Raw genomic sequence first — 72,089 nt, forward strand, 5'->3', positions numbered from 1 at the left:
AAATATATCCTAGAGAAATGCCTCATATCCACCTTTTGTTAATGGGCAAAGCAATATTAAGAGTTTAAGTTCCACATAAACATGCCTTGCAGACTTCATGGCTCTTAGGCAACATAAACTAGTGTTTTCCATTTCAAAACAATCATAATATTAGATAGTAAATCATCTTTCACATCCTTTAGAAAATTCATTTTTGTAATCACAAACTCAATATGAGATAAACCTTCTTATGATGTTTACTAGACATTGGCACAAGTATACATCAATTGAGTGTGCATTTCTAGAACTGAAGCCACTCACGAGTCAATATATAGGTCATTCTCAAATTAATCTCAATTCAACATACTTGAAGCATTCCATTTACATGTCTTAATAGACATAAATGTACACACTTTATATGCAATCAATGAAGAACCTCAAGTCAAAGGTACAAAATCCATGGATGATCCAAAACATAGTGGTGTCTTTTCCACAAACATCTTCAACATAGACCTTGTCCATGCACACAAATGATTTTGGTTTGCAATAGATATATGGCCTATGCTATAACCTTGCAACATTAGTCTAAAGTAGCTTCCTACCAAAATCTATCAACATAAACATTTTCTAGAATAAGCATAAATCCACACATCATTTTGCAAAAACCAAATCAAGTTCTTTATCTGAAATCACAATGGAAATGAAAACAAACTAAGCCGATGGTTTAAACCCCTTCAAATCAAGGAGAAAACTAACATACTCCACATTCCTGATATAGAAAGACTTTGAGGAACAATATCCTACTTAAAAAGACAAAATATCCAACACTTATGATATTGTCTCTTCAAGACCATTGCCCTTCAAGTCCTATGCCAAACACAATATCTCTCCCTCAATCCCCTCCTTTGTGCCCAGGACAACATCATCGCTCAATATTTGGGTTCTCCTCTCACTCTCATGTTATTTCAGTACAAAAAAGGGCAATGGAAGACCTGTCCTTTCTGTATCAATGCATGGAGGGGTGACAAGTAATTTTAGGGTAGACCTCTGAAGCAATGCAAAGCTCAACCACCACTAACAAACTTTCAACCTTGGAAAAAATGTCTTAAATCTTTTGAAACGTCTACCATAATCACCTTTTACTATGCAACCTAAACTATTTTTTCAATTGCATTGAATTAACTTTTCCTATTCAATTCATAAGGAGATTAATTATTGTGAGTTAAATCCAAGTATTATAATTTTAGTTTATCTCATTATTTTATAAATATTGACATTTTTTTTGTTCTTTATTCCTTTTTGATTGATGCTAGTGTTGGTGAAGTGGGAAATGTCAAGTGTTCACTTTGAAGGAAAAGAATTATTGTTTTGTCACATTCAACTCTATGTTAGTCATAGTCCAAACAAAGAATGAGGTAACATTATTGATATGATGTTTATTGGTAAAACTTTGAAAAATCTCAAGTTTTAATTTGTTTCATCCCCAAAAATATTTGGTTTTTAGAGTACTCTAGAAAAATGAGGTTTTATTTTGAAATGAGAGAGAAATGGACTTGACCGTTGGTACGAGGATTGACCATTCTTAGCGCTTTTACCGAGGGCAACCAATCCAATGGCTATGCTTATTTTTTATGCATTTTATTTTTACTTAATCATCTTTTCATTCTAAATGTGGTGTGATGTTTGAGAAAATATTAAAATTTTTTAGCAAGTTTTGAAGAATAATTCAAGAGTGTAAAACATTTTGATTTGAGAAATTTTGAATTGAAATTTTTACAAATATTATTTGAAAACTTTTGGAGATCATTTTTTTGAAGTTACTTTGGTGTTCTCTTAAGACTTTAAGTAGGTTTGAGATTTTGCGCTAATTTGGTTACTACCTAGTTAAAGCTCTATCTCATCTTACTTAAGTTCTTTGAGAGATATGCTTATAATAATTCATAGTGTTAAATAAATGTGGATGTATGAATGCAATAATCCTATATGAGTAGAAGGAAATCATTCATTCCTATCATAACATTCATCGAAAAGCATTCCTACCATCACATACATTTAAGTTTCTCATTTTTATTTATAAAATTACCATAAGTATTTTTATGAAAAAGTGAAAAGTTTTTAAAAAGAGAATGAGGTTGTAGACCATCAAGCATGTTTTCAATATTGGGTCATTACTTGATTTTTGGTCTTGGTGAAGTCGACGAATAGAAAGTTAAAACCTTAGATTTTTGGAGAAAAATATCCAAAAGAATGAAAAAGAATGAAATACTTTCATAGAGAGAAAGAGATTTTAACAATCACCAAATAGAAGATTTAAATAGAGAGGGAGATACGTAGCTTTATACGTATTTTATATGTATATACATACATACATATATGTATATGTATATATACATACATGTTTGCATATGTATGTAAAAGCTTATGAAAAGAAAGTAAACAGCAACAAAAGAAGAAGAAGAGGAATAAACGGAAGATGAGGAGGAAGGGATGCACTTGAAGATCATGATCCATTATGGCTAGAATGTCTCTTCCTATTGGAGCTCCAATTGATTGTGCATGGGAGCTCCAATCTTCAGTGCACAGGAGAGGGGAAAAGGGGGAAGAGGGGAGCAGTCAGTGCATAGAAGGGGAAGGGCAGTGGAAGAGGGATTATGATGGGGGTGGGTGGAGGAGCAGGGGTGGGGGGAAGAGAGAGAGAGAGGAAAAGTCATTCCTCCCATACATTCGTTGAGACATCTGATCTAGAAAGATCAGATGGTTAAATCTAATGCATGGTGTCGAGTCGATCCGCCACTGGATGGAAGTACTGACCCAGTATGTATGAAACATATCACTCTATGCATGCTAATAGAAAATGTATATTACTGTTTCAATATTTTCATGTAAGCAAGCAAGATTCACTCATATTGTGCATGTCTACTGATCTCATTAGTACATAGCTGACGCAACATACCCCATCCTTCTAAATGCTTATAGTTTTGTAGGAAAGCTATATAATCTGGTTTACAACATAACAAACAAGTATGTCTCACACGGCTCATGGATTAAGAAGGCCTTGGAAACTTTAGCACATTGTTAGAATGCATTTGGGAAAACCCAGGCTAACTCTAAGGTATTTGTTTGGTATATTACTATATGTTATATAGTGATCTGATTTTCAGTGGCTTATTTTCCTTTTTGCCAACTCTGTTCGTTTTATATTTTATCTCTTTCAATATAGAAGTTTTTTGTTTTTATTTCTATTTCATTTTCTTGATATTTTATTTGCTAAATATAACATAGGAATAGATAACTTTAGGCAATTTAATATACCATTTTGAAGACATATCAATAATAATCTGGTCTGATCTACATCTAAGGCCATGTAAACTAGTGCACAAGAGTCTCGTTAGAGGTTGGGTTAGAAAATCTTTACAGTGGGAAGTAGCAATTCTGTAAATTAGAACTACCTGAAGGTCCTGTTTAGCAATTGAGATAGTTCGTTATTGTTCGATGAGTTTGTCCCAAAGCTCAAGGTAAATTCATAGAACACTATAACACCCAATTATCTATGAATCTGCCATAATCTTTAGGGCAGATTTAATGGTAACAACTCTTACGATGCCAAACAATCCCTAAAAAAATGATTTCAGAATCATTATCAGTCCATATTCATAAAGATCAGTAGTAATTAATCCAAACACTCTTTAGTATTTTGAACTTTAACCCATTGAGAATTTAACTGTTTCAAGCATGGGGCTCTCTCAGTGGAATTTTGGTCCTTGATAATATATTTGTGAATTGTCACTAAGGCTGTGTTTGAATTGAGCAGACAAAGATCCATGGGTTAACATCCATAGATCTCTATCCATGGATGCTTGTCCATGACGTTTATCCGTGGATAAGGTTTTTTCAGCCGTCTGTGTATTGGACAGACATTTATCCATGGTAGTGGACATTTCCATTTGATTGCAGCATATGCCTGAGATAGTGCAGACAAAAAAAGGTCGTTATCCTTCACAATTTTTTTTTCTAACAAGGAATCCACTTGAACAACAGAATATGCCTGAACACTTGCATACTTACATGTTACAGTAGCAGTAGGTAACTGCTGTTGTGTTCGATGGTTGTCTCGGATTCTTCTTATTAGGTTGCGAACATTTTTAACCAAACAAAATCTGAAATAAAGCAAAATTGGATTCTCAAACTCATAAGAATAGGAAGGCAAGGATCCAAAGCAAATACATAGACTGGGCCTTTAAAAAGCAGGCATTTTGGTGCTTTTCTCAAGATCACCAGCCTCGGTAAATGATATTTTTAAGGCTGCATATCGGCTGAATTCAAGACAATCTCCATCTATATCAGCTCTCGTTTGTTCAGGGTTTAAGGTTAAGCTCAATTTTGGTTTAGGTTGCTGAGAATGACTTCAGTTGAACGGCATGCCTGTTAGGACGAAGGTAAATTGATAGTTTAAATTCATGGATGCATCACCTCATGCAATTGGAGTTACAACATAGGGAGAGACAGGGGCGGAGCCAGGATTTTTTTTCAGGGTGGGCTAAACGGTCCAACGAACTGTAATACATTATATATATATATATATATATCACTTTAGATATTTACAAACCACAGTGTAGTAGAAGTGAACATATGTCGTATATAATTGCCCACGTCATGAACGTGAAGCGCGACCTGTCCTACGGCACATTTTAATAATTGTTTGAGCTACAGATTAACTCACGACTGCAAAAGGTTGAGCTACAGATTAACTCACGACTACAAAAGGTTGAGCTTAACAGTGATGGTACTGTGAAGCATTTTGTACTTAGCAATGGAAGTGTTGTTGAAGGAGATGCCTATGTAATTGCAACTCCAGGTGCAAATTATCATAATGACATCCAACTGTGGCGTGTTAGCTTATTCTTCATCAAGCTGCTTGATTGATGTTTACCTTCCCAATTGGGAGACAGTTCCTGTTCCCCTGGAACAGTGGAGGGAGAAGTTGGTTCTTCTAACGAACAGGAACAGCAGTGGTAAACAAAACAAACTTAAACTGTTGCTTTCTCCTACTTCTCTGTAATTCAAAACAAAGCATTATTTCGTGATCAGTTGGCACCAAAATGAAAGGACAGTGCAAAAACTAAAGATGGAAATTATGGCTTCTTCCTAAAAAGGAATAACTTGTAACCTTGCATTCATTCAATAGAACAGGAACAAAAGAAAAATTGGTAATTGAGATTTGGCTTTCTCCAAGTATCTAAGTGCATCGAGTTAGTTTCAGTCAGTTGAAATGAAGAGGACCCCATTTTTACCCTAGTAATGCTGCAGATATGGGAAATAGGAAACATGATCCACAATTGTGGGAGAGAGGACGAGCGAGTGAGATCGGATAGACGTAGAGTGTGCCTTCAACATAGATGTGGAAGGGGAGTGACGCGGCCTTCCCTACAGATGAAATCGACCTTCCCTATGTTTAAGGGTGGAGTCAAAAATTTTTCCCTATGTTTAAGGGTGGAGTCAGAAATTTTTCATGAGGGAGGCCGAATTAAAGTTTACAAATTTTGACAAGGACAGAAATATCATTTTTCAAAAATTTTTATATAAGACAAGTAAAATGTTTTAAAATAAATTTAAATGTAATTTTTAAAAAAAAAAAATTGTGGTGGGGCCGGAACCCCTGAGAGCCCCCCCTTGGCTCCGCCCCTGCCTATGTTAATGGGTTGAGCAAGATAAGCTAAAGATGAAACTGAGCTTCCCTCATTAATGGGTTGAGCAAGATGAGCTGCTTCGGAGGAGAGGACCTATGAAAAGCTTAAGCGGACAGCTTTCTGCATGCCTTCTCCATGAGACAGAAATGTCTGCCCTAACACATGTTCAGTGTTTAATGAAGCACATACGAAACTGTACAGTGTGGATATGTATCCATCTGCTACAGTGATGTCAGTGCAATGCAAACGTGCCCTAAGTGAAACATAACCACTATACAAACCCAAACGTTGTGACCACACACAATTTTTCTCCTTGTAGATTTTTAAGATGGAGAGAATGCATACTATTTTTCAAACTTACATGTCTTTAGATAAAGGATTAATGACTAATTAATATATCATCAATTAATTTAGCAAATTCAGGAGTACATACTAATATTATATAACACTAGGAAACCAAAACTTTCTAGAATCTAATGAACAGTTGGAACTTTTCTTTTCAGAGAAAGCATGAAATACTGATCATCTAGTTACCCTGGAAGAAGCAAAAGTGTAGCCTTGCACATATAGGGTCAAAAGCAATATGCAAGAAGTTATTAGGTTGCATTTGACTTCCCATGGATATTAGATTCGAAGGGATTTGAAATCCACGAAAGCTGAAATCGACAATTTTATCAGGGTGGATTTCAGCATCCACCGCTAACTTGGATCTCAAGTCCATCTATGTAGTGTAAAAATCATGGATTTGAGATCCGATGAGGGAAAGGGTCGGACTTCAAAATCATGAATGTAAGATCCGCGGTGATCTCAGTTCAACAGTCATCAACAAATCCGCGGTGATCTCCAGCTAAAAGTTGTGCACGTCCTGCCATTTCAGCATTTTTATAATTGAACAGTTGAAGACGCCGCGTCGGATATTTTATTTTTCAAAGCAGTTTCAGTTCATGTAGTTTTAATTACTAGTTGGATGACGGAGCATGGAACATCATCAACAAATCCAACAAGTGATAGTACAAAGATTCTGCTAATTAATTGCTGTTCCATTTCATGTCAAAGGCTCTGAATTTTCTTGAGATGCGAGACTCATAGTGCTCAGTTGATTACTCCTGGACATTAATTGCTGATGATATATGGCCGTCCACTAGATCAGAGTTTTTCGTTTTATTTTTCCATTACAAGTACCTATAAAGAAATGTAATATGTCATAGGCTCTACTGTCTGTAACAGAGAGAATTAATATTATTCTTGGAGCAAAAAGAGAATAGTTAATGTAACGCAAGGATGTGGTAATTGATTGCAGTTAAACATACCAGAGGAAATCTCAAGGATAAAGGCAACTGTACATGATGAGATGATATATCCTAATGTATAGAGCTAGAGATGGGAACTGGAACATGGTGAGTAGGAGCTGGATCAGATCTGATCCAGCTGAAGGTTACAGAACCTCTATCGTGAATCTGATCACTCATTTGCCTGTTCACAAGAAACAGAAGGGGCGCCGATGGATCGGAACGTGAGGTGGTAGAACCGTAGTTAGAGAAAATCTTTTTTTTTTTTTCGAAAAAACCCATTTTGTACTTCAACAGTAAGTCAGTATATAAAACTGTAAAAAGACAAAAAAACAACTTCAAAAAATACGATGAAAACATGTGGTTTTTGTGTTTTTGTATTTTTTATTAATCCATTTTTTAATTTTGCATTTTATTTTAGGAGTTTTCGTTCCAAACCTTTTAAAATATGCCAAGATTTTTTCAAAAAAAAAACAACTTTGATGAATGATACTCGAAAAACAATTAAGGTTTAAAAGCCTGTGGCTACAAACCAATGGACCTACTATAGAACTTAGAATGCCATACCTCAATTCTCTGATGATTAGAGGGTTCATTTTCTATGATTGAATAGAATTTGATTGCAAGAATTTGTGTCTAAAATCGGCTTGTCTTTGTGGGCACACTCTCTCTCTTAGTGAGCCGAAAAATGGGTTTCTTCAGTGCTCTGGGCCCTCGCCATGCACTGTTTTACTGTAAGATCTCATCTGACATCGGGAGTAGAACCCAGTATACTTGATGTTATTTTATGTGTTGATTCTCAGACAAATGGTAGAACTCCATCTGGTTTTTCAATGGCAAGAAAAAAGTGGATACTCGAATTTATTTAACAGTAAAGAGTAAGCTGAATTAATCCTGCAAACTAGGAGAGCACTAATCTGATGAGAGAGTTCAAGTTGTTTTCCCTTTCCATGAAAGACAGTCATGTTTCCAAAGTTGGTGATTCTGAATTTCCCCTTCACTACTCAAATCGAGTGATGGAACTTGATGGCTTCATAACTAGGGAGATTGGGACCAAAATACCAGCAACCACCTCTACCTCATTTTAGCCGCATAACAACTACTGTGAAGAACTTTTTTATCTGTTGAAAACTTCAAACCATGTTGTCCATTTCTAAAATTCCTCAGCAAATTAGTGATCTATAGCGGGAATGGGATTCTCGAACACCATTTATTGCCTTGCTTCAAAGAAAAGATCTCGACAGACCGCATGTGCTTTTATGGTATTTATGGTGAAAACTCATGTAAGTGTTCGGTATTTTATGAGATTCCAAAAACAGATCTTGCTGTGTGCGTGTCTGTGCTTGCGTACAGTCTCTGGAAGCTAGGTGTATTAAGATAATAATGTCGTCTCCTCGCATTCTGCGCTGCTAATTAATGTGTGGAACTGTACATGGATACCATTGAAGACAAGTTTGTCTGTCATATAAGACAATGCCTTACTGCTTCCCAAAGCACCATCTCTGGACCACCTTCTCTTTTGGCGCATAGTCCTCTACTTTCTCTGTGAATGCTATAGAGAGAGAGAGAGAGAGAGAGTTTTCTTTTGAGGTTTTAAACCAAATAAAATCCACAAGTGACAGATAACTAAGTCCAAGAAAGAAAGAACAGGGAAAAAGGAAACGCAGCGAAGAAACTTGGGCACTTACAATTTAGCAGCGAAGATAAGCTACTCATATGTTTGCGTACTGACAAAGGAAAATTGTTTATTTGGGGAGCGTATAAGGTGAGGATCAGTACGACGCGCATCCAAGGTGACTAGAAATCTTTAAAAAAAAAAACTCCCCTCAAATTTTTCTCTGCTCCCACTGAAAGATGTCTGTGCTTCCGTCCCTTTAATTATTACAATGCCAGAGAGAAGCAGAACAGTACCCACCAGCCATGACTGCACGATGGAGCTAAGCTGTGGAAAGTGGAACCGTTCCTCTGACAGATCCTTTTTAATGGGAAAACAGCGTTTGAATAACTAGTGATAAATAACTAGTGTATGTTATTCTTGTTGAGCAGAATGTGATCCTTTTCTGGATAGGCCTCTTAAGCTACCTGTCACATCAGAGCACCTTCTGCTTGTTAGCGCTCCACATATTGAGTATGTGTTTAATGTGAGTTTGTGGCCGGGGAAGTTTACTGCCGGATATATGGAGAGTTAATTCTGCTGTTTTACAGGAAAAATTTGTGAAAATTATACCCAGCTACTACTAGAAAAAGGAGTTTCAAGCATAAATGGCGTCGCTAATTTGTGTAACTTAGAGGTAGTCCAAGAGTCTTTGTGGCCTATAAATATGCTATGTATTCCTCAGTTGACATATATTTGGAGAGAAATGAAATGGTTCATCATGTTTGTATATATGAGTTTTAGCATTGTCTAGCTGGTTCTCTCCAGTTTTTTGAAAATTCCATTTAAACTTCACTTACCAACATAATTAATTTAAGTGCGCAGCATATATACCGACACTTCTCACGTATAGGTCATCCTTAAAAAAGAGTTACGTGCCCAAAGATAATCTCTTTCAAGTCCATTAATTTCATCTTCTCCCATTTGAATTAGTTCTCATATTTTTTGTGGATAAAGCCCACTGTCAAAGTTCTTATATAATAAACAACGAAACGGTCGTCAATATTAATGGCGAATGCTGCACCTGCCAGACCAAGCCAAAGTTCAACTTGTAAAAGCATCACTTCCTGCATAAGTCAGCAGAACCATACGCATTCAAGCAGCAGTAAGGGATATAACAATCAATGAGTGATACCACTGTTGCTGACAGCTGGGATTCCATCCTTATATATATATATATATATATAGGCAATTTCATCACATATACAATATATAATACGGCTCATCGTGATAATAAATCAACGGCTGCTTTGAAAAGCTAAAGTCTTCGATGTTTTTCTTTGCAAGCAAGCATATGTTGAAAGTTGAGACTTGAGAATCGCATTTAATGCGAGGAGCAGATGCCAAGAGACGTGTAAGAATACTTTCATTTTCTTTTCTTCAAATCTCAGATCATAGAGGACTTGTATATATTCATGCACCTTCGATGTACTCAGATGCGCTGATCGATCTGTACGTTGATGAGGACAACTAAACGACTAAATAAAGAGCACTGTGTCGTAGCTTTCGACTGGAAAAGATGCCTATATCTCCTTTCGCCCTCTCTTTCCTCCTTCATGAATCATGCCCTTCAATGCAGGCATGGCCTCCTTCACAGATCCTTCTTCCCTTCGCTTAATTGTTTTCTCCCTGACCTGCAATGCCAGGCACAAATCATGGAGAGAAATGTCCATGGAGTTCGTTTAGTTAGAGGCGGAGAAAGAACTCTAGCTAAGAGGCACTAGTATAAAAATTTTAATTTTTTAAGGATTCCAATACATAAATGAAAAAAATTACTCAGAAATATCCATACAAAATAACAATTTTTTTGTGGGTCCATATGGGTAATTGCACACACATATCCCACAGCTGCCTTCGCCGCTGAATTGAACTTAGTATGAAAATGAAAAGGGACAGTAAAACGCTTCTTTTTTAAATAGTAACACTTATATCTATATTTGTGCGTGAAGTTACATATGACTTTTTATCTGACTTTCCAAACGAGTTATTGACTGCCCAAATCTGCTGGATTGAAACAAATAATAATCGACGTTAAAATATTATGATATAAAATTTGATTTAGAGGTATAAACTCCTCTATTCGAGCTCATCAAGAATACTCAGGAGGAAAAGATGGGCCGGAATCCAATCGAACTGGCTAAATGGCACGTGCCCTCATAAATTATAGTTGGTTAAATCCAAAAATTATATATATATATATATATATATATATATATGAAAGAGACGGCATCCTGGTTGTTGTCTTTATTGTTTCATTCTACGAGGAAGGTTGGGGCCATCGGCAAATTAATGGCTTAGGGGAAAGGATGGTGGGGATCGTGTGGTCTCGTGAATGTTTGTTTGGGAAGACATGCATTCACGTGTATGGAACAAGAACCTTGCCAATCTAACCCTTGTTCTCTCTCTCTCTCTCTCTCTCTCAAAACATGTATGTGCATGCAGTGACGACAGCTATGTGTTCTCTAGCTTGGTCTCTGCCCTGCATCGAATGATTCATCAAGCAGATCAGTACTGCTGTATTCAGGAACAGAGTGTGCTGCTTGATAAGGATCCATGTGGCTTTGTATGCGTCTGTCGACCACCTTCATTGATCTTTTCCAATGTCAATGTACGTCATTGAAGCTTCTAAAAGCTTGGGAAGCATGTAGGGTTCTGGAAGGGTTGTACCAGATGGATCGTGGTCGATGCTCAAGTCGATCACTGAAACCAATGTTTGACTCATATAAGTCCCCCATGTGAAACTTTAGGGGCCCTTTTTGTCTTTCTCAAAAAGATATAGAGGGCTTTCATTCTTCTGAAAATGGAGATTTTTTCACTTTTCTACCTTTGTCCCTGTAGGGGGCTTCACCCTTTTAATCTCCTGAGTATTTTGGACATTTTGGCATCCAAGCATCGAATCCTATACCAGTGGGTCCCCAAGAAACGATGCACTTCCTTTGTGTGCCTTGGATGGACAGAAGGAAAAACTGACTATTATGGGAATTCAAATGGCTAAAACTTGCTTTCGGTGTAAAATGGTAGAGTCAAGACAAGTCTTAACGGTTACTTTCAGAAAAATAGTTTAAACAACACAAGTCTTGTTTTCAAAATGTAAAAACTAGAAGTCAGAAACACCTTTTGAAGTATGGATGCTAAGAGAGTCTTATAAAGAAAAGAAGCTGTCGCCTCGTGCGTGATTCTCAATGATGGTAGTTGTGATTTGGAATCTTCAGGACCATTCATGTATAACAGAATTATTTTTTTCGTACATATTACTATTATTATTTATTATGTGCTTATATATATATATATACTGTGTAAAGTATTCCCCTACTTTTTGTAGAGCATAGGATCCCTTGGTGTACTTTCTGCATTGTCATTGCTCTATACCATTTTAGAGATGGCTTCCTCTGTTGATCAAAATGCTTGTCACTCTACCCATTCAAGATCAGTATCAGAAAATTTTATCATGCTTCTTGCAGAGTTTGTTAATCCATATTACCTTCATCTCTTTGACAATCCAGAAACAATACCTATATCACATCTCAGAGGGGAAAACTACCATACATGGAGCCGATCAATGATCATGGCCCTTGTAGTGAAGGACAAAATGAAGTTTGTCAATGGCACTTTGTCTCAACGAAAAGTAAGTTCACAAGTGTATATATTTTGGTTAAGATGTAACAACTTGGTGTTATATTGGCTTATTAATTCTTTGTGTAGAGAATTTGCCAACAAATCATTTACAACACAAGTGCTAGGGAAGCCTCAATTGATATCAAAGATCAATTTCACCCAAAGCACATGAACTTCAGATAAATGTTAGATCAAAGTTGGCATTAGTAGGCACCTTCCAGTGTCCCAATCAATTGCAGCATATTTTACGAAGTTAAAATCATATATTTGGAAAGAGTTGACATCTTACGGTACTCATCCTTGTTGTTCATGTGAAGTCATGAAGGTCATAAGCGAATGAATGCAAGAGGTGAAGGTTATAAAATTCATAATGGGACTCAATGATACCTATAACTCCATATATAAGAGTGCAAATATTGCTGATAGATCCTCTTCCATCCCTTGCCAATGTTTAACCACTAGTGTACGAAGAGAAGGAACATGAATCCCAGTTATTATCTTTATTATAACATAGTGTTATTTTGACTTGAAACCAACACATAAAGGCAAAAACTACAGGGACATGTTATAAGCTACACAATGGTGAGATCCCATGTCCTAGCAAGACCAATTACAAATGTCATGAAAAGTTGTTGACGACTTAAACATGTCACAGATTTTGAATTCATGATGCATGAGTTACTGAAAGTTTCATGTTCTTTAATATTGCCAATGATTTTTGGAACAATTCTAAAAAAATGTACAACAAACAAAATAATATTGTTTTCATGTGTCAGCTTTCTTGTGAAATCCATAGTTTAAAGAAGGAAGTTAATCCACTCTATGATTATTATGGAAAAATGAAATGAATGTGGGACAAATATGAGTATGACTCAACCTCTTATTGATCTAGTCAATAAAAAAATTGTGTGAACAGGAGAAAGTATTTTGATTGTTAGTAGGCTTGGAATGAGTTTGAACGTTTTTGCAATCAAATACTGATCTATGTTGAGGTATCTATGAATACTATATGTTTTATATGGGAAGAGATATGAAGGCAGGTGATGAATTCAGGTTCCATCTAAAGCAACCATAAACATGTATATGATAGAGTTACAGTCACAATTTCTTTTCCCAAGAAAGTTGATCAAAGTAATATCGGTTACAAATGAAAGAAAATAAGATTTTTCCCTGTACCTATTATAGAAAAGATGGTCAAACCAAGCATAGGTTATGGAGGTTACATGATAAAGTTGGAACAGTTAAAACAAACAAACAGGTCTTATCCAATCAACTTGTTTTGGCACAAGTTATAACCACAAATCAGTCCAAGTCACTATAACAACAATTGTTGCATATGTGCTACTCCTCTTACTGCAGGTAATACCTATATTTACATTGTTGAATGCAAAAAAAAACTCAGCTTATTGATTCAGGTGTGTCTGTGCATATGCATTTGTCTTGTATTGATTCAGGTGTGTCTGTGCATATGCATTTGTCTTGTTATAGTTTCAATACATTAAACAAATTAACATTAAAAATTATGAAAATTGCAGCCTCTTAAATGTGATAAAGAATTGGATGTACTTATTGTTCATAGCTTATCTGCTAACCTACTCTCAGCTTACTCAAGAATTATAAAGTAGTGCTCAAACCAAATGATGAAGAGGAAGATTGATAAAAGGAAGATAGTCAAGGATTTATATGCCCTTAAGCATGAATCTTGAGTGTTGTGACCATTAAAAAAGGTTGCTTTTTATGGTATAAATATTTTGGTCATCTGTCAAGCCAAATCATAAAATCATTGTTTCATGGTTTTCATTCTAACTATCATTCATGTGATGTGTGTCAATATACTAAGATTACTAGATTATTGTTTCTCAAATCTAAAAGTAATCTCAAATGAATATTTGATCTTGTGCATTTTGATGTGTGGGGGAATTCTTAGTTGCTTTATATTTTTTGTTTTAGATATTATTTTCTTTTCTTCATTTTTTTTTTCAAAAGTGGCATGACATGGCTATATTGGCTGAAATATCAAGATAAATTGTTTGAGAAGTTCAAAATTTCTACAACATGGTAGAAAACTAGTATGTAAAAAAATGGCAATTAGATCAAGTCATTGTGTTTTAAAAAAAAAATAAAGGATTGGGTCACCAATTTACTTGTGTTGGCACTTCTTTCTTGCAAAACGAAGCTGAAAGGAAGAATAGACATGTTCTTGAAGTGACCAACACTTTTATGTTTCAAATGGAGGTCCCTAAAATTTTTTGGAGTGATGTAGTCACAAATGCATCTTATCTCATAAATCTGTCCAAGTACTTGTTTTCAAAATTGTGCTTATTTTGAGTATCTAAAAGGGAAAAGGTTGAATTTGAGTCATCTACACATATTTGGATGTGTTGTTTGTTTGACAGGTCAAAAACGAGAACACGATCAGCTCAGTAGTTGGCGAACAAGTCAATTATTGTAAGACATTTCACATTTGAGAAGAGTTATAAATCTTATAATATCGATAAAAAAAAGTCTCTACATATCTTGAAATGCTATTTTTGGTGAACACACCTTACTTCTCTCAAGATTTTAAAAGAGATATCATCCATGGGGAGATAGTTTTATTAAGTGTTGACATGATGAATTTGGTTTTGATGAACACATTCAACCTCAAATAGAAAATATTTTTTTTTATCACATTGAAAAAATGAATCATGCATTCATAAGTTTAGGACACAAGTCTATGCCACCCACTTAGCTGAATGTTTATATTATGTTTGTTGCAGTCAATTATCCAATTGAAGAATATCTTATGTACGAAAATGTTACAACACTACATACTACCTACTAAAGTAATGTTTATAGGCATACAAAACCAACCACCTATGAAAAGTCCAGCATGGGAGAAGCCTATGAATGAGGAGCTTCAAACTATGAAAAAAAATCTATATTGGAGAAATAATAGAATACCTCATCAGCAAAAGGTTGTTGGATGTCAATGTGGCTAAAAAATAAAATACAAAAGTGATGGCTACAAGATGAGATTGGTTGCAAAAGACTACAATGAGATGTCTGAATTATGATGAGACATTTGCTCATGTATCTAAGATGACTATGATTCGAATTATTTTATCTATTGCATGCAATTATAAATGGCTTTTACATAAGCTAGATGTCAAAGATGCTTTTATGTTGGAAGATTTGAGGATGAAGTTGATACAAAAATGCCCCAAAATATTCCAAAGAAAGAGATACTAAACTTGTATGTTATTTGCAAAAAGAAAATGTGGTTTGAAACATTCTACCAGAACTTCCATTTGACCAATTTTTCAGAATAAAAAATTGATCTATTAAAAGTAATGCAAACAGTTTTTTATTGATTGAAAAAGAGAAAATGATCATTTGGCTATTGTTCTTGTTATGTTGATGACATTATTTTAATAGAAACCGTTAACAATGACATTTAGATGTCAAAGCTTTTCAAGATGCCTTCAAAATAAAAGATATGAAAAACATTCTATTTTTTGGGAACTGAAATTACAAATTCCCACAAAGGCTTATATTTATCCCAACAAAAGCCTACACCTACTTAAGGTTGTACGTAAACTAGGATTCAAACCAGCTAACACTTCGATTGAAGGAGGATAAAAATTCATTGCATCTTCTGAAGTTATGGTTATTGATAAAGAAGGATATCAAAAGTTGGTAACATTTGTCTTACCATTACTAAATTTGATATAACATATGCAATCAGTTTTGTAAATCTATACATGCATGCTCCTAAAGAATGCACCAAAGAATTGTCATATGAATATTACAATACTTGAAATGGACTCCAAGGCAGGGGTTGTGGTTCAAGAGAAATTGTAACAATCAAGTTCAAATATTCACATCTGCATATTAGGCTAATAGTTTTGTTAGAAAATTGACTATTTGTTACAGTATATTTGTTGGTGGAAATCTGGTGTGTTGGAAAAGCAAAGGCAAGAAACACTTTCTCAATCCAATGCTAAATTAAGTTTTGAATATTGAATCATGGCTAATGCTACCAGTAAACTCATTCCAATAGACTTTTGTTACTAAGATCGGACTTCCAATCAATAACCATATTGCAATGTGTTATGATAGTCAAGTAGTTAGTAACATAACTGGAAATTAAGTATTTCATAAAAGAACTAAACACATAGACAAATCACCGTATAAGAGAAAATGATCAAACAAGAAAAATTTTCACTCCATACGTAAAGAGCTTAGTATATGTACCTAACAAACTTCAAAAGTAAGTTAACTTCATATTGGCACCTAAAATTACTCAACAAACAAAGATATTTAAGCACCTACACCTCATTGAAAGGAGACTGTTAAAAGTATGATCTATGGAATCACATCACCTATTGTTGTTATTTTCAAGAAACTATGGGTATGGTTTGATAAATTTTTCAATCTTTGTTCATTGTTTCACCAATTGACTGCCATTGCCTTTTTTTGTGTCATCCATATCCATTTATCCCCATGATTAGATGCATCAGATTAATGAGAGGAGTGTGGTGATTCAATATATTTTGAACTAAATTGGCCTGAGTTGCTAGTTCATATCACATCTATTGTTTTTTATTTGATTCAAAGGTCATTTCTAGGGACAACAAAAAACAGCTGACATTTGCTTGAAGTGCTTAAATTGGACAATAATCAGCAAATGCACATTGAATCAGTTGTTGCCTACTTTAACTTTCTTTTCTTCTTCATCAAGAAACTCGATATTTGAGACTTGTGTTATTTTCACCCTCAAACCCTCTCTCTACTTGGCAACTTCCTTTGAACCAAGCAATGGCCAGACCAACAGCTCCTCCAGTTAACCTGACAGCCTCCTCCAGTTCTGGCAAGCACCAACAACTGCTGATAGCTGCCTATATTTCAACACTGCATCACACATCCAGCAATAGCATCATTTGGAAAGGAATGTTGATGTTGTTTCCACTTTCCCTTAAATGGTTAATCCTTTTCTTGTCATTTGGAGTTTGGACTTTAGCCACTTTTATTTCCCCCTCCCTTTCAAAGACAACTTGGTATTGTGACTCTTCAATGCTACAACTTTATTTGTCAACAAGAGACATTATTTCAAACTTTCAATACTCAAAACCCTCATGGTTCATCACATTGAAGAGACAAGGTAAGAAAAAAGATGCCTAATAGTGTGAATTGTGGAGGCACTGCTCAATCGGCCACAGAGGGTTGAGCAATGAGACTAGCATAAAAGTCTCTCATAGTCAATATCTGTAGTTCCACATTTTTCTATTTGTTGGCTTAGAAAGATGGATTTCGATACACTGGCTGAAAACTAGCCTGGGTAATTTTGCATATGAGTAATTCTATGTTGTTGTATGTCTCCCAAAGGGTGGTGAGTCTCAGTACATGCTATCTTACTTACTTGGATTTGCTAATAACTAATGATTAATCATGCTTTTGCTTGACTTTCATTGTGTTTGATCATTTTTTTCTTTTTCCTTAAAGTGTTTACAACTTTACAATTTTTTCTTTTGCATGCCATCTGATTCTCGAACAATTTTGATCCTAATATATATATATATATATATATCATTCACACCGAACTGCATAAAATCCCTGGTTTCCTTTAATTGATCACTCTCTTGCTTCAATCTCCTGGCCTTTTTCAAGTTGCTACTAATTGAATAATCGGCTCCGAGGACCCGCCTCAGTGCTCAGCTGCTAGAATGATCATAACACCTCTAAGCATAAAAAGAAAGATGAAACAGCCCTTCTATGATGAGGACAAAATGGGAAATGTGACACGACCACTATGAGGACACGATGAGAATGTGACAATTAAAAATCTATTGAAAAGAGACTGAAAATGCTATTGTGAAGGGCACATGGTGGCTTTTGAAGTTGTTGGCTACTAAATAGTCTGGTTGACCCCTTGCACCTAGTGTTCTACTTTCAAGTGTGTGCCATCTTCATAGAAGGCCGATCCAAATTAGCTGTTTAGGCTTTCCTTGGTGAAACTATCATGAAATCATTTGATCAAATGATCAATTTTTTGCAGTGAAAATGGAATGGCTTTGATGAGATAGCTACCGCAAAATGTTCCATGCACCTGTTGGCTCGATGTTCAATAAGAATTTTGAAAATAAAATAAGCCCGAGTTATATATATATAAAAAGAGAAAGAGAAGTTGGTAAAAAGCAAACACCTAGGCCAGAGTTAAAACCAGACCCTTTGATTTTGATTTTTAAAGTGTTTTTTTTTTACAATAAGATCTAAAAATGGGTTGATGCAAAACATATACTAAGTTGATCATTTGTTAGACTCTAATGGTGTCTTTATAATATGAAAAAATGAAGTGCCCCCATGGCATGAATACAACTTCAATCAAAGCATATTTTATATCAAAATAGTCTTTATAAATATATTAAAATGTTTATATTGTATTTAAAATAGTTTTGAACAAAAAATCAATGGGTTTGGACTTTATGACCTAAGTGTTAGGTTTTTACCAACTTTTATATATATATATATATATATATATATATATATATATATATATAGAGAGAGAGAGAGAGAGAGAGAGAGAGAGAGAGAGAGAGAGTCCACAATATGAAAGTAACAAGAAATAGCACGAACGAGAAAAGGTTAGAAAGAAGAGATCTAACACTACCCGCATGTCACATCCACATTTAAGTCAGCAACTTCAACATATCCAAAAGCTTAACGGCTTGTCTCATCAACAAAAAGGAAGAAGAAGATAGGAGAGGATAAACATGCAAAAAGGAAGTGCATGCATAGAGTAGGGGCGGAGGTAGGGTTAGGCAATTACCCATACAAATATTTATTTTTATATTGACACCTCATAACAGTTTTTTTCATTTACATGTAGATGCCACTTAAAAGTTTAAAACCTTTTACTAGTTCCCTTAGTTTAAAATTTCAAGCTCTCCCTCGCAACAAGCTACAATTTCTCCTCCCACCTTTCTTAACCAGGTTTAACCGACGCAAAAAAGTATACGCATGCCATGTTCGTTCCATAACGCTACAGTACTTTCTCATCTCACATCTCTTTTTTTCCAGAACCTAATTTAACCGACAGACGAAACCTCCCCAGGCATTTTTTTAGTTCTACCCGCTCTCTCTTCGTTTCCTTGCTCCATATTGTAATGCCGTACAATAGTTTAATAAGCCAAAGTGCAAGACCAATATCATTTCTGAAACTTCAATGCATCCTGCCGCTCATTTGTTTATAATATAAAAGGCATCGGCTTGCTCCTCCATTCTCTTTCACACTCAACAACCCAATCATTTGCCTGCAAGCCTCGTCACTTTCTTTCCTTACCCCATATTCTTCTTCTCCACAGCACATACTGCAGGAAACACTTAGCAGCCATGGGCGGCAACCCCCCTTGTGCTTCATGCAAGCTCCTCCGGCGACGCTGCGTGAAGGGCTGCATTTTTGCGCCCTTCTTTCCGGCCGATGATCCCGTCAAGTTTGCCAACGTCCACAAGGTATTCGGCGCCAGCAATGTAAGCAAAATGCTTCAGGTAAGTTAACCATGGAACCCATTACTCGCCTTTTATCGACTCTGTTTGATTCTGGCAGTAGAGTAAAAACCCCATCTACCCTTTGAAACGTAGTTTTTCCATGGCAGTCTTTGGATGCGTAAGATGTTGTATTTTGTTTCTTATCTTTTCTCCTTTTTGGTTTTCTCTTTTCTGCAAGTAACGGGAAGAAATCATCAGTTGGGCTTAATTAAATGATGACCTTTTACACTTGTAGAGACGCCATGTTCCTTCCAGCTAGCTATCTTTTCTGATGTTCCTTCCTCAATGTATTGGCTGCAACTTGTAAGAGAGTTCATGGCCGTGATGCTTATGTAAATGCATCGTTTCAGGAGCTTCCTGTTCATCAGAGAGCAGATGCAGTGAGCAGCCTGGTGTATGAAGCAAATGCTAGAGTGAGGGATCCAGTTTACGGGTGCGTCGGAGCCATATCCTTGCTGCAGCAACAGGTTTCTCAGTTGCAGATGCAACTGGCCATGGCGCAGGCAGAGATAGTGGGCATCCAAATGCAGCAGGAGCCGGCCTGTTCGCTGCCGCTGCTAGAGGACACCAACCTGTTTCCCTTCGTCAACTATGGACCTACTGGCCATGAATACCCTGAACCATCTAAAAGGGAGTCAATGTGGGCATGAAAGAAAAAAAAGGCCCCTACCCTAAACAGTCGGAGTGGACCAGAAGAAAATAGGAAGAGCAAGGAAGAAGAAAAGCCAATGGTCAAAGAAACAATACTGTTTTTTGAACGCTTCAGTAGTGTTGTAGGTTCACCGCTCCATGTAGTTGTTCACTTGTTCTTCCATCTCTGCATAAAACATATAAATATCCTCTCTCATTTCTCCATGAAGGAATTTTCCAGCTAGTATAATTATATTAGTAGATGCATTCACAACTCTAGACTGCAGCAAGCTAGGGCTGGAAGAAGCCTCCGTTTTCCAATGATGGCTTGAGTAAGAAATACGACTGAAACATCTTCTAGTTTACTTGGCAATGTTCTACTACAAGTCTAGTTGGAACGATCGAGGGACAAACTTTGAAAGGGGCATATATATATATATAATGAATTTTTGGAAATTTAAAATGGTGATTGCAAATTTTTTAAAATCTGGCCAAAGATGGCCCTGCCCGCACCCCTTAGGGGCTTCGGCCTCATACCTGGATGGTGACTAGTGAAAAGTGAAATTAAGAAGTTGCTTGACAATGGCAATAGTAATAAATTGTTTTATCATAAATCTATTCCAAATATTGAGATAGACTCATGAAATGCTATAATATCTTGTTTCATAAATCTGCTTCAATCTTTAAGATATATTTGTGAAACAGTTAATTATTACTGCTCTTGTTACCAAACGACCTCTAAATGTTTTAATATTTTTTAATGGAAACACTAATTTGAAAAATATATGAAAAAAATCAAGAAAAGGATGATTAACTAAATTAAAGTGCGCATAAGAGGAAGATTGTTATAGAAGCAAATGGAATGAGAAAAAACTTAAGAGTCCAACTAGGGCTCTTAGCTTAGATCAATTTAGTAGTAGTTCACCTAGAGACATCAGCTTCTCTCATCCGAAACATGCATTACTAGGGTTATAGAAGCTTCCCACCAAAGTCTGGACCCTCTAATTCCAAAAAGAATATGGTCAGCATTAGATTAATGTATTGTTCACGTGGAAACAGTGCCGTCGCGTGGATTAAGGAATAGAAAATTAAAACTGTTGCTTGCATTTCTTCCACGGCTAATAAAATAATGTTACTTTTAGCGCCAACTTAGCCATTTTTAACTAAAATATCTATGAAAACAGACTTCCATTCGAGAAGAATTGCAAGTATTGGATTCATATTGTCTGAGATATAAACCAACCAATCAAATAAAGCTTGCTTTGTATTATTGAACCCCCTAATTTCCAACCGCGCCAATGGAATGCAACAACAACAACAATAAAAATAACTGGTATAAGTTTTCTTTCTGCATTAGTTGTGTGCACGTTTTGGGAGTGCAAAATGACAAATATGGATGAGCTGAATGTACAAAAGGCTGTATTAAATTTTAAAAAGCCGAAGATTGCTTCATCCGGCACTACAGCTTATTTTTTTGCTAACCTACCATGCAAACAAATATTTGGTGCTGAGGTTATCAGGAGACAGAGAATAGTTACCTCATTTCTTCACTTTATGGTAACATGCATATTAATATTTAAAACGGCTTGGAACATATATCAGTTAAACTATTCTTATTTTGAGACTCGTTTTGACGTTTCCTCCCATCCTTGGGTTCTACTAATTCTAGAAGGTAGAGGGGACGACTCTTGAAACCACCATCGCTTTCTCTCCTATATATATAATATTATATATATATATATATATATGTAATTTGGTAAAGGCCATACACTTAGGTTAGAAATAAAAACTAGACCCTTTGATTTTGATTTTTACAGTATTTTTTTGTAATCTAACATTATTGATATGACCTTAAAAATGGGTTTATGCAAAATATGTATTAAGTTGATCATGTTTTAGACTTTAATGGTGTTTTATAATAAGAAAAAATGAATGGTTCCGATGGCATGATAATAAAAGAAAAATCAATATTCTTCATTAAAAAACAACTTGAATCAAAGCATGGTTTATATCAAAATAATCTTTATAAATATATTAAGATGTTTATATTGTATTTAAAATAGTTTTTGAACAAAAAAATCAATGGGTCTGGTTTTTATCCCAGACATAAATGTTCAGTTTTTACCAACCTCTCTCTCTCTCGCTATATATATATATATATATATATATATTATTACAAATCCGAAATTAGCACACTAAACATGACCATTGACTTTTAAAAAATGAAGTGTCAGTTCATTGACACTTACCACTGAAGCCCAATTAAAGAAAACCATAGAAGACAAAAAGGCCTGATGACGATGGACACTCTTGAACATACATGAAAGAGGCCAATACGTGCTTAATCGGCACTGCATCACATGTCACCTGCAAATTCTCAACTTAAATTCTAATGAAGGGGCTGCTGCTGGGAGATAGGTTATCCACCTTTATTCAACAAATAATAATATTTATAGAGATTAAGAAGTTGGACAGACACCAATACACCTATGAAAAAACAGGATAATACCACCACGCCAACCCGTTCAAAACAACAAAAACAGAAAGTGAACACAAAAACTAGGACAACAGCATCCTACTGTCCTCATCAGAACAACAAAAGGCAAATGGAACTGTACAAGTATAGACGAAACAAGACCTAGCTAACCAGCATCAAATCTTCCTTCTTGCAACCCATGTTAAACAATGCTCTACTCTTATTCACAAGTAACTGTAACCGGTGAATAACAGGTAAATTTATTCACCAAAATATATATATATATCTACACATTTTGTTGCCTATATAGATCTCTAAAGGCTCAATTAATCACCGTTGAAAATGCTTTAATGATATCTATGCCGATGATTCTATTCACGTCTATAGCTTTCTTTTTTTAAAAAAAAATGTCAGCCTACCACTAAAAAAAAAAGAATGGATTCACCGACCCAAGGTCGACATGTCGCTGAAAACTTGCCATTGAAAACTTACTTTTAATGATGTTTGGGTCGACATCTCGCTGAAACTTACCTTTACTGACGTCAAACATCGTTGATAATGAGCCTTCACAGATGTGTGCCATTATAATGTCTTTAAAATTTCACTTTAACCGAAAATATTTAACTTTTATCGACACCTGCTCATGCTCGTGTCGGTGGAAATGTTTGCCGGCAAGTAATTACCGACGTCCATAGACTTTGTCCAAATAACTCCACCTTCAACAACACAGTTATGCTGGACGTGGCTAATTACCAACCTTGTCCGTCGTCGGTAAAAGTTTTACCAACATTATTTGGCCGTCCGTAAACCCCTGTTTTTTTGTAGTGATGTTTTACACAAACAAATATTCGCGACCAATGCAGTCACTTCAAGGTCGTTCGCCACACATAATAGATTGTTATTGTTCAGTGGTTTTGTCTAAAATTAAAGTAGATTTATGAAACATCATCTTAAAAGGTTTTATGAATCTACCCTAAGTTTTGGATAGTTTCAGTGAATAGTAACAATTTGTTAGTTGTGCCTTTAAAGCACTTGCCTTTACATATGCCAAATGAAACAATGGAACAGTTGATAGTAGAATATCAGTTTTCCATAACAAAATGCTGCTGTTTTGTACCAGTAATAAAGTAGTTATTATAAGTCTCATGAACCAATCCTTTATCGTTATACTGTGAAAACAAATAATTACGATTAATCCATCGGCTTTCCATAACAAATCATGAGTACTTCATTTTGTACGTTAGACATCCATGATTGCTTGCCAAATGTAAAATTCAACTTTATGTACCCTCGACGTGATCTATTATGTGCTATTACAGCTCCAGCCAACACAACAAACATCAAAAGTAAATATCGGTTGTACAAAAATCTGCAAAGCAAACCTGCCGATGGCCGATGTACAATATATATATATATATATATATATATATATATATATATATATATATATATATATATATATATATATATATATATATATATATATATATATATATATATATATATATATATATAAGCAATTTTAATTGCAGTGTCCAGATGGTTAACTTGAATATATATATATATAAGCAATTTTAATTGCAGTGTCCAGATGGTTAACTTGAATAACGACAGTGAAACTTGAAAGCGACTATTTTTGAAATGAAATTAGTACTCATTTCTTATATATATATATATAGTATTTAAACCTGGAGCCTTTAAAATTGATCTTGACCATTGATTTAGTTCACATATATAATGGAGGAAAAGAATAATAATAAAGAGGTGTGAATAAACTTTGTGCACATCCCACAACGTCCAACAACCTAAAATTCATGGTTCATGGATAATAGCTTCTGCCAGTTGAGCGCAATGAAACTATACCTGTGTCCAACCACATGGGGTGTGCCCACACCAAACTGGACTGGCGACCCAAGTGCCCTTCGACCAAAAATTTATGGCTTTGTCATTGGCTTTCGCACATTCTTTTATCAACAAACATGGGTCGTTGAGCATATTATAAAATCCTGTCTCTGCCATTGGCAATTGCATCATAACAATAATTGAGGCATGAACCATTTCAAACAAACCTTTCTCAGAACTTTGTATCATAACTCTGGGAGTGTCTCATGAATCTGCACCATAAATTAGAGGAGATTTATGGGATACTATAAGAGTATCCCTGCTACCAAACAACCCCTTAAGAAAACTAAGTTATGTATGAAACACTTATAAATGCACTTGCGCTGATGGAAACACAACAACATTGATGGCATGGGTAAAGATACATACCATAAAACAAAAAAGAAAAAGAAAAAGAAAAACAAACAAACAACAACAACAAGCCATAGTAAGTGGCATGGACTTCCATTGGACGTGGACCTGCTTATGTGTTTCGTATCATTAAATCACGTTCATGTGTTAGGAAACCAAAACTGGAACATGAAATGCCGCTATACTTATCAGTAATCTTAAGGATAACCATTTGATGGATAATAGACCAAATTATGGAGAGGAATGAAGTTAAGGATATAATGTTAGTTGTGCTAGTACATACCTCTCTTTGATTAGAAAGAGCTTGGCATCTCTCACGTCTTAGTTGCTATTGTATTTGTAGATACTAGGAGGATGTCGTCCTTGTTGATCACGTGTTTTCCAATCAAACACTTGCAGTTCACCTTTGTTCACTTTTGGTTTCAATACACATGGAAAACTCTAATTTAATAGAAGAATGAAATGTAACTCCAAAGTCACACTCATATGGCTAACAGCTGCCGTATCCGTGTCAACATGATGAGACACTGAAATGGGTACGGCAACACTTGGACACTGCGGTTTTGGTTCTAATTTGCATATTTTTTGGTGGAATTTTGCATATTTTTGTGGAATTTGAAAATTTACATATTTTTATGGAATTTTGCGTGTGCACACACACACATGCGTGTGTATGATTGCTCACAATTGTTGAAATTGTTGTGCCCATACCCGCTCCCTCATACATCTACCCATACCGGAAACCGTGTGACTTAGTACAACTCCATTTGTTTGAAAACATTGTGGCTGCCTTTGGATGGCACCCTCCTCTAACCCAGTATTGTAAAAACTAGGTTTTATGAAAACCATATTTTTCAATGGGTTTTAGAAACTTTTTTTTTTCTTGTTATGACATCCAAAACGTGGCTTTTGAATAACCTAAAGGGGACCTCTTTTTCACTCCCTTTTACAAAATCAGGTTTTGCCTAAAACAGTTTTGATGGCGCCCAAACTCTCCAAAAATATAGTTTTAGAGGTAAAACCAGGTTTTGCCTCCAAAACCTGCTGGTTTTGAAGTGTCACACAAATGCCCGCTATGTAGTTTGCATATGGGAATCAGTTTGTGTCTTATTGAAGGGATATTTCCTCATTGGTGTTTGAGACACAAAGTGAAACATATCAGTGAATTTACTCGTTACAAACATGTTGGCATGTTTAACCCCTGCGCTTAAATATATAATCCTCGCAGAATGAGCCCTTTTGTGTTTACCTTACCATATAGCGAATGTGTGGAATCCATGGCCGAACACTTAATTCTATCAGCATGGGGTTTAAAATGAGATTTGCAGGTGAAGATGCCCGCTTTTGTGTTGACACTTTGTTTTGCAAAGCAAATTTATGGTACCACACCTGATGCTGATGACCTTGATTCAATAGTGTCCCGGGTCAACGAAATCCTTTGGCTCCAATAAAAAAGTAATTTACTTGGGGGAAAAAAAACAGATGCTACGGGATATTATAGAGGTAGTGACTCATAAGTTTCCAAATTTTTAGTATAAGAAAAATATCATGCAATTTTAACACAAAATTTCAGCAGTAAATGCACTACTTATAACACAAAAAGGAATATCGTTAGTTCATCGCCAAACCTTGTATGACAGGACCAGTCAAAGATGGGTAGAAAATAAACATCCGATTTCTAGAACGAGAAAGATGTTTTGCCTTCCAAAAGCTATTCTTTTATTCCAAACAAAATTAAGCATTTTAGCAGGCTCACATGTCTAAATTTTCGTATCAAAGTTTCTTCAGTAAAAAGCATTCTATTTCCTGCCAAGCTGCACGAAATGTTTGCAATTTTTCTCCTTTCAGATAGAAAATAGATAAAAATTACAACATTAGATGAGTTAATTATCAATATCAACATTCAGGCGCAATTACAACTATAATTGGTCTGGCATGATCCTATGTATATAAATATATATACAGGCACACACATTCACTTTCTAGAAAATGGATAGATAAGAACAGGAAATACTATTAGGAATTGACATCAGACGAAATAAAGAAGCAAATGTAATCCTTATTGTAGTGAGAATATATATTAACATGAAAAATACAAACAAAATCGAGGAAGTGAGGTTAGAACCAATGAAAAGAACAAAAGAACCACCTGAGAAGCAAAAAGATATAAAGTACGAAGTCAGTAACCCATTATGTAGGAAATAAACATGCCCCAATTACAAAAAGGGTTTTCCCAGGTTTCCTCCTTTGAGAGAGGTGTGCTTTTTCCGAGTTCCAAAGTACATCACACGGGAAGAAGGCCTTCCCTTATGCAGAAGTTTACCTACAAGCATGACCATCATCTATATATTTCTGCTGCAGCAACGTGTTCGCAAATGAATAACATGCATAGACAAGTGGTATAGAAGAATTGTCCATCAGTACTTCTAGACTAATCCCGCACATCTATCAAAAAGAAATTTTCTTATTTGAACATGAAAGATTTTTATACTTTGTAATTTACAATATCCATAAACTTGTTGACAAATCATCAACTAATGATATGCTGCACTTATCAGAAACAGCTTCAGGAAAATGCCCAAATCTGTAGGTGCCATCAGGTAACTTATTCTGCTAAGGGTCTCGCTGTAGTAAAAAATGTGAACCCCACCTTTTAGCTTCCAATTATCATTTCACAAGTTTCTGGGAGAACTTTTCTTGGTTTTAATAAACTAATCATATGTTGGGGCAAGACAATCTTCAACCATTTGCATCAGACTCGAATTCTCTAATGCTGCTGCAACACGTTCCTTATCATTCAGCTGTTTGTTCACTGCCATTTTTTAAGCAGCAAGATTAGAAATCCTACATTACTTAAGCTATTTTTTTTTTAATTAACATTAAGAGACAAGCAAATAGGCCACATGAAATTGAAAAGCATGGGGATACGAGACCTGCATCCTCGGTGGCATGAGTTCCTGGTGCTACTGTAATATCAACCTAAAAAAATTTGGAAAATTGAATGGTCAATAACCATGCAATATGTGCAGTTTAATCAAGCATATATAGGATTAAAAGAACAGGTTTCACTTTTACACGAAACTAATGACAGATTTACAATGTCTTGAGCTTTTTAATCAGTAATATGACTTCTGCAGAAAATCTAATGCCAGCCGCTGAAGATGCAAAAGAAAGCTACACAAAAGTTGCTACATGTTATACCTTGTACCAAGAAGGCAGACTCCGCATAAGCTTCACACGTAAACAAAGGCCTATAACGGTTGCCATGCTGCAATGATCAACCGTAGGAGTGAATTTTACCCTAGTTCAGAACAATTACTTCATCAGCATTTTATAAGATCATGACATGAAGAATATGCATCCACGTAAAAAAGCTATTACCTGACAAGTCTCCTCTCCTCACTCACTTCAACTGCTTCTTCTGATACAACATTCAACTGCTCCAAAGTGTAAGGATATTCTGGGTCTTTTATATCTCTTATATGATTTTTGATTGTTAAGAAACATAAATGGTATAAACAATTTCATGTATTTGACCCTAGAAAAACGTAGCTGATTTTATACAAGCAATGACAGATAGAGGGCAGCAAAGGAGATCCAGACTTTTATAATTAAAGCAGAAGCCCATCAGTAGACAAATGCCTTTCACATATCAAAATTTAAGAATAAACACACGCACAATGTTTATTCAAGTGGAACATTATCTAACAGCAGTCTTAAAATTTGAACTAGGACATTGAGAAGACATGCTGCTGTTTTGAGCTACTGATTGTGCTCGTCATCATAAAACCAATCCCAGTTTAATGGTTACGGTAACAATAAAACTTGAGATGGCAGTTGTTTTTCACAGAACATGTCTGCCAGATGAGGAGCACAAGGCTTCTCTCAAAGACATGGGAAGGCTCCTATATCATGTGGGAAAAATTCCATCGTAGTTAATAGTGGCAGCATGTGGATATGTAAAGGGCCTCCTATGCCTATCATCTCACATGGCACAGTATGCTTCTTCTGTTAAAAAGGATGGGTATTCTTCCATGAACCATATAGAAGTATATAGCAAAGGATGCACCACTATTGTCTGTGAACGTAAAAGATGTCATGCACTTTTTATTTTTGCTAAAGTTAGCTAATGATATAATCCTTCGCCTCAACAAAATCGATAGGCTATTATGTTAGAGTACTTAATAGCATTAAACCTCCAAATTTAGTGACCGATTATGCTACAAGTTCTAAATCGCAGAAAGCTTGTTCTTCTACAATAGTTACTACGTAGTCAACCAACACGCTTGCTACCTCTCCAACTGCCATAATTGCTATTCTCCAGTACACCTCCTGGTGCCAAACTATACACACTGAATGACGCTAAGAAGAAATCAACCATGAACAAATATGCCAAAACTAGGACATCAGGAAGAAAATGCCAGTCTTCAACCATTATCCTTTCAATCTTTAATTGTCCCAATTTAACATTGCAGAAATTCCAACCCAAGAAGAAAAAGTTATTAAGGTCTTGACTCGATCCCAACGCAAACCCACCTTCAGAAAATTTGCACTCTGAAAGAAATGGAAGAAAGAAAACGATATGCCAGGAGAGGAAAAAATGAAGAAACACCCAACTGTAGAGAAACCAAAGGAGAAACGTGAAACGAATTGCGAAACGTGAAACGAATTGCAAGGATATCAAAAACCTCCAAGGGGTCAATACGTTCAACACCATGATCGTTGCTTATCCTTGCAGGCCGATCATACCTCTCCTTCCTCTCGTAAATCACGGGATTTTCGTTAATCAATCCAGAAACCATATTCACAATCGGATACCACTCTGCCAAAAACCAAAACCTGCAGAACGCACTCGTCACTATCAGAATTATAAAACCTGACAAACTTGGGAAACTTGAGATCATGAGAAAGAGAATAAATCTAGAATAGGAGTAGATGGAACGTTTAAAGGTCAACGGAAATCGACCTAGGAGCCCCTTCGCTGACGATTCTTACCGACAAAATAAAAATTATGCTTCAACGCCTAAACGCCTAAAGAATAAGCAGAATCAAGAGCAGTAGCTAGCTAGACGAATCAGATGAACTGCAAAATCAAGTTTCTTTACATGCTCGTCCTGCTTAATCAAAGAAAAACGATTGAAAATGTCTATTAACATAATACATCGATGAGATTTTAGAACAAGCTACCGAATTCCAATCAGATAATTGGGGGAAGAGAAGTAAACTGCTGAAATTTTCACAATTATGATGCGTATATGCCTCCGTCAAGATAATCAGAAAAGTAGAAGGAAAAACCAACGGAAACGAATGCCCACCTTTAGTTGGAGAACTTAGGGAATAAAGAGCAAATCCTTGGAGAAACTTGATCGGTGACGGAACGCAAATGGCGACTGAGTTCTGAAGAAGAAAAGCAGCCACAGAGAGAGAGGGACGTCGAAGAAACACTTGACGTGAGATGGGTGGTCATCTTAAACGAAAATATTAAACTAACAGTTTACTTTTCAAACGCTGGAGTTTGCTGGCCCCTGTTCAGAGGACGTTGATAGAGATTCAAGCCACATTGGCTACCCTTTTCTTCATTTCTTTTTGCGGAGGTAACTTTTCTATTTGGCTCACAACCTACCGCAGAACTCAGATCCCTTGAGTTGATGTGAGACCACGAATTCAACTTTGTCGATTGATGTTGATAGGGATTTTTCACATGGACAGAGAAAAGGGCACTATCTGTAAGGGGTTTTTTCTTTTCATACAAGAAAATAACGACAATGACGACGCCGTATTTATCATGATCACCATGGACTGATTTTTCCTCCTGCGCGCCATCAGTCGTTTAAAGTCTAATGCGACGGAGGCATGCAGTTGCGATTTTTCATTTTTGTTGTAGTGACAGTTGACAATAACCACGACACTTAATACAGACTTTAGGATAATTTACTCTAACCAGTAACCTAATCCTAACCAGGACAGCAAAGCTTCATAACAATCAAATGAAGAACACTCTAAAGAACAACAATCGATTCTTGTGGAATTAAAACACCCAACACCAATGTAGCTATACTGCATGAACCAGAACAACAGTTGGTATGTCACCTAGTTACCAATAACCTGGAGTACAGCAGACCTGAGAAACCAAATAAAGCCTATACAGTTACACGATGACTGGAATTGAGGTAAAACTCCAGTTATAAACCAGTCGAGTTCTAGTTACATGAGCTCAGTGCATTTAAACTCAACTCCATTTGTGTCCTCCCTATTTAATAGGGGCGGAGGGAGGGGCGCCTAGGCCATGGCCCCACCCCATCAAATGAAAAAAAAAAAATACAGTGTAAAAATTGATTTTTTTTTTATTTTTACCTGAACCCAAATAAACTCATCTTCCATTTGACCCGCCCTTGAAAAAATCGTGATTCTGCCACTGTATTTAATAATCCTCAGGGTATGCCGTTTTGATTAATTTTGCCGTTTTGATGAATTTTAACACTTTCCTGTGGTTCTCATTTTCATTCAAAGAAAAAAATATGAATAAAGTGACACAGCTTCACCTTTGATGAATTTTAACACTTTTGTGTGGTTCTCTTTTTCATTTAAAGAAAAAAAAAATATGAATAAAGGGACACAGCTTCACCAAGTCGAGCTCGCCTTATAAGGCTCAACTCAAGTTTGGCTGCTCGAGTCGACAGTATGTAACTCAAGCTGAGTTTGAACTTGGCTCACTGTATATTCCTTGTCGGGCCCTCTACTTAACTAAAATATTAGCTATCAAATAAATAATGTAAGAATATATAAACTAAGCTAACTATGCCGTATGCTACATAGACTAACTAATACGCATCTAGACCAGGCCAAAATTGACTTCAAAGTGTGGGACCATCTAATGTATGTACGTTATTTCCTACACCTAATAAAATACCTTGCTAACTAACTTATATTCAAAATTACTATTGAAATGAAAATTTCAAAAGGAAGCTCAACCTTGGTTCCTCACCTTACAAGGCGGACGTAAGATCCCTTTACCTAACAGGATTATAAACTGAAGCACGCATCAAACAGGATTTTAAAAGTTCTAATCAAAGAAAATTTCACAAGATGGAATGAGGATGCATAAAAAGATGTATCTGCATGCTTTCTTTTCTAAATTCATGCATTAGGTTTTTTTAAGGGGCATAATTTAACTGGTTAGACTGGGGATGCATTAAGCAGCATGTTCCCGATTCAATTCCCATGAACACTATGTTCATGTGTCAATGATGATACGAGAATATTGGGTTAAAAACGCAGGGAAGCATTTGGACAAAATTTGGAAAGAAAAGAATATTAAAATGCAAACTATTAGCTAATTAACAAACAAAATTTATAAAGACATGGAGGAGATTGAAGGGGGCACAAGCTGGTTATATGCACAGGTTGCTGTGCAGGACACATGCTCACAAAAGTGATCTACGGGTACACTTGTTGTGCCTTGAAGGTTGTCTGTGTACGTAAATCTCTCTCGTCGAGGACGCCCTCCTTTTCCAGTAGGGGGATATGGAATTAGACATTTGAGGATTTTACTAGTTTAACTCATTGATTTGAAGCTTGAAAGGCAGAGAGAGAGAGAGAGAGAGAGAGAGAGAGGAGATTTATATCGGGTCTGATTTTTGTATACTTCAGATTTATATCAGATCTTAGTCCATACTTTAAGTTGGTTCTCATTTTTATGCGGACGAGGATCTAATCTGGATGTCGTTTTTGCGTGGAAAAAACATGTTTTGACAAACTTCTAATTGAACATTGTACTACAAAGTGTTTCAGATTAGCAGAGATTCTATTAACCTAATTTGGATGCCCATTTTTACATTCAGATTTAGATATTTCATAATCAAGTTCAATTTTCATCTATTTAAATCCCCTATGTAAACAACATGTATGAACGTATAAATTAGTGTTAACTTAATCTCTCATGATGTACTTGACAAAACTGATGATGTACAAGATAAAGAAAGAAGAGATATGCATGCCAAATTAAAAGCTGAAAATCAGCCACTATGTAGGCAAGTATATCTATCCAAATGTAATCCCACGTAATTAATAGTGGAACCTACAACTCTGATAAGACATTGAGAGTTTTGCAGAGTAGTGAATGTAAGCCTTAAGGCTGAACCACATTAATATTGTTCCTCTTTTCTTTTGAGATTTTACATGGTATCGAAACCCCTTGGGGTGCTTCGTTCGTGATCATTTGTTAGCTTTGGGCAAGCTTTTCTTTTCTTTCTTCATGGCAGCATCAAATCCTTCCTTGTCTTTCTCAAATACAAGTTCTTCTCTCTTTCGTTCCTTCTCTCTTTCGTCTGAATCCATGATTCAATGCAATGCTTTTTCTAGCGTTGTTTCAATCATGCTAGATAGTTTAAACTATTTGCTTTGGATGTTACAAATAGAATCTGTTATGTTCAGTTAAGACTTGATTAATTTTGTAGAGGGTTCTTGTCTGGCCCCATGTTGGTGAAGGTGCAAATAGATTTATTAACCATGAGTCTATTATTACGAAGCGATCAAATGGCAAAATCTGTTTTGAGTCAAATTATTAGATCTCCCACTTCTAAAGATGCATGGATTTAGTTGGAAAAATCATGTGTCTTAATCCAATATGCGGATTCTGCAGTTAAAACGAGGCCTTCAAGACATGAGAAAGGGAGATCTCCCCATGGTAGAGTACCTGAATAAAGTTAAATTTCTTTACGCTTTTTGTGCTGTCACTGAAATTGTTTCTGATGATACTATAATGCACCATACTCGAATATGAAAATTATACAACTTCTATTACCACCATGAAGAATCTGCCTACTTTTGTTGGGTCATATGATCTCTTGTTGAATCATGATAAAAGGCTCCAAAATATGAATTGTCGTGCCTCCAAACATGTTGAAAATTTTGTGGCCTTCTTTAGCCAGCGAGGCCGTGGGTGTAGTAGTTCCTATAGGGGGTGTAGTGGGAGCAAGCAGCAGTTTCCTCAAAATAATAGAAATCAACAAAATAATTCTTATCAGCAAAATCAATGTAACCGTGGGTTTAAAGACTAACTCGGCAAATCAGCCAGTAGTATGTTAATTTTGTGATAGAAAATATCACACTGCTGGCCAATGTTATGCTATTCCTAAGGTGTTCGTTGTCATTGCCTTGGGACAGCAACCTACAAATGTGGCATAGTACCCAGACACAGATGCTTCCCATCACATGACTGCACATGAGAACACTCTCAAATAAATCGGATTACATGAGATGCTGTGATGGTCGTCAATGGATCTAATGTTCCTATCTCCAATGTTGGTAATGTCTCTATCTCCACTAATGAGACCAAATTTAACTTGCCTCAAGTTCTTTATGTTTTTGGGATTGCTAAAAACCTGCTATTTGTAACCAAATTCACTAATGACAATCAATGTTTCTTTGAATTTTATCCTCATAAGTTCTTGGTTAAGGACTTGCAGACCAGATGCACCCTTCATAAGGGACCGAATAGGCATGGACTTTATGTCTGGACCCTCTCGTTGGCCTCTCATAATGGAGAACAGACAGGTGTGCAGCACTCAAGTGGAGAAGCTTCAAAAAGATGTCACGGTTTGGCACTGTCGCCTTGGGCATCCCAGCAAGGCCATCAAAATTATCTAAGCCTGTTCGCATAAACCATGACTCATGATTTGTCAGCCCCAATAGCTGTAAGGATCTGCAGGTTCAAATTTCCACAATTCCACTAAATTCAGAATTTTGAAGAACAATCTTCTCAAGAATCTCAATAAATTAATGTGGAAGGTCTGCAGTCATAAATGTTTTTACTGCTGCAGATACTTGGTTCTGGGCTCTTGCTCTCAGGCAAAGCAGTTGACACCACTTGCTCTATAAGCTGTGGCGATACAGGGTTATTTTTGTTTTTATTTTTATTTGCAGTCACAAATCATGGTCAAGTGAATGCTGATATATCTTCTTTATTTTCATTTTCTAGTGAACATATTTACATCTATCATGTGAAATTGAATTATTGCTCATATTACCATCCAAATGCTGCTCGCTTGATTGGGTTTGGATTTGAAGGTGCCCTTCATATGGTTCTCCAATTCTCTCTTCGTGGCAACTTAGCATCAGTTCTTCATGATATGTCAGCCAAAACTTAGCTTTACTTAATTCTCGAACTTTATAGGCAATTACTTTCATGATTCAGAATCTCTTGGCTTTTCAAATTCCTAAGAGTTTTAACTAAGAGTTGAAGTTGCCTTACAATACTTTCTAGTGGATTACACTGATACTTTCTAGTGGATGACACTTGAAGAAATTCCAATTTATCATACAGGAATACATAACTAATCAATGGTCATACAACATGAGTTACTCAGTATTGTAGACTGATTGGGTGAAGCTGTAGACTGTAGTATGGGCAATGGCGATCTGAACCAGCAACTAGCTGGGGAGGTTCATAAGAAGTAGAAATTTCATCATATACCTGTGCTTTGTCTGTCGTCCATGGAAGATCTTGGAGTTTGCTTGCCTCCACTACTAGTATATCCTGTATTTCTTCAAAATTCATTCAGTTTCTACTTCCCTCTTTGCTGAATTGGATGAAAATTTCGTTCCATTTTGTGGAAAGACTTACATTAGTTAGCAAAAATGCACGTTTCTTCTGTCCCTTCCGCTCCTGATGGATGTTTACTTCCTAAGGTGAGAGCAGGGGAGGTTGAACTTAGAAAATTATTCACTGTCGATAGAGGTGAATCCCTTCAATTTAATATCTTTGGCATTATTGAAGACGAGCGACTGCAACAAGACATAAGAATCGTGTTAGCACCATAGCTCAGGACACTGTGGGCTGTTGCTCCTTTCGCTGAATGGAGAAAGAAGGTGAGAATGAAGGGAGAAAAGATGATGGTACGAATATGGATGTCGTTGGCCATGGGTGTATATATATCTGTAGAAGATATATAATTAAAGCTGTGCATATAAAGTTGCTTTGAGAAGAAAGGTTGTTTCTCTGCGGTGGTCGTGGTGGTGGATGAGAAGGCCTAGCTCTTCAATGGCTCTCTCTTTCTCTCTCTCTCTCTCTCTCTCTCTCTCTATATATATATATATATATATATATATATATATATATATATATATATAAGCACCATGTGGGTAGGCTTCATTTGGCTAGTAGCAACAGATGTATTCTTCAGCACGTACTCCAGCCTCCAACTTTTTATACTTCGATCATCTATTCTTTCTATCTTATTGTTACTCTATTTCATGCAACCACTACTACCATGTTTGCTTCTTTGCCTGAAGGGTGAACCTTCATCATCCACTACCTTTCTGTTCAATTCTATATGACAGTAGTAATGAACATAACATGAAGAGCAACGCGGTAAAGGTGTTAAAAGTGACTTGTCTACCATGAAATCATCTCATGTGGTTCAAGTAATTATATGAAACAAGTATAATAGTGCATTAATTTGCTACTGTGGAGGTAACAGAACGAGGATCATTTTTTGTGTTGCTATTGATTTTATTGAAACTTGTATGTTTTATATGCTGCAATATTTTCGAAAAATTTTATCAATATATGTATGCCTTGATCAGGGCCAGAGGCAGGGGTGGCAGCGGCCTTAGCCGACGCTGCCCCCACCCCCTTCTTCAAAAAATAATTTTTTTAAAATTTACATGTAACTTTTTAAACAATTCATTTATCCAATATAAAAATTTTAAAAAATTATATTTCACGTTAATGAAAATTTTCTAGCTCCGCCTCTGGCCTTCATCAATATATGTATGTCTGGTTATGCTTGTGAATGATTTTCTCTCCTACAAATTGAAGCCATATATTATTTTATTATGAATCCATAGCTTTGCAGTTTTTTCTTATCTATCATTTCAATTATGAGCATCTCTTTAACGCTCTAGTGTAATAGTGGTTTTTTCTTATTTCTACAAAAAGGTGCATCGACTGAATCTCACATAACACGCATAAATAAGCCCCACGGCTACCGATACAGGTTTCACTTCAGCTTGTGGTTTTAGATGAAAATGGGCTTCCTGTTTTTGGAACTTCATCAACTTTTCACGTCATGCAGCATTGAACACATTTTTATCCATGTTTCATTAAATCTTTATCTATTTCACTAGGAAAGATGCAAAAATCAACTTCTTATCTTTTTTTATGCTTCAGACATTTGATACTGACTTTCTCAGCATTAAAGTCTGTGTAGTCTCTATCACAAGATCACAAGATTTTTTATGCATGTTAAACATTTATGTTCATGGCCGTGTTCTTTCTAATGTGTCCACCAGGATGTTTAAATTTTTTTCTGATTTTTCCTTCAGATTCACCTTGCTACCTTGCCACAGCCACAGAGAGATGTGAGGGCTTCAATAAGTATGCTGAGAAGTAATCAATTGATGCTTAGCATTGGATGTCATGAGCAATCATCACCTAAGAACAAGAAACTTGGGGAAGATGTTGCTACGGAACACTCATTTTCAGAACCTGAGTTGCCCATTCTCAGGCACCTAAATGGTGCAGTTCCAGTTGGTCCCTTGTCTCAGCCAACATGAGTACTCTTCCTCCAACCATCATTCTTTTGAGGACCTGAGCTGCATTGAGTGGGTAGATCAGCAGCCCAACTGCTCTGTTAGCTACGTCCCATTTGGAAGCATAACAATGCTCAGGCAGCACCAGATCAGTGAACTGGCACTAAGGCAGGAGCTCACCAGCAGGCCAATTCAGGGGAGCATGTAACTATGAAGAGACTGTCCAAGGATTCCAAACAAGGAATGGAAGAAAAGATTTTGGTTCTATGTTGAGGGAGAAGAGAAAAGAAGATTTTGGTTTACGAGTACACACCGAACAAAAACCTCAGCACATTGTAATTGTTAATTTTTTTTTTTCTTCAATAAGTGGGGGCTTTCTTCATTATGTTGTATTGAAAAGCAGAGCACTCATTTGGGAAGCTGCAGATTAAAAAAAAAATGTACATAATTAGTAGCGCATTTTTTGTGTTTGTAATAGATCATTACTAACACATTTATTTTATTGATATTCGTTGTTAAAATTATTACTAACCCACAACATTTTTCTTTAAGAAAATGCTTTTGTAACGAGGCCTTTTGAGTAACACCTTTCGTAACGCAGTGTCTTCTTTAATAGAAATCTTTACTAACGCTCCACCAACCTCTCCATTTGCGGTAAGCCGGAGACTGAAAAACAGGTCATCGATATAAGGAGGGAGCATGAACGAAAGGGCAATGAGAGAGAGCAGAGAATGAGGGCCTGTGGGAGAGTGCGTGAGAGAGGGAGAAAAACAGTGAGGAGATTGGGAGTGCGGGAGACAATGGGGGCGAGAGAGAGGAAGACCACAAGAGAGAGAGAGAGTGCGGGGGACCATGGGGAGCCAGCGTGAGGGGGCTCAGTCGAGGGAGACAAACGGGAGAGAGGGAGAGAGCATGCGAGAGAGAGTTGGAGGGAAACCGAGAGAGGCAGAGGGCTGCCTACGACAGGGAGGGCAGAGAGGATTCAGGAGGGAGCGGTTGGGAACGAGGGAGACGAGAGTTCAAGCGGGGGACAGAGAGAGATTGAGAGTGAGGGAGTCTGGGCAAAAAGGAGAGGCAGCTGGGAGAGGGCAGAGAGCACGAGAGGGAGAGAGAGAACTCACCTTCTCTCCACCGCTGGTTTTTCCTCCTCTTCTTCCTTAACTTCTTCCTCCGCCGCTCTGACGATCGAGAAGCCCCACCGTCGGACTTCTTCCGCTCCTTCTTCTTCCCCCTCTTCGTTTCCGCCTCCCCCCGATCTCTGTTTCTCTTCGTTAAAGTTTAAACCCAGAGCAGTGAGACAGGGAGAGAGGTCCCCGGCGCGGGGCCTCCTTCACGCGGGTGGCAACACGAGTCCGGATCTGGACCTTGATTCAGATCCGTCCTACTCACGTGAAATTGTCGGATGTTGAAGATTTTGAAATCTTAGACGTGGCCTCACCACTTTACTTTGAAATCTTTACTTTTGATATCCCTTAGTCCCCGTCCGAGCTGCAAGAAAAGTACCCCCTAAAATAGTTTTTCTGAAGAACATCCTAGCATTAATATCTTTTCACGGAAAACTTTTTTCACCTCTTCATTCTCATAGCATTTGCATGATTTTGTTTTCTCGTGTTCGATTATACAGTAAAGTAGCAGAATGAAAAAATTGAAAAACAGAGAGAGAGAGAGAGGAAGCAACAAAGAGGAGCAACTGAGCAAGACGAGGATAACTAGAACAAGAAAAGTCTAAACCAACGTTTGCAGCAGAAAACACATTTGCAGCAACTGTAAATTAGAATCAAAACGACAAGAAGTAGATGGAGGTTATATAGATCGCAGCACAAAGGATTCAATTCTGCTAACACCGATACCGAGAGGAGTACCAGTTCCTATGGTATGCATTTATGAATGTGGAAGTTAATAGAAGAAGCATGAAATAGCTGCTGCTGCCATGGTTGGCACTGCCTAATCTACTGTTAATTTCTTGAAGATGAAGCATAGGCATATCATTTGCACACACACAAATAAGCACATAACAGTACTATGGGGGTGCCTCGCATATGGCACCTTAGGCCAAGGTCAAGTTGGCATTGCCAGAACAGATATGGTATTCTTGACGTGACTACATCATTGCTCTACCAAAAGCAAGAGTTCCATGCTAGATGAGAAAAATATCAAAAGGAACCAAAATAATGTTCATTCATTCACTGCACAAAAAAACTAAGCAGATTTGGAAAATTATCAGGAAACAAAAGTAATGAAATGCACACCAAAAAAATACATTATGTGAATGAAAATTGATAGAAAAATTTAAACATTAATAAACTAATTATCCAAGTAAAGAAGACACGCCAGTGAAAGTCTTCTTAATTGCCATCCAGCATCAACTGGAAGTAGTCATTTCACGCTTCTGAAATTACATTTCATTAACCTATATTTCCAACAAGTACATATCAATTTCAAGTCTACTGTCAGTACTAGAGTTTGCACCTCTACCAGGGAATGAAGATAAGACTGATAAGCTTTGGCATGTGGCATAATTAAGCCACTAGTAACCAAGGCGGTTCTGACAGCCGATGATGAGAACTAAAAGCAACCTGTGCATATGCTGCAGCCGGATTCGTCATGATGTAGTAGCAGATCTAACTTCATCCATATAGGTCACATGGCCGTAATGGTTTCTGCTGCCAATCAGTGACTCCACATCAAGAGATTTACAAGCTTCAGGTGTAGTTCCTTGATATGCTCTACAGATGTACTTTTGAACGTCTTCATAGTTCTATAAACAATTCCAGAGCATAAAGAATGGTGAATATAAGTGGCAGTTCAGCTAATAAGAATTAAATAAATTGTGCTTAACTGTCACACCTTGTGTGCGCATGCAAACATGATCATATTATAATTCATGATGGCAAGCCACACATTAACTAAGGCCATAATTATACATTGGATATCACCTTTGAAACCATGTCAGTTCATTATTTTTGTTTGCAGCAATTATCTTGCATGGGGCACCGGCAGGCACTTAAGAGTAAGTACAATTATCATCATCATTTTCTTGTTAAGGTGGTAGTTAATAGTTAAACTTGATTAATAGCAATGATTTCTGAAACATGATAATATGAGGGTTTGATTAATGCTTCATAGTACATGTGGGCTAGTTACTGCATGGTCTATTCCTGGGCAGTGTAACAGCATCATATATCAACATCCAAGCTCTTCAAAATATGTCATACATTAGTTCTTGTTTGTTTGATTGATTTTCCAAGCAGTATCATAGTCGCAATAAATATGTGAAAGATTGATGCTTATTTCATATGACTCAAATGTTCCAGATAGACAATTATCTACCCATTCAAAACTAGACTTTTGCAGTCCACATGGTAAAATTGCAGAAATATCTGATGCATTGATACCATTATCATAAATATCGTTCTTGGGTTTTTAACGGTAAAATTTTTCTCAGGTAATTTTCAGCAAAAGTAGTTTTCTTGGGCAAATATTGGGAAAATCTTGGCAATTTTTTTAAAAAAATAGAAAAAACACCAAAAATTAGGTAAAAATAAGATAAATGAAAAATTAATAAGATGAAAGAAAATAACTAGATAAAATGATAAAATAATGTTTAAATGATGATATTGATAAGTAATTTACTTTAAGTTTAATGTTTATAATCCATGACGATATGAACATCAAAAAAGAGAAACGGAAAAGGGGAAAAAATGGTATAAAAATGCATTAAATTAGTATTTACCATTTTCAAAAATTACATTTTTTTCTCTTTGTTTCTTCCTTTTCTTTTTGTAATGTTAATGTCATGATTTTTTCGAAAAAACGCAATATCATGATCAATATGTACATGTTGTTGGATGAGATTTCTAGATGATTGGACAAAGTGTCATATAGAAGGGTCTCAAGTTTAAATCTGATGACACAATAAGCTACGGAGCAAAGTGAAACCTAACACTGCAATATGTCAGGGATAATTGCAGCAGAAATGACCACAGTTAATGGTGCAGAATGGTTAGGCTTGAACCCATTGAGCAACATGTATGGCTGTAGAGTTGAGCATAAAGTTGCCTATGGTCATTACTTAGAAACTTAAACCTTTCGCAGCTATATGCAGACAAGTAAAGCCATCAGTACATGACAAATTTGAAGAATATTTGCATACGATGTTGTGTCATTAACAGGAATAATAAAAGTCACAGACAATGTTTCCCAAATCCATCCGTCCATTTGCATCTAAACTGTGACCACACTAAAGTCCACAGAGCTGTATATGCCCAAGCAGGCCAACAACCACTACATGCAAATCAAAATTATAGACAAATACAAATCTAGAATACCAGTTCTGCAAAAGGAATTATGATTCTTGAGATGTGACACATCAAGGCTGACTATAGATAAGAAGGAACACGCCAAGTTGGACTTGACATACCTCATGTGTGTGACCACCACAAACAAGAGCATCTACCATCACAGAGTCTAAGATATGAACAAATGATGGGGCACCAATCTCCAATTCCAAGAAACATAAAGACGGTTCTTTATTGGTGAAAGCGATGGTCCCTACTCCTAGCGTACCTAGGCTTATCATCTTGGCAACTTCCCTTTCTTGTATAAGGTCTCATCAAATTTTCTAAATGAAAAGGAATTTCCCTTTGGCTTTCTTCAATTGCTTTCATGTTGAACCCTCAAGGAGGTCTCATGTGTGCAGGACTGCAGTACTGTAGGTGCAGTTCCATGGCTGCAGTAAAGGGTCACAATGTTTTACCTCAAGTGTGAAAGCATGTTGCAGACTTGCAGCCTTTACCTGATAATGGAAATCAAGAGAGTCAAAGCCCCAATTAAATCAAGACCATACTTCCTGGAAGGCTGAGAGTCAGCCTCAGCAAATTAGAGTGTTCTCTCTCTTTTCCTCATTAGACTAACTATCAAGCCCATATGTGAGGTCTCGTGCTTGGTCCAAACCTAGCCCATGTGAACTTGTTAAGCTCAAAACAACTTTCATGTGTCTGATCCTAGGCAGTAGTGATGCCTTCGCTGCACCTCAATATGCCTTCTGAGCCCATTAGCCAGCTGATCTAAGTCCAATTTAACTGACCTAGTCAAAAGTGCAACAAAAGCCCTGAGAAAAGACTCCCCTATTAAGTATGAGTTCGGTCCAGCTCAAAAATGACCTGCATCTACCTTTTTGGAGTCGAGGTCATGTGAGTTTGAGAGTCATTTTAAAATAGTCTCAAGTCCTAGGACCAGTCACAACCAAAATACAGTTAAGTCCTCTCGCCTTTCATAACTTAGAAATGCACAATTAAAATCATATATAAGAACGATCATGATGAAAAATTACTTCCATTTTGTCTTATTTATATACGAAACAATTCACTCATTATTTTTTTGAAGATACAGCTTCTTGCTGCATTTCTCAATACTGTTTGCTGTCCTGACTTTTTGTTGGCTTCCTATTGATACCTTTTATTACTTCATCATACCATGAATTCACAATTAGATCCCTTCTATGATAATTAGTTCTCCAGTTGAATAGCTTACAAATCAAAAACAGATGCTTCATGAATTAGTTTGGTGACTTATAAAATTGATCCTTTCTTAGTTCATACATTATATACATCACAAACTCCTACAGTCCAACTTGATGCTTATATCCTGACATCTTTCTGTGAAAAGTATGAATTTTTATATTTATATCAAAATTATACTAAAGTTTCACAAAAACAGAAGCTACAAAAATACTCTTCTTTATACATGACAAACTATTTACTGTCTAGGCACGGATGAACTTTCTCATAGTTAATGGAACCTGTTGATAATTTTAATCACAAATTTCAATGGAAATATCACGAAATAACAAGCATGGTCCAAACAGCTTCACATCCATACTTTTATGAAAGACAGATGAGGGAAAGCAAACAGAAGGAAAGATAAGAGGAAAGGGTGGTAGAAATGAGATAGGAAAACAAGAGGTCAATCATTGTTAGGGTAAAACTAGAGCTCAAAGTGCTTTTCAAACCCTTCTTAGCTAGATCTCCAGAGGACTTATATGAAGGATAAGACGACATAGGAAAAAAAAATGTTAGTGCACAGAGGGATGGGTATGTGCAAAACTGAAAGCAAGCACCAAATGAAATTCAAAGCTTCTCTATATAGTAGCGTGACATAGAAATTACTTTATCAAGTCTAAACTATACCCTTTGGATTCTGGAAGGGTGAAAATGAAAGAAAAACAAAAAAAGTTTAGAGAATTGCCTCATAAAGTGGATGGCCATTCACAACTACCCAGGGCACATATTTATGTGGAGGCTGTAAAGCACTGGTTTCCGCCTCGTACTGTAGTTCAAGCTGCAAAATTTGGCAGACTTATTAAAGTTCAACAGCACTGCGAAAACAAAACTAGCATGTGAAGATACCAAAAAAAACAGTCAAAAAAATTCAACCCCAAAGAACATAGGATGAGAGTTGAACTCGGTGTTGGAAGAACAAAAATATATAGCCATAGGAAAAACTATCACCGTATTTTTCATAAGAATATGGAAATTCCTACGGTAACTGAATCAAATCAAAGTTTTCTATCCTCCAAAAGCTTCTCTTATAGACCATCAAAATTAGCACAAAGTGAAGAAACATGCTGCAAAAAAGATAATGAATGTATGGAATACTTTGTTTCTTTACAAAGCAGCAATACAAGTTATGGATTAGCTTGATTGACCTGAAGTATCATTTTGAGGTGTTCATACATTTAACTATATAATAAATTCATACCATGTTTAAATTCAAGTAGTCAGTGGTTTTGAGGATACAAGAATGAGACCCCTCAATTAAGCCTTCCAATTAGACGAGTTCTATTTTCAAGCAATTCAAATTCTTACGGTGGCCAAATTATGTCAATAATGCCAAAAAGGGGAAGAAACTAACCTTTTTCCAATTACCATTATTGTAGCATTCTGCAAGCCGCTGAATATCTGTGCTACTCTTGGTAAAACAAGTTTCCCACTCCGTGTATTCATGCTTTACTACAAGAGACTCCACACAGTAAATGTACCTAAAATGGGCATGCTGCACAAAACACAGAACATTGTGACTTACAACATATATAATCATTACAAAAATTAAAAGGAAAGAAAAAAATTTTTTAACAGATAATAAACATCAGAATAAAATTGAGTATGCTCAAAGTTCCGAAGTGATATCACATAGAAAAGCACCCAAATGATAGAATAGGAACAACACACTAGGATCAAAAGATGGTCAAGATCATCTGAGCATCACATGACCATGTAGTGTTCCCATGAGTCGTGGAATGGTGGAAACTGCAGATAGTTAAACCAACTGTGTAATATAGAAGAAGATGAGAACAATAAGGAGACCAACGGATGACCAATAACTAAAGGCACATGAAGGCAGAGACTTACCAAACTGTGTGTGTTTGTGTTTGTATTATGAACATATATAAAGTTTCTAACATATACACACGCCCCAAACAAAAGGCACACTGAACAAGATATGCATTGAGAAGGGGGAGTTAGCAAAGCTGTACAAGACTAAAATAAGCATAGCAACAAGGATTGATGTCCCAGAATAGCTAGTTTAATATTCTGACACTGATTAGATGTATTCCACCAATGGACAGGTGACTTGATTATTTGTATAATTTGATATAGAAAGCTGGTCTGGCAGGAAGCTTTCTGAACATGCAGTACACAAATGTAAATAGGATTAAGATGAATACACAGGTTAAATGAGCATCCCACAACTAAAAGGTCTGTTACACAGTTCTTCAGCAAAGCCTTCAAGTATTAAAGAAGAAAAACAACATAAAAGGGACATCTATCTCCATATTGGCACCATAAGAATGAAGAAAAAGAAAATACTTTGTAAATAGGAACAAGGAACTGTTATAATGTGAATAGGAAGAAAAGAATTCTATAAAAATAACAGATAGTTACACTTCATCACTTTTGACTAATCACATGAAAGGATTTTTCATACCACATCAGGCCAGATATCTATTGCACATGCTTCCACTGCATTCAGAAAGCACTCATATGGGCCATGCTGCAAAAACACAGAAAAGAAGAGGGATAAGTTTTTATACAAGTATTTTCCATGTAGTACCAAATAATGCCAGCAAGGTTGTCTACAAGATGTTCTGAAAACAAAAAAATTTGAAAAAGAAAAACAAGAAATAGATTCTTTGTGTCACCTATATGGTATGTGGAAACTATTGCAAACATCAATCCAAGATAAAATAAACCACACATAGTTATATGCTAATAATGTAAGTCCAGATGGGTCTTTTATTCACCTTGCACAGATATGCCTAACTTTTCCAATTTTCTCACATCTCATTAGTGTACTTATCTAGGAACATTATACACCGTAACAAGACATTATTTGTCTTCTTAGGCTAACATCTAGGGGCTATTGCTTAAGAATCAATTTTCCATTCCCTTCCTCTTGCCTATTGTCCATTGCCTTCCATTCATCCTTTTATTGCAAACACTTCTTGGAAAAACAATTGAACCAACTTACAGATATGAACATGTACAGATGGATGCTTGTACAAATAACTCCTAGAAAAGTGATTTGGAAAAACATCCACTGAAAGAGAGTTTATTTTCACAAGAATTTTCTCCCATTGCATTTAGCATAGTGATAAATAATTAGAAATTACAGCTTTTTCAAGTCGTGAAGATGATAAGGAAATTCCTCAACCCCAAGACTGGTTGTCTTTCTGAAGTAATTACCCAGACTTGTTACATATTCATTCAGGCCAGGCATAAAGCAAAGATTAATTAGATAACTACTAGGGATGTCAACTCAGAAAATCTACAATCAGAATATTGATTGGCCGTCCAATTCAAATTTCAAATGCTAGATGTGCTTGGAGAAAGAAGCTAGGGCAGGTGCACACAACAAGAATTCATATCAGCAAATTTGTCTACAAGGTTTTCACAATGTGCAACTCAAAAGTACATCAAGAAAGGTAAATCTGCTTCGCAATGCTGAGGCCATCCATTAAGCATATCCATAAACTAATGTGCTAGAATTGTTCAGTTGATAGATCTCCTCAGATACCACTGTAATGTGATGGAAAGGCACTCTGAGCAAGAACAGAAGTCCATGGATCCACTATTTGATACTGCTGCAAGCACCGACTCTTTGACCCAAAAATTTTGCACTTCCAGCATTGAGAATGAGAACGCAGAGTCTATCATGGGAAGTTCCAGCGGCAGTTAGAAACCGGCAGTTACTTTAACAAAGAGAGTAATACGATGGTTACAATTCAAGTTTTTAAATATTACCGCAAAGAATACTTTTCAGTTTGGAAAAATCACCAGCCTGAGTGCTTGACCTCCTATTTGTTCGAAACGCAGAGCAGTTACTTCTGGCCACTAGTTGCAAGCAATGGGCATCGAATAAAAGCTTAAAGTTCGGACAAATGCATACTGAAGTATCAGTTGACAGTATCTTTCAACAAATTCGAACTTTTAAATCTGATCTGCATGGTTGATCTCGCAAAAAGTTAAACCAAACGAAGGGTCAACATTGAGTCTATATGGTCCGATTGGATCAGAACAGCGGGCAAGGCTGATAGGTATTGCATGGTTAATTACAGCAGTGCTATTAATGGACCCCAACTGCAAAGTTCAACTTCAGTAACGACGAGCCATTTCTCCATAAAAACTAAGCTGTTACTTCGTTTATCATTTCCTACTAGATTCAAGTTTACCATCTGGCAGTTCAAGTCCGGAATAGTACAAAAGTACTAGTAAATCCAGAAAATCCCCGATTGAATTGAAAAAAAAAATTGAAGAAACAGCAATCATCAAATCTCTAGAGCACCTGTCTGATTAGTATCATTTCATTTTACTGACCAGTAATTCACAGAGAAAAGGCGAATGGAAACCAGGAAAAAAAAAATCCTGAGTTCCTAAGCAGAATTGAACGCAAAAATGGCAAGGGAGAGAAGCAAAACCTGGCACTCGATCGTGCCATTAGCTAAGATCCTCGCGTTCCCGTAAGGAACGAGATGCAGATCAACGACGTCGATGAGTCCATTGGAGAAGAGTTGGTGGAGTTGGTTCACGATGAAATTGGAGCAGTAAGGGCAGAGAGTCTCGTAGTAGAGATCAACAGGCACTTTTTTGCTTCCCTCCGATCTTAACGGAGCGAGAAAGATTACAGTTAGGCAGAAGAGGAGTTTCGAGCGCAAGAGTTCCATCTATGCTCTCTTTCTCTCGCTCTCTCTCTCTCTCTCTCTCTCCTGCCTGCTCGAGCAACAAGAACGGAGATTTCCATGGCTTGAGGGCGTTTTATATAGAGAAGAAAGAGAACCGACGAATACGGACGAGACAGGGAAAATGCAGACGTGGAGAAGAAGGATCATCTGATTCCTCGATGTTTCACCTCATGATTTAAAAATTCCGAGTTGTCAGCAAATCGAATCGGAGGCAAATTTCCGATTCTTTTTTGACTCGGTTTCCTGGGAAATTAATGCGTCTTGTGAAAAGTCTTGAAAAGTCAACTCACGCAAGTCACACTCTTGCGCAGCCCTTTTTTTTGTATATTTCGAAAGGTCGCACTTATATTTTTAAAATAATAAAAATGAACCTAAAGTTTCAATATTTCTAAATATGTGCCTAAGTTTTTGCGCTCTTGACAAAGGCTTATTTATTTTATTTATGTTAAATTATCCTAAACTTCTTGCAAGTTAATGTGTCCGAAATGATGAACTGAACTACCTTTAAATTAGGTATGTTTCTTTGTGTGGCCTATTCGTGTTCCCCTCTTTCCTTGCCCTTCAAATTCTTCTTATCACTTATTTTATTTAAAAATAAATAAATTTTCCTTTAACAAACTTTAATGTTTTAATTGTTTTCCATTTTGAGTACAATAATACTTTTTCTAGTAACTTGAAAGCAAATTTGAAGGATAATTGTTCACTTTTTTTTATTAATCATAAAAATTTGAGATGGGCTTTCAATAATTTCTGCGTTTTATTGTGAACAAAAATTCACTTCCCCTAGAGGGTTACCTAATTGGAATCCTTCTAACAAAATTATTTGAAAACTTAGGTCTAGCTCGGCCCGATAATGAGTCAACCATGGCTGGCTCGACTCAAAAAACCCGAGCTTGAGTCTTGCCTGATTACATTTAAAAATATATCTTTAAATAAAAAAATTTATATGAATATAATCAATCATAATAAAATATTATATATATATATATACATATATATATATAAATTAATAAAAATTTTTAAAAAAAAACTCATTATCAGGCACACTCAGGCCAGCCCAATAAATTATCGGGCCGACCTAGGTTCCTTTTTTTTTGGGCCCGTGCCTGAGTCGGGCTGGGTATTGGGTACCTGGCGGTAGCCCGACCCGGTGTCGAGGTTAAGTTGACTGCCAATAGAACATGTTTAAATGCCATTTGTGTCTCCAAACACACTCATAATCTTGATACCAGATACATCTTGATACCAGATACAAGTAAATAAGACCTAGTTTCTCCAAAATACCAACCCTTGAATGAAACTTTGTCTTTAATCTATGTCACATTTAGTAATGCCAATTAAAACAATGACACTGCAAAGACAAAATCCTTTTTTTATATATAAATATTTTCAAATTTACTAAAATATATTACTCCGTCTAACTCATTCCTTGGGGGCATTTGCCTCATTTCATTAAAAGAGAAACATGTCATATCATCAGCTTCTTCTCAACAGCTAATTTAAAATGGTTAAGTGAAAGTGAGAGTCGATCTGTCAATTGCTAAGATGCGTAGATGAATGTACAAATTGCGCATAATATGGAGATGAGTATGAAGAAAAAAAAAAGTTGTTTATATTCAGTAAGGTGCATGTTGATTCCTGTTCCGAGATTAATTTTGGGAATGGGGACAATGCATTGCCCCATAAGAGCCATATATCTGAACACATTTCTTTTTTATTAAGTTTTCAACACTTTTCTTTGACTAGCCGTAAAATTAAATAATTTTTAAATAACTGCTAATTATTTATTGATTTCTTTCTAAACTACATCTAAACTGTTGGTGATAATCGAGAAAGCACCTAGGGTTTGTAGTCTTGTTAAATATGCATCTAAGTTTTTTTGTAGTTAATTAATTCGGTCCAGTAAGTTTTTCATGTAGTAGATAGCAAAATGCATTTTGACCTTTTAAAATAACTTCAGAAAAGCACCTAACTTTTCATGTTATTTCGATCATATACTTAATTTTTCAATAAACTTGCAAAAGCACATAACTTTTTACAATAATGTGGGTGGTTGACTCCATTTATATATATTCATCTAAAATTTGATTTTTTTTTTATTTCAAAAGCAAATTAGTTGCAACACTTGAAACACCCCAATAAGGATCTTTCTTTTGTTGCAAATCTTTGACTAACTCCTTTTGGAATACGAAGTTTGCTTCATGCAATACAAGGGAAGGACAAATGAAAGAACACTATTGTTGTCCTGAAGATCATACTAAATGTTGAAAAAAAAATGTTTAAAAGAGTCTACCAGGATTATTGAAATTTCATTTATTTGTTCTGCTGTTCAAAGAAAAAACTGATCAAAATTAATTTGGCTCCATTATTAGCGATTATGGCTGTTTTCACAATAATATTGGTTCAATAAAGTTCATCAGTAACTTATATTAATAATTTATTTTGTTGGGAGTTTGTGAGAAAAACGGAAAGTCACGGTTTCGTATTTCCAAATAAATGAGAATAAGAAACGGCGTCGAGGAAAGTAGTAACAATGGTTTAGGTGACAACGCCCCCAAGGAAGGCTGCCTATTTCCATAGACATAGGCATCTTTTTTTGTATTTTCTTTTTTATTTTAACAATACCGAGTCGGGTTCTTCTCCTACTGTATCGAATGGAACATGTTGAACAAGATTTTCTTCATGCAAAACTTGCTCGATTGAGATTAGAAAAATCATACGGATTTTATGAAACCATGTATTATGGCTCGAATCCGTAGTCTTTCGATAGGAGCAGTTGACAATGAAATCCGATTTTTCCCATTATTATCTTCGGCTGCCTTCGTTTTTAATGAAAAACTCTCAATCTCTTTAGGCTTGCGGTATATTGAACTACTAGGGGCTTAGATAGGTGGAGTTTCATGGGGCATATGCAGAGCCCGAGTGGTCAGAGTAGGGCCCGCAAGGGCTATGGCCCTACCTCAAAAAATAAAAAAACAAAAGTTTACAAGTAAAATTTTAAAAAATTTTACTTGTTTTATATAAAAATTTTTAAAAATGATATTCCAGCCCAAGTCGCTTTAATTCAGCTACCCTCTTGAAAAACTTTTAGCTTCGCCTTTAGGTATATCAACTACTTTCCATAAAAACTTGAATTAGTGCTTGATTTCGGGGACCCAATTGTATAAGACTGTCCATAAGACCCATGTCACTGTCTCTTAACCAATTGAAAATTTACTAACTGTGTCGTAAAAAAAAAAAAAAAAAGGCTCAGTCCTTAGGAATAATAATCAAAAGAGAAATAATAATCAATTCATATGTTAAGGTTAATAGGTGAGAGCATGAGAGCCCCCTTGTATGTTTAGGCTAGAATTTAGGGGTCATGTGATAATAGGAATAATAATCAACTATTCCATGCATCTGTTTTAAAAATTAAACCATATGTTCATAAAACATTGTGTTATAGTTTTCTATGAACCAGCACCAATCTTTTACGGTAAGCTTCAACCCCTATCGTATCGTCAGCTTAAAAAAAAAAAAATGATGACCTCATCTTTATTCACATGTCAGGTGCTCCCAGTGGCGGAGCTACGTTGCCCACGCCAGCCCAATAAAGCTCCGTGTAAAAAATTTGCTTCACGCCAGTGTTGCAGCCAGTGTTGTGGCTGTTGCCCACGCCAGAATTGGATCGGGCCCCATAATGAACACCGATCCAGCTCCAGACAAAACCTTTGCCCCGCCCAAAACCTAAAAGTTCACGTTTCCCCGCCCAATGTTGCCCCCAAACATCCACCAAAAACTTTTCCCCGCCCGAAACTTAGAAGTTAATGTGTTCCCGCCCATTGTTGCACCCAAACATTCACCAGAAAGGGAAAGGGGCAAACTGCGAAGCCGCAAGGCGCGCAGGGGCAATCTGTGCATCTTGGCATGGCGCTTTGCCCGTTGGGATTTCACAAGGTCAGTGTTTCTTTCTCTCTCTCTTGGACTCCATCCCCCTTTCCTTGTTTTGATTTTGGACTTTTGATGAGCTTGCATTTGATTTGGGGTTTTTTCACATTTCATATCACATTTGTGCGTCTTTTACTCTTGCTGTATAGTATTAAGTCATATAGGTTCTTCGCCCAATCTGTGCATCTTGGCATGGTGCTTTTCCCGTTGGGATTTCTTTCACTAGGTCAGCGTTTCTACTCTCTCTCTCTGACGCTCTCCGCCTCTCCCCGTTTTCTTGTTTTGATTTTGGACTTTTGATGAGCTTGCATTTGATTATGGGTTTTCACATTTGATATCACATTTGTGATTTATGCTATTTCTAAAAAAATGGGCTTATTTTTAGTCGACTCTAGTGGTTGTCCTCCTCAGAGTTGCTAATTACATGCTGAATCTAGTTGAATAGAATGTGGTGGTACAACTCTTGAGCATTTGAAACTTTCCGCACGTAATAACTTTAGCCTGAATTCTACGTTTTTTTTTGCAGTTTGCAGTTTGCCTATGTATTCAGTGAAAAGAAGAAACTGTACAGGTCCAAGTAAATGCAGAATTAAAGAATATTAATTTCATAGATTATTACGATAAAAAAAAAGAGACATGAATCTTACTAGAATTTGACAGTAATCTTGGAGGGAATCCTGCTGAAGCAGTAATAACTTTAGTTTTGTGTCGCCTGCTGTTAGGGGCCTTATTTGTTTTATTTGTAAAATAACATATATTTTAATTTGAATTTTACATTCTATGGACTAGTGCCCCACAGCCAAAAACTTCTGGGTCGGCCACTGGGTGCTCCAGTGGCTTTGATAAAGTTGGTTGGGTGGATCACAAACGCAACTGGGAAACAAGTTCCGAGTTGAGTAACATTCCGATAGCTCTCAAAAAAAGCAAAAGAGAAAAACTGAAAAAATGGGAGACCCAAAATACACGGGATGTGGACGCGACAAGGGTGTGGTTGTTTGAGAACTTGGATAACTTATGCCCTTTCGGTGGGTAATCAAAGGGAGCAGGGGCGGAGGGAGGGGGGCTCGCTCAGGCCATGGCTCAGGTGAGCCCAAATTTTTTTTTTATATGTAAAAAATTAAATTTTTTTAGTTTAGTCCGACCCGTCGCTCCTCTTGGCCTGACCCATGGATGGTTTGGCCCTCCCTTGAAAAAAATTCTAGCTCCACCCTAAAAGTGAGTTGGAGAATGAGTGGTGACTCCTTCAAGTGCTCTTGGATTTATACTTATTGCACTTAACCACTTCATTTTGTTTTGCTTGTACAAACGAGGATGATAGATTCTTCTTATACTTGGGCACTAGGCCGAGTTATTCTCGGTGGGTACTGGTACTCGAAAAAAAAGAACACCAAGGCAGCCAAATTAATTATCGGGCCAACTCGGGTGAGCCTGATAAGTCTGAATGAGTTTGATAATATTACTATTTATATATATAATTATAATATTTTATGATAATTAATTATATTTATATATATTTTGTATTAAAAATTATTTTTTTAAATTTAATCAGCCAGGCACGAATTCAGGCTGTCAAGCTAAACCCTAATTCAGGTTGGAGTGTTGGGCCTACCCGACCCTGACTCCTTATTGAGTCGGGTGAGCCTAACGAGCCCAGTACCCAAGCTTCAGCCAGTATTTGAAGCATATATTAAAACGACCCTCGCAGTCAACGAAATAATACAAAGTTGGGTGCCTTTTTTTAAACGAGGGACTGGCAGGGGCCTCCTTATGAAATTTTTCAGCAGTCATTCATTAACTCAGCCGGATGGGTATATAAAGTAACGGAAAGTGACAGTTTCACAAGAGTAAATGAAAGCTCCATTAAATGGAGCCTCCCATGATGCTCGCACAACTGTAAATTAAAGTGGATGTCTTCATATCCGGAGATAAAATGATTTGATTCATAGCCCCGTATAAGAATGCCACTGCTCACATACTCTTCGGTTTTTTTATTAAGTTCAAATATTTTAAGTTGGAAATTTTTCGTTGTTTTTAAAAATATTATATTCCATTTTTGAAAAAAAAATGAAAACAATATACTCTCCAATTCACGGTTTTGTGAATCCGATCAAGGGATGAGCAACCTGTACAAATTAATAACTTCCGATTCTTTTGAAGTAAAAAAATGGTTAATATATATTAACCTTGAGCACCGGCCAGGCCGCCGACAGGTACTTAGTACTTGACCTGACTCGACCGACCTGACTCGAGCTTGAGCTTAGAAAAAAGGACATCGGGCCGACCCAATAAATTATGGGGCCGGTCCGGGTGGGCCCCACAATACTTTTTAATATATATTTTATTAATTATATATATATAATTATAATATTTTATTATAATTAATTATATTAATATATTATTTTGTATTAAAATATATATTTTTTAATTTAGTCGGGATGAGCTCAGACTTGGGTTTTAACCGACCGGCTGCACCAGGACCCAGGTTTTGGGTGTCGAACCAACCCGGGCCTAGTACCTTATCGAGATGGGCTGGACCGAGCGAGCCCGATGCCCAAGCTTATATATGAGACGAATTAGTGAGAGCAATTTAAAAGTCTTAGATAAAAGTTGTAGGGTGTCGAGGATATGAAAAATTGGACGGCCAAGACTTTTCCACCTACCAGTCTGTGACAGGTGCCGTCTATGTTGGACATGAAGAGATCCGGCTGTGGTTGGCACCTATCTTCTCCAATCACAAAAGTAGCTTCACTATTTTGTCATTAGCTTTTGTGGCTTCTTTCTTTGTTTGTTTTTTTCCCTTCAAGGATGATTATATCCGCTTTCAGTTTTCGATGCACTTTTTGATTTAAAAAAAAAAAGTCCAAGGGACAACCCTTAGATCCTAAAGACAAAGCGTTTAGATGTCTCTTCCCAGTCCGCTCCATGCACCTCTCAACTTTAAGGAACAGTTGTGATAGCAACAACACATTGTAAGTATCACATGAATCTGTTTCTGTCTCGAAAATGGAGCAAGTCCGTAGAGAAATAATTCTAGTGTTTTATGTGGTTCAATCTTTAAGATGGATTCACTAGACACTTATAAGCTGTTTCTATTGTCAAAAGACTCATAATAGCAAGGCCTTAAAATGTTTGGTCCTAATTTCCTAAACCCTGATGCGGCCTTCGATCCTAAAGTAAATGAGAAAATAGAGAAAATGTATGGCCAATCTTAGGACAAGAGAAAAGTCATTCAGTATAGTATCTATTTAGTTTTAGAATTGAATCAGCTAGCTATTTGCTGGTTCGGTTGTGGATTTGTCTATATATATATATATATATATATATATATATATATATATATATATATATATATATATATATATAAACATTTATATGTAAATATAAATTAAAATAAGTTAAAATGCTTATATTTACTATAAAATATTCAAAAAATTTCATGTTACACTCCTCAAATCAAACAGTAAAGGAAATCGGTTGGCCACCCTTTCAATTTCAATTTCGAATTTATTTATATTTGAACCCGAATTCGAATTCGATCGGATATTATTTCTTAAGTCCGAATCTGACCTATTTTTTAATTGGATATTAAATTTTCCCATATCTGATTTCTTGGGATCGGTTCGATCAAATGTCCGATCCAAATCGGATATATTGATATCTTTATGCATGCCCATTTGATGTGTGCGGCTCGGCCACCACTTTTAGGTAGATTCATAATGAGAGATGGTTGTTGGAAAAACAGTTGAAGCATGGGAGGGACATGATCATTTTAGGAGCAAACTGATGGATATTTTTTTTTTTTTTACAAAGTTCCTTCAGAATACACTTTGTGCAACAAGAGTATGAGAGTCTAGTACTGTCCCATTTATTATCTGCATGATGCAGAATGTCTTTCTTCTCAGACCAGCTGCAAATTGTGCTTTTCCATGCTCCATGGACATCTCATGAAGAAAAAGATGAGAAAGGTATATATATCAATTGCATGACTTTCATGAGCAGTAAAGCTACTGACTTCAATATTGTTGTCCTTCCTAGCGTTCAGGGGCGGAGCGAGCTAGAATTTCATTTTTATAAGAAGCGCCCAACAATCTTGTGTTTACTAAATAAAAATTTTCAACAGTGGACAAACCTTATTTTATAAAAAAAAAATTACTGGGTCGAACTCATTTTTTTGTTTAATTTAATAGTAAACTTCATATTATTCTTTCAAGCCCTGTTTGACGCACATGGATTTTACTGTGTATCAAGAAACTTACCTTTTTTGTACGATTTTTCACTTTTGATTTTACTGTGTATCGAGAAACTTACCTTTTTTGTACGATTTTTCACTTTTAAATCAAACACAAGAAAAATTACCTTGTTGAAATAGATAGATCAGAATAATTTTACTCTGCAAAAAAAGTCGGACCCTTACCATGAATTTTTTTTCATGGTCAATTTATCGTTCCAATTTTTTATCTGCTATCAAACGGGGCCTTAAGTTGGAACCAAAACTAAGGGATGAGTTGAGATCCGCTAACCAAGTCTTAGCGGCAACACATATAGCTGAGATGGTGCCTCATCAAGGTTATATGAATGAGAAGTGCACGCGGCCTATACTCACACACTAAGGTGATGGAACATCAAACTCTCCTTCCCATATCATTGTCTGTTAGGACGGAGGGTTGCTTCAAAACTAAGTGTGAGCTAGTATAATTTTCCTGCTTTACCCTTTATGATCCAACAAAACATCTATGGGAATCAAATTGATGACATGTGGGTTACACTAGTGACTTAGCCACATATAACTAGGCTTAGGCATCGGGCCGGCATGGGCCTGAAACTAGAGCCCAGACCCAACTCAATTGGGCCGTTTAAAATAAAAAAAAAAATTTAAAATATAAAATCAAATGTTTTATATACAAAATATATTTTTATAATAAAATATATATTATTAATAAAATAAAAATAATATTAAAAACTTATCGAGTTGAATTAGGCCATATCAGGCCGACCCAGGCCTGCCTGATACATTATCAGACCGACCCAAGCCGGTTTTTTTGGGTCCAAACTTGGCCCAATGCCCACCTTAACTACCCACACCAACTCTTTAAAATTCTTTTACTTTTACATTGGCAAATTTAATAACATTCTTGCATGTTTGCGGGTGCACACGCCTTCTCAACCAACAACATAGTCACTATTTTTGTTTTCTAGAGTATCATGTGCAAAAATGGGTACTCGGTAACGTTATACTAAAGAATATATGAAATCAGGCCAAGTTCACAGTCGATCTTGTCAATCTCATCGGTTGGGTTAAGTCATTAAATGTTAGATTTAACCTTGCATGAAACACATAAACTAATAATAATTAACTTGTATAAGAATAATTAACTTCTCTGAACCGTAAAACGTTTCGAAGCATACTCTGTGAAAACCTAAGGTGTAAGCACAAGGAGAGGAGGTTGTGGCCTCTCTTATGGGCGGTAGAATGAACCACACACCCTTTAAAAAAAAAACATGAATCTGAACATAGTAAGAACACATCAGGCCAAAGAAGGGGCCGACAAGGACCATGGCGGCGCCCCACCTCATTTTGTGAAAATTTAAATTTTACTACTTATTTTCTAAAAAATAAAAAATCTAGTTCCACCCCACGACTAATTTTGAAAAATGTAAGTCTAAACATGATTTAGGGGATTAATCAATTGTATTTTACCTGTTAGATTATGTAAATCTAGGGTACGTACCTTATGCTAGTAATATATACTGTAACAAGCATGTTCATCGGCCAGGCCACAAACTGTAGTAAAAAAACATTTTTGGCCACAATTAAAATCTGAAAGGGTGGAAAATACACAGGTTGGCAGTGACGGTAAGTCTATGCCGTGAAACGTTCGTTCCCAATTCAGCAGAGTTGGATTGCTTGGCCAAAATTTTTTAGTTGAGAGGCACTAATTAAAAAAATAATAATAAAGCCCTCAGCAAATACATAGGAAAATTATTTAGAGCACTATATATAAATAAGTAAACATTAACTGAGGGTGCTAATTAGGGATGTCAATATAATTCGATCAGAATTGGATATCTGACCGAACCGATAAAAAAAATCAGATATAGAAAAAAATTTAATATCCGATTAAGAAATTGGATCAGATTCAGATATAATAAATGACATCCGATCGGATTCGGATATACATAAATATTTGATTGAATTCGGATACGGATTCAAATAATATTCCTTTTTAGACAAATATCATGTATCTAGTGCTATTAAATTTTGAAAATGAGCAAAATCCGGTTCAAAATTCGGATATGGATATAAATATAAAAATTGGATTCAGATCAGATTTGGATTGTAAAATCGGATTTCGGATTAGGATATAACTTTTCTTTATTCAAATTAGAATTCGAATTCGAATATGTGAATATCCGAAAAAGCGGATATGATTAAAGATGTATTCAATCCGAATCCGATCTGTTGACATCTCTAGTGCTAATATATAAATGAATACAAATGGTTGTGGCCAGAGGCGAAGCCACATATGGCCAAGTTGTTCAACCATCCATGAAGCAAGTTCTAAATTGGAATTGTGAGAAGCTAATTCGGTCTGCGGGTATTCTGAATATGCCAAACATCAGCTCCACCTCTCTGCTTGCAAATGCCTTCAAGACCTCCACATTTGAATCATACACTCTCATATATGTAATCAAATGAGCTTCAACTACTGGCTGTGGGACTTAGTTAGTGTCTCCATAATATATATATATATAAAAGTATTATTAGCAACTATAAAATGTCTACAATTTTTTATCTGAAGCAGAAGCGGAGCCAGAAAATTCTGGTTAAGGGACAATAGTTATAAATTTCAAATTTAAGGGGCATCAATATGTAAATAAAGAAAATTTCCCTAAAGTATCAATATAAAATATGAAATTTTTGTGGGTTGGTGTAGGCAATTGCCCATATAGTGCCATCATACCTCGACCCCTGCTTCGAAGAGCTATAGGATAACAATATCAATGAATTAAAGGCTCAGACAGTTCGAAGCTAGTTTTGCAGGTTAATACTTGTTTGTTCCCTTCTGCTATGTGATCATGCTGAGAAGAAAAGAGTAAACTAACAAGATGTTGAAACTTCTGTGAAAAGAGGAAGAGAAATGCTCCTTTGTGAAATGGCTGTTGAGAGAATTGGTTCCATGAACAAGATCTTTGATGAAAAATGGCATTGACTCTATATAAAATGCTCATTAGCACAACTATGTCTCACATTTAAGGAAGTTTATGAGGATAGTTTGATCTCATTGATGGTTCTTGGACTCGTAAAAATTTCAAATATGTAACTCCATGAAAAACATAGAGAAATTCACATATTTTAAATTTGAATTCATGCATTAGGAGGCGATTAGGAAAAAATAACGAGTTCCGGGAAAAAACTGTACAGATATAAACCAGTTAATTTAATAACCTTAATTTATCAAACAATGAGGCTCCCCTTGTTAGTTTCTTTCTTTTCTAGGATATCCTTTTCAAACTATAAAGTTTGTCACAAATCTATAAATATTCACTACCTCCAGTGGCGGAGCCAGAATTTTTTGGCTATGGACACTCTTATAAAAATTCTCATTTTTGAAGGGGCACAACATAAATAAATAAGTAAATAATTGTAATAAATCCATGTAAAAATAAATAAAAATTTTCTTGTTGGCATGGGAAACTGCCCACACCAACCTATATGCAGCTCTGCTATAGTTCTACCTCTTGCTACCTAATCCTACCACCCCAGCTCATTACATGTGATATAACCAAACTTGATAGAACTAGTACTAAAACCCTTCTCATCACATGCTGCTCTCTTAGTTCTTCCATAGTCTGCTGCAATCCCATTAGAGGTTAGCTCGAGCGCCTGGCCGACACCCCGTTGAACACGATGGTTGCTGCCACTAACAGAGCCAAAATTTTTTTCTGGTGGAAGCATTCATTCAATACCTTTAATTTCTTTGGGGCACTTATATGTATAAGAATCAAATATATCAAAACATTAACATATATTTAAACTGCTCCCACCAGCCATCAGGTGGCTACGCCACTGGTTGCCGCCCACTTCGCCTCTCCCCACAGGAGATGCCGTCGGAGAGAGAAGCTTCACCCAAACACTAGTTGTTATTGTTTTCACCCGTTTTCCCTTTGATTGTAAAAAAAACTTTTTCTTTGTATTGTGGTTTCATGTACGTTAGAAGATTGGTGGCTTCATGTAAGTTAGTAGAGATCATTGGCTCTTTGTTTCTCTCTCTTTCTGTCTCTCTCTCTCTCTCTTCCTCATTTCTTCTTCAAGACACTTCTTCCCTAATACCACCCAGCAAAAGTTAGGTTGGAGGAAAAATATTTTGGGGACTGCTGAAAGAGAAGAAAGAGAGACTGTTGAAAGAAAAAGAAAAACAGTGGCAAGAGGGGAGGAGTGGGCTTGTTATTGGGTTGAGTTTTATGCTCTTTAAACTGTTCTTTGTGTTCCCTGTTTTCTCTTTTTGTTCTTTGTTCTGTTATTGAGATGATTTTTGTGCTTTGGTTGCTTAATGCATGATCCCATTGAAAACAAAAGAGATGGTGCTCAATTTTAATGTGGTTTGGTACTCTGTACCTACATCCACGGTAGCTCTCAAAAGTATGAGAGACACACTATGACAAGGAGATTTACAATTAACGTTTATCTCCTTGATTTCAGCCTTGGAGGCTACAGTATCTATCTCCTTGATTTCAGCCTTGGAGGTTACAGTATCTATCTCCTTGATTTCAGCCTTGGAGGTTACAGTATCTATCTCCTTGATTTCAGCCTTGGAGCCTTGGAGGTTACAGTATCTATCTCCTTGATTTCAGCCTTAGAGGTTACAGTATCTATTTCTTTGATTTCAGCCTTGGAGGTTACAATATTAATCTCCTTGACTCTAGCATTGAAGAGTATCGTGAGTGATTTCAGCAACATCCGTTTCATGTACGCCAGCATGCTCGTTGGTGATTTTGGCAACTTCATTATCATCAATACTTTCCACATATTTGATTCTTGCCTTATTGTTAACATTGCCCCTCAAATTGGTGGTGGATGCAGTCCATACGCCAAGTTTGTCGCGTAAGTTTGGAAGTTGAAGTCTAGGCAATGGCTTGGTAAATATGTCAGCAATTTGTTTAGGGGAATGAATGTATTTGGTGACGAGAGAGCCAATCGCAACTTTCTCACGAACAAAATGATAATCAATATCGACGTGCTTCATTCTTGAATGTAACACTGGTTTGATGGAGACTTGAAGGGCTGAGATATTGTCACAATATAGTGTTGGAGGTTGCGCAATATAAATCCCACTATCCCGCAATATGTAGGTGAGTGTTAACACCCCAAATTTTTCCACATCAAAATTGAAGCAATGTGAAAATTTCACAAAAAAATTGTAAAAATTTACAATTTCAAAGCCAATTTCGAATCTAAAGAACAATTAGATTCAAATCGTGAATTTAACCCGAGACACGAATCCCAATGCAAGATTACGAGTCCAAATCCAATTGCAAATGTCATTTGAAATCCAAATCCAATTGCGAAATGCAAATTTTGACTTAGATCCAAGAATTGGATCTAATTCAGTCTAGAATGCTACGTGGGACCCACGTGTGGGCCCCACCTAGCCCGTGTGGTCAAGAGCCCCCCAGGGGCCATGCCCCCTCCATTTAAAATAAATAAATAAATAAATATTTTCTCTTAAATTAATTGAAGAAAAGTCATTTTCAAGAAGAAATAAAGGATAAACCTAGGAAAAGAGAGACATTTATGTCTCTCTCTCTCCTTTAACTAGGTCATCCTTAAAGAAAAAAATCATTTTCAAGGAAGCAATTATTAGACTGGTCAAACTCACCTAACCTACTTAATCCAAGTAGGTTTGACCCGGGTGCACCCAAATGTGGTGCCAATTCCAGCTAGGTTCGGTCACCACGGGCTCAACACAGTCAAAACGTAAGTCTGTCTCATGATCCAATTAATGGACCAAAATAGACTTTGACCGAACCAAACCCACTTTGACTAAACTCAGTCAAAGTACAATTTAGCTCAATTAAGAGCTTTCTTGACCCAAATTTATCAAATTACCTCAAATAAAGTCAAACTACTCGCAAATGAGCTTTGACTTTGGTCAATTGGTCGAAATTGATCAATTTGGACAATTTTACCATTCTACGGTCAAATTAAGATTAAGAAGCCTAAATTGGCTTATGGAAGGCAAATAAACATTTGAATTTGTCAAATACATGAATCAAATACCAAATTTAAATTGAATATTTCAAACAAAAGTTTGATTCAGTTGAAATCCAATTTCAATCAAGTTTTGGACGAAAATACCCTTTTCGAACCAAATTTGATAAAATTTTCGAATTTTATTAAAATTTAAATTGAATTATGGCATTTGGAGCTTAGTAACTAGGTTTTAACCCTACAAGCTCGATTTCAAACAAAAAATAAATAAAAAATACAAAATACGGGCAAAACCATGTGCAAGGGCATTTTCATCTAAAATTTTGGTCAAGATGGTCACCTACGTCTGAACCCATGTTGACCAAACCTAGCCCAGCCCACCTAGCTCGTGGAAATGGGCTGAGAAATTGTCAATTAGAGCATTTAAATCATATTTAACTCATTTTACAAGTCCCCAAGGTCTTAAGCAAGTTCCCAAGGTGAGTTAAGAAGGTGGTTGAACACACCTCCTCCTCTATATAAACCTCCCCTTGGCCACCAAGGGGGGGGGGGGGGGGGCGAAATTTTGAGAGCATTCTATCAAATTGCTGCAGCCAAGGAGCTAGGAGGGAGAAGCCAAGGAAGAGAGAAGAGGTTCGTCCATGCCCTCTTCCCCTTTTCCTCCCATTCTCTTCTTCACTTTCTTCTATTCTCCCCATTGATTTTTCTAAGTTAGGGTGCTTAAGTGAACCCTTACTTAGGATTTCCGTGGTGAGAAGCCCTCTTTACTACTCTAAATTCCAGCAAGCAAGCTATTTCTTATTCTAGCTTTGCTAAGCTTGAATCCACGGTTGGATTCTTGCTTAAGATTGCTTGAGTTCGAAAACAAGTGAAGACGAAGGACAAGCATCAAGACCGACCGCAAGGTAGGTGATTTTAACTCACTTCTCTTTTACTTTAGCTTATTGTTGATTTATTTTAATTCCAACAATTTGTGGGAGGGTTTATTTTCATTTGCTTACGGCTGGGAATGATGTCCCGCTAAAGGAAACCTACGCTTCAATGTACATGTTAATGTATAATGCATGCACATGTCGGTTTTCTTAAATATGAACCCAAGTATCAAATTTTTAAATGGCCCCCAAGGCCACGTCCCTTTCAAAGGAACCAACTTAATATCATTTTGAACTCCCTACCATGAGAAAATCCCACGGTGAGAGAGTGATTTTGCTGCACCATGTATGATGAAAATGTCTATAAGGGATGGATACGTTCTTATGAATGTGATCCACCCTTTCATGACGAAATGATGGACGAATAAGCTTGAGCATTGTTTTATTTTCTTTCTTATTCACAGTCATTTTGATTCATGTCTTTCAATTTAATTGATCAAGGGTAGTAGGGAAGATTTGAAATAAGTTTTCAATCTTCCTACATAAAAGAACCCAACCATGAATCATCATGATTCATGAGTCATGCGGTCCCTTGATAAAATTTCATTTTGAAGAGTAAGGTATGTATATATATATACGTTGTTATATATATACATACATGTGTCCAATCTCTTGTTGAAAATCATTTTTCTTCTCTTAAAATCAGGTTGGAATATGTTTCCAAACTGGTTTTTAAGAAGGATGATCATTTTGATTGATTTTCATAGTGCAAGGCTATGAAATCATTTTCATTTCATTTTTACTTAATTTCAGCAAACTCATACGTAAGATATATGTATGTTGTTGAAATCAGACCATGTTTCATAGGAATTGGTTTAAGAATATCAAAATTTACATATTTGAAACCAATTATCCTAGAATCATCCAAAGGAGTTGATGATTTCATTACTACGAAATCTGGAATTTGAATCTATTTGAAAGACTTGTCATTTCCATCTAAGAAACAAGATATTTATTGGAATCAATGTCCACAATTTTCAGCTATTTAAATCAACACAAGGTCTGATTTTTAGCTATTTTGAAACGAAAGTGGATGTCATCCACGTCTCCCATCCATTTCAAAGATTGAACTTGACATCACTTATATATTTTCATCATTTTGATAATTTTATGTCAAGCCTCAAGCTTATGGACTACATCTCTAATTCATGTGCTTAATCATATAATGAGCACATATAGAAATAGTCCTACATTGTAATCAATCCTCATCTATAGATTGTATGACGTGCAATATAGACTTTGAGAGATTATGAGAGAGAGTGAAGAATGTATGTTCCATATGAATGAATCTTGAGGGATTATGAGAGAGAGAAGAATGAATGTTTCATATGAATGAATGTTCCATATAGTTTCCCTTCCCGTTTCACTCAAACTCAATAGCACGACATGCACATTCTCAAGACGTTAAGTGATTCAAATTTGAGTTGCAAAAAGTGACCAAGTCATATTGCAATGAGAATTTGTAAACCTCACATAACTTCAAAAGAAAACACAAGCAATGCATTCATAATCTTTTGGCCAAAGTACGTTTGAAAGCAACATGTTTTCTAACATTTGGAACCTATGTTCTTTCAAAAGAATGAATTTTACAAATCACATGATTTGACAAAAGAAGGGTTCAAAATCAATTTTGATCATAAGATGATCATCATCATCTAGAGTTCACAACAAAGAACTCAATTCCAAATCTTCAAAATCCTCAAGAATTATGTATTTCAAATAACACCAAAACAAAGGTTTTTAAACCAACTTGAAAACCCTCCAATATTCAAATTCATTTATTCAGAAAAAAAATGAATTTCGGTTCTTGAATCCAAAACCTCAATGCATAAGCATATAGGATTTGCATCAATAACTCGTATATGATCCAAATGATCCTTAGTCCTTGGTCTAATTACCCCTGTTAAAGGCGGCAGGAACGGTTGGACCTCGTACCGACGGGCGGATCCCTTTCTCTTGAAAATTTTCTCAAAACCCTAATTTTAAAAGAATTTTGCTGACTCGCATTTCGACCTCCTTGAAAAAAGAGTGGGGTGCGAACAAATGGCACACCCGGTGGGACCCGTCATTGTTTGTCTAAGGACTTATTTGGATCATATACAAGTTATTTCACAATGTCAGATGTCAATTGCATAAAACATTTTCGCATATACCGGCATCATGCAGTATATATTGAGGAGATTTCATGAACCTCTTTCATTTCAATTTATCCTACCCCTCCTCAATTTAAAGATTGTATGCAGCCAATGTATGCTCTCAAAATTTCAAATCTATCTCTTAAGAATGTATGCAATAGAGCCATCTATTTTGCATCTTCTCATGAATTTTGAAAAACAAATCCTTTCCTATATCATATCCTGGTCATCATGTTGTCGGGCTATTTCTAGGACATTAGTCCAAGATATAGCCTTACAACTGGACCACCCAATTGGACTGAGAAGTTCCCCCATTAGTACCGAAACGGACAATAGTCCCGGTATATCGATGGGTGAACAAGGAGAAATGGAGAGCCCAAATCTAGAAAACCCTTGGAGGAGTCTATGCCAGTACCATAAATTTGGTATATAGGCATATCATAAATTTTGGATAAATAAAGAACCATGTACCCATTTATTCTCCATAGATTTCAAGATCAATTTTCAAAATAATGCATATAGGCAAGAGTCCTAGGGATTGCATTATCAATTTTTCATTAACTGCTTGTTTGGATGCATGTGATGTTTTACTTTGCCTCTAAACCCATGTCCAAACCCAATGTCAAAACTCTTCTCGAGTCTCTATTGGGTCAATTCATGTCAAAGTCTAATACTTTCTCTTGTCCAGATGGACTCAGAAAGCATTTTCCCATATGACCACATCTTATTCGGGTCATGTCAAGGCCGATCCAGACTTCGCATCATCCCAAGTGGATTCTACCTACCTCAGTGGTATCTTTCATGGTACCCATCTTTTCGGTGTATGTTTCCGGATCACTTAGAGGATTGCGGTCTTGAAGAAGAAGTCAATCTTTCCATGCAACCTATCAATGGCAATCTAATCCATGCAATTGCTGAGAGATGGAACCCAAGAACCAACACATTTTGGTTTCCATGGGGTGAAATGACAATCACTCTTGATGAGTTCTCCAACATTATGGGTTTGCCAGAACCAAAAGGAGACCCAAGAGGACCAATTGAAGACCAGTTCCTTGTAAACCAAGGTCAAGTCAAAACTCTAGAAGTGATTCGTAAACTCACAGGGAAACAGAGTTGGCCTTTTCTAGAGAAAGATGGACATCAATATCTTCAACTACAAGAGCTTGGTGAAATATACTCCCAATTTGTCAACCCTGCGTCACTATATAGAAGTGTTGCAGACAAGTACAAAAACTCCATGGTGACTTGTACCGTGGGTCTTATCTTCTTCAACAATGAAGAACACATAATGGATTTTTGCATAGCTCGCCTCTTCAAAAAATGGGGGCATGTCAAAGTCCGTCACATTTCCATAGCAATGGCAGATTTGGCATTCCTTTACAGAGGGTTGACCAAATTTTCAATTGGAGATGCAGACTCGATAGAAGGATGTGTCTTTGCACTGCAAGCTTGGTTCTACAAACATGTGAGGCCACAATCATGTCATTTTCAAAACATAGACGGTCAGTTATCCAGTATGGAGCACTATCGCAGAAAGATGGAGGAAGTTGATGACTCCACCATCATTTGGGACTTCTTCAATCGAGAGGTCATCAAGTCAAGATACACTTACAACCCAGTCAGGGGAAGTCTTCTATTGGGACCGTTTTTCATAATTGAATATCATCCAGAGCGTTGCCTCAGGCAATTCTCACTGCGTCAAAGGAAGGCATATCCAATTGAGTCGGAAGGAGCCATCGTGGAGTGTGAACTAGACACTAAAGAGTGGTTCGAGATATACACCTATGCCCAGCAACGTTGGGAATCATTTGCTCACTTGTATCTTGTCCTTGGTCCAGGAATGGGTCCCGAATATGTAAAATGGTGGGATGAAGTCCGCTCATCTATCCTTCTGTCCTAGATTGTCATGTCTAGTTCATTGTCATTAAGCCAAAATTTGTCAAGTTTTGTCAAGTTATGTTAAACTTTGTCAAGTTTTCTCATTCTGATCTTTCTTTCAATATGCAATCAAAATTTGTCATCTCTCATCAATTCACATCCTAACATTTTCAATTTTTCTTCTTGCAAGGTGAACATCCGCTTTATGGTTGAAACCAGAAGCCAAAACAGGAGAAGGAGTGAAATGGAGCTTGATCAACCTTTTATAGGAGACAGTGGAGAAGAATCCTCTTCAGAAACACCTCCCAAGCTGGAAATAAATGACCCAGAATTTGAGGAATACAGAAGATTCCAGAAATACATGATCATGTTCAATGAAGAACAAGCCCAGGCAGAAAAAACCAAAAAGAAAGGGAAGAAAATAAGAAAGTACTCATCAAGCAGTTCAGACTCTTCTGAAGACGCTACAACAGAATCTAGTAGTGAGGAAGAACCGAAAACTCCCAAGAAAAAGAAGAAGGAAGAATCTTGGAAAACAAAAATTCAGGAAGTTGAAAAAAAGTTAAATGCAGTACAACTTAAAGGCAAGAACAAAAGGAACTTCACTTGCGAAGATTTCTATGAAAGCTTCGAAAATGACAAGCACATAAAAAACTTGCCCAAGAAATTTATCAAATTTGATGGCCATGGAGACCCAAAGGCACATTTGGCTATGTTTTTTGCTGAATGCTACAAATTCCGCCACAATCACAGGGCCCTGTTTCGATGTTTCCCCAGAAGCCTAGAAGGAATTGCAGCACAATGGTATCGGGAACACATCAACACAGTGGAATTGAAAAATTTTGACATGTTAATCAACCTTTTCATTGAAAGGTTCATTCAAAACGTTGAAACTGCACCGACGATCACCACACTATGCTATCTGAAACAGAGGCCAGGTGAAAAGGTGAGAGATTTTATTCAAAGGTGGAGGTCTTCTTGCAACAAGATGAGGGACCCAATCTCTCAATCCCATGCACTGGGATTGATCGTAAACAATTTGACACAACCATTAAGGAGCCTCATTTCCAATGCTTCAATCAAGTCTTTCATTGATCTCACTGAGAGGGCAAAATGCATTGAAGCAGGAATTGAGAATGGAGCTTTTGATGCTGTCATCCCGGTGAAAGTAAGGGAAGATACAAAGAAGAACAGCAGAAGTCAGAATACTCCAGCCAACATCGTGGCCAACACTGTAGCCTTCAAGAAAGAAAAGTCTGAATATCTCACGAATAAAGGGGTAATGGACAGAGCTAGTGGCAGTAGTAGTGGCACCAAAAACAATCATCCTGGATGGGGGTATGATAGAAAATTCACCCCATTACAACAGAGTTATGAAGAGGTCATGCATATGTTAATCGAAAGAGGTACTCTGTTTCTCCCAAAAGTCTCCAACCCCCCATCAATGATGGAAAAAAACAAAGAGCAATTTTGCAAGTTTCATCGTGCTCCGGGACATGATACAGAAGACTGCCTTGTACTTAAAAATATTGTGGAAGATGCAGTTGACAAAGAAATAATCAAAGAGGTCAGTGAACAGCCGGACATTCTCAAGAATCCTTTTCCTAAACATGGCAAAGGAATAATTTCGATGGCCAGATTCTCAACAAATCATCCAATGATGGTGACAAACAAAAGGGATACCGCATCCTTGGATTTCTTTGGATTGCTTTTCAAACATGATAAAGAATCCATCAATGCACAAATCAGACCAGTTGAGCAAGACAGTCTGATTGAAATCGATCAGAAGTTGGAAGTATGAGATCCTGAACCCTTGGGATCCATTTTCAATGAATTGGACCCCTTACCTGAAGTCAAGAAGGGAGGGTTTAGCCCTAACAGGGGAAACGAATGAGCTTTTGAACTATGTGAAAATAGTCCGATCATATTCTCTGATAAAGATCTACCAACTGGAGGTGCATCGCACAATGACGCCTTGCACATAGTGGTAGAGACAAGGGGCACCAGAGTTTCCCACGTTTTAATTGATGGTGGAGCAAGCCTGAACATCTGTCCACAACAAACAGCTCGTGAGTTGGGCATAAGACAGGCCGACTATACTCCATCCACAATTTTCATCCATGGTTATGACGGGACAGGACAACCATGCCTGGGATGTATATGTCTGGATTTGAATATTTCTGAGATGTATCATCGGGTTTTATTTCATGTGGTGGATATAGAACCCTCCTTCAATTTGTTGCTTGGTAGGCCATGGATCCATGCTACCAATGCAGTTCCCTCCACTCTACATCAGTGTGTCAAATGGACTCACAACGGGAATTCCATAACCATCTATGCGGAGGATAGGCAAAATCATCTTGCACACCCAATGATTCCGGTGCCAACATATGCAATCGAGGTACCAAGTATTCGAGTTTGCAAAGAAGAAGAGATATCTCAAAGTCTTAGCAGATTGTCCATTCAAAAACAAAAAAAACAAATGTGGGTAAAAAAGGGTACAAAACCTAAAGCAAGTTACAAAAATCATCATTTATTCAAGAAATTTTGTCAGAATGAGAAAGGATTGGATTTGCTCATATGCCATGGCTACCGACTGTTTACTGGCCTTGGCAAATACAAAAATGGAATTTTGGAGCCAATTACCTTGACAGGACAATGAGGCTTTCAAGCTTTAGGGTGCCAAAGCTATGAAAAAGTGGATGTTGAGGAAGAATTCAAGTCAGTACATTTTGTCAAGAGCAATACCATAGGCGGATGTTCACCATCAATTTGAATCATCAAATCCGCCATCATCCAGTCATCATTTTGTTATCATTGTACTCCAAATAGACCAAGTGTCTTCATTTTGTAATACCTTCAAAGATGCAATATCATATACAATTTACTTCAATGTACAATGTCTCAAATCTCATCTAACTTCTTTATAATCTTTAGGATGACATCTGAGGATCAAACATCAAGAGCTTTTAAGGAGATAAATTCAGAACTCACTGAGGCAGAATGTTTAGAGTTCATCCAAATGAAAAAACAAGATCAACCGTCACCTTTGATTAATGATCCGATTGAGGAAATTAATATTGGCACGGAAGAAAGTCCAAAGATTTTGCAAATTGGAACAAGTCTTTCAGCAGAAGAAAGAAAAGAGTTGATAGACTTCCTCAAAGAACATCAAGAAGCCTTTGTATGGACTTATGAGGACATGCCAGGACTTGATACAAAATTAGTCGAGCATCGACTACCATTGAAACCAGAATGCAAGCCAATCAAACAAAAGTTGAGGAAACTAGACCCTCGTCTTGAGGGGCAAGTTAAGGAAGTCCTGGAAGACCTACTAAAGACAGAGTTCATCCAAACGATCGACTATCTTGAATGGTCAGCAAACATTGTGGTAGTCCCAAAGAAAAATGGCAAAATTTGGCTCTGCATCGATTTCAGAGATTTGAATAAGGCTACACCAAAGGATGACTACCTACTTCCAAACATTGACTTGTTGGTAGACAGTACCGCAGGTCACGCTATGTTCTCCTTTATGGATGGATATTCTGGCTATAACCAAATTAAGTTGGCTGCTCAGGATCAAGCCAAAACATCATTTACAACCCCATGGGGTACCTTCTGCTATACAATAATGCCATTTGGTTTGCAGAACGCTGGGGCAACATATCAAAGGGTTATGACAGCTATTTTTCATGACCAAATGCATCAAATCATGGATGCATATGTAGATGATCTACTAATTAAGTCAAAAACAAGGGAGAATCACATCAACATTCTTTCTCAAGTCTTTGATAGACTCTTACAATACAAACTTAGATTGAATCCACAAAAATGTGTATTTGGTGTGGAATCCGGTAAGCTTTTGGGATTTATGGTCAGCAAAAAGGGAATCGAGATGGATCCTTCCAAAGCAAAGGCGATCATCGAAATGTCACCCCCAACAAATCTTAAGGAGCTACGCAGCTTGCAAGGCAGAATTCAGTCAATCAGAAGGTTTATATCTAATCTTGCCATGAGATGCGAACCCTTCAACCATTTACTGCGGAAAAGAGTCAAATTTGAATGGGGACATGAATGTCAAGCCTCATTCGAAAAGATCAAGAAGTATCTCTTTTGCCCACCAATTTTAAAACCAACAATTGTGGGGAAACCTCTACTCCTTTACATCGCAGTTAACGATTCAGCATGTGGTGGATTTTTGGCTCAATATGAAGAAGGATGTCGAATAGAACATGCCATTTATTACATCAGTAAGACATTTGTGCAGTATGAAAAGAACTACTCATACATGAAAAAAACTTGCTTAGCCTTGGTATGGATGTGTCAAAAATTAAGGCATTATCTATTGGCTTGCGAAGTTAAAATTTTATCCAAACTTAATCCACTCAAATATATCCTCGAACAGCCATTTCTGAATAGAAGGATAGCAAAGTGGCAAGTTTTGCTGATGCAATATGATTTGGAATATGTGTCACAAAAATCAATCAAGGGGCAAGCCATTGCAGACCAATTGGCAGATTTTCCTCTATATGAAGAAATTAGAACAAATGATGATTTTCCCGATGAGCAAATCCTAACGACTGTACCAGAGTCGATCTGAGAGATGTACTTTGATGGATCTACGAGTACAGCTGGGGCAGGCATTGGGATACTTTTCATTACACCAGAAAGGGAAATGATTCCTTACTCTCTCAAATTGAATTTTTCCTGCACGCATAATATGGCAGAGTACAAGGCCCTAATCCAAGGACTCAAAATGTTGCTCAAATTTAAAGTGCAGAGAGTTCGCATTTTTGGAGATTCTCTCTTACCTGTCAGTCAGGTCAATGGAGATTGGCAAGTCAAAAATCAGAAACTGATCCCATATCAAGAGTTAGCAACTTCCCTCTTAAGACAATTCGAGGAATATCAACTCTTACATGTCAAAAGAGAATTTAGCCCAATAGCAGACGGTTTAGCCAGTTTAGGCTCTACCATTGCCTTCAAACCTAGATAATCTATCAGATCTTTTGAAGTTGGAAGACTCGAACAACCATCTTTTGTCATACCAGAGCAGGTGTTGCAAACAGAAAATAGAGAAACACCATGGTATCAGAACATCAAGGATTTTCTCCAAACTAGAA

The 72,089-nt window shown here is 36.6% G+C and overlaps 3 protein-coding genes across 7 annotated transcripts; 1 reads left to right on the forward strand and 2 right to left on the reverse strand.

Annotated features, from left to right (window-relative positions):
* The first annotated feature begins 19,236 nt into the window (after positions 1-19,236).
* LOC116254649 (LOB domain-containing protein 12-like) lies at positions 19,237-20,507 on the forward strand. The gene is made up of 2 exons (XM_031630179.1): positions 19,237-19,751; positions 20,102-20,507. The coding sequence occupies exons 1-2, from the start codon at positions 19,596-19,598 to the stop codon at positions 20,399-20,401; spliced, it is 456 nt and encodes a 151-aa protein (XP_031486039.1). The 5' UTR covers positions 19,237-19,595; the 3' UTR covers positions 20,402-20,507.
* A 7,049-nt stretch (positions 20,508-27,556) lies between these two features.
* Positions 27,557-30,816, reverse strand: LOC116254648 (protein AE7-like). Of its 5 annotated transcripts, none has more exons than XM_050078032.1 (7): positions 30,426-30,805; positions 30,106-30,224; positions 29,790-29,949; positions 28,492-28,595; positions 28,312-28,411; positions 28,044-28,089; positions 27,557-27,922 (listed from the first exon to the last, which is right to left on the reverse strand). In XM_050078032.1, the coding sequence occupies exons 3-7, from the start codon at positions 29,910-29,912 to the stop codon at positions 27,822-27,824; spliced, it is 474 nt and encodes a 157-aa protein (XP_049933989.1). In that variant the 5' UTR covers positions 29,913-29,949; positions 30,106-30,224; positions 30,426-30,805; the 3' UTR covers positions 27,557-27,821. The 5 variants fall into 5 exon arrangements, with proteins under 5 accessions (XP_049933989.1, XP_049933988.1, XP_049933991.1 ...); XM_050078031.1 differs by having other exon boundaries at positions 30,077-30,224; positions 30,426-30,804; XM_050078034.1 differs by lacking the exon at positions 30,106-30,224 and having other exon boundaries at positions 27,557-27,911; positions 30,426-30,816.
* Positions 30,817-39,905: 9,089 nt separating this feature from the next.
* On the reverse strand, positions 39,906-47,941 carry LOC116254821 (gamma-interferon-responsive lysosomal thiol protein-like). Its single transcript, XM_031630421.2, has 5 exons — positions 47,621-47,941; positions 45,631-45,696; positions 44,557-44,697; positions 43,891-43,983; positions 39,906-40,402 (listed from the first exon to the last, which is right to left on the reverse strand). The coding sequence occupies exons 1-5, from the start codon at positions 47,864-47,866 to the stop codon at positions 40,247-40,249; spliced, it is 702 nt and encodes a 233-aa protein (XP_031486281.1). The 5' UTR covers positions 47,867-47,941; the 3' UTR covers positions 39,906-40,246.
* Positions 47,942-72,089: the final 24,148 nt, after the last annotated feature.

Source organism: Nymphaea colorata, chromosome 5 (assembly GCF_008831285.2).
Source record: "Nymphaea colorata isolate Beijing-Zhang1983 chromosome 5, ASM883128v2, whole genome shotgun sequence".
NCBI classification, from domain to species: Eukaryota; Viridiplantae; Streptophyta; class Magnoliopsida; order Nymphaeales; family Nymphaeaceae; genus Nymphaea; species Nymphaea colorata.

What these genes read in the sequence shown, in the direction of transcription:
- LOC116254648 (XM_050078032.1), bottom strand. Translation starts at nt 29,912, where the DNA reads ATGGTTTCTGGATTGATTAACGAAAATCCCGTGATTTACGAGAGGAAG. An exon ending in GAGGAGAGGAGACTTGTCAG is followed by an intron (nt 28,412 to 28,491) that starts GTAATAGCTTTT and finishes GTTCTGAACTAG; the next exon opens with GGTAAAATTCACTCCTACGG. An exon ending in TCATGCCACCGAGGATGCAG is followed by an intron (nt 27,923 to 28,043) that starts GTCTCGTATCCC and finishes AAAAAATGGCAG; the next exon opens with TGAACAAACAGCTGAATGAT.
- LOC116254821 (XM_031630421.2), bottom strand. Translation starts at nt 47,866, where the DNA reads ATGGAACTCTTGCGCTCGAAACTCCTCTTCTGCCTAACTGTAATCTTT. An exon ending in TAGATATCTGGCCTGATGTG is followed by an intron (nt 44,698 to 45,630) that starts GTATGAAAAATC and finishes TGTTTTGTGCAG; the next exon opens with CATGCCCATTTTAGGTACAT. An exon ending in ATAATGGTAATTGGAAAAAG is followed by an intron (nt 43,984 to 44,556) that starts GTTAGTTTCTTC and finishes CAAATTTTGCAG; the next exon opens with CTTGAACTACAGTACGAGGC.
- LOC116254649 (XM_031630179.1), top strand. Translation starts at nt 19,596, where the DNA reads ATGGGCGGCAACCCCCCTTGTGCTTCATGCAAGCTCCTCCGGCGACGC. An exon ending in ATGTAAGCAAAATGCTTCAG is followed by an intron (nt 19,752 to 20,101) that starts GTAAGTTAACCA and finishes GCATCGTTTCAG; the next exon opens with GAGCTTCCTGTTCATCAGAG.